General features: G+C 44.4%; 2 protein-coding genes across 7 annotated transcripts; one reads left to right on the top strand and one right to left on the bottom strand.

Moving 5' to 3' along the window:
- Positions 1 to 13465: 13465 nt before the first annotated feature.
- On the bottom strand, positions 13466 to 27279 carry PEX11A (peroxisomal biogenesis factor 11 alpha). 2 transcript variants are annotated; one of them, XM_066592793.1, is made up of 4 exons: positions 27149 to 27279; positions 21239 to 21330; positions 20964 to 21079; positions 13466 to 17209 (listed from the first exon to the last, which is right to left on the bottom strand). In XM_066592793.1, exons 2-4 carry the CDS (start codon positions 21292 to 21294, stop codon positions 16650 to 16652), a joined length of 732 nt encoding a protein of 243 aa, XP_066448890.1. In that variant the 5' UTR covers positions 21295 to 21330; positions 27149 to 27279; the 3' UTR covers positions 13466 to 16649. The 2 variants fall into 2 exon arrangements, with proteins under 2 accessions (XP_066448890.1, XP_066448891.1); XM_066592794.1 differs by having other exon boundaries at positions 27194 to 27273.
- On the top strand, positions 26581 to 70708 carry WDR93 (WD repeat domain 93). Of its 5 annotated transcripts, none has more exons than XM_066592792.1 (16): positions 26581 to 26612; positions 28780 to 29126; positions 32649 to 32844; positions 33968 to 34032; positions 34121 to 34199; positions 38569 to 38684; positions 40515 to 40599; positions 42172 to 42355; positions 44273 to 44340; positions 44837 to 44923; positions 46325 to 46459; positions 46526 to 46721; positions 51654 to 51714; positions 53397 to 53553; positions 69934 to 70096; positions 70580 to 70708. In XM_066592792.1, exons 2-16 carry the CDS (start codon positions 28860 to 28862, stop codon positions 70680 to 70682), a joined length of 1962 nt encoding a protein of 653 aa, XP_066448889.1. In that variant the 5' UTR covers positions 26581 to 26612; positions 28780 to 28859; the 3' UTR covers positions 70683 to 70708. The 5 variants fall into 5 exon arrangements, with proteins under 5 accessions (XP_066448889.1, XP_066448887.1, XP_066448885.1 ...); XM_066592790.1 differs by lacking the exon at positions 26581 to 26612 and adding an exon at positions 27246 to 27332; XM_066592788.1 differs by lacking the exon at positions 26581 to 26612 and adding an exon at positions 27290 to 27562.
- The last annotated feature ends 1381 nt before the right edge of the window (positions 70709 to 72089 follow it).

The raw sequence follows: 72089 nt of genomic DNA, 5'->3' as shown, positions 1-72089 counted from the left end.
TGTTTATTATTGTCACAGAGAGGGTCCTATTGAAAAGGGGTTTTTCAGTAACCAAACAACCCCATTTAACAAGATATTTATTTCAGCTATCTTCATATTTTTCTCCAATAGCAAAAGCAGCAGCCATAAAAGAGGCGGAAAATTAGCAAGGTAAGATATATTCATCATTAATGTTATTTTCCCCTAGGGCTCATGCTTGACTTCTCATTTGCGTTTACCTATGTACAAATTGTATTTAATAGTAATCCAGAGACAACCAATGATCTGGTCAGGGAGGAATTCAAGGAAGACATAGTTTGTCCTCCAAACATCCCTCCTATATGCACCAAATCCAGGGAGACCCTTAAAGCCATCATTAGTTATATTTCCCTACTATATAAAGCCCCATTGGACAGCTGTATAGGGCTGCTCTAGATACTCACTATGTCACGTCAGAGTTGTGTTGTATTTATCACATACAGATATGAATCTAATACTTAGGGAAAATCCTATAATCCTGGCTTCTACACCCTTTGAGCCCTCTGGCCCTTTATCCTCCAGTTTTCACCAATCACCATTGATACAATTAGATGTGTTTCTTCTCATAAGAGGCTCACACTTGTTTTTCTTCCCTCTTTAGATTCTTCAGAGCAGTATTCTGCTGCACTGTGAAGACATCGGACTAAAGAGTAAGTATATGAGACCCTCTCTAGACAGGAACATCCTACAGCTGCAATAGTACAAATGGTTGCCCTTTGTGTAAATGAGAGATGGTGGGTACGGATTGTACAATTTCATCAATCTGATTAACTATTTCCTTTGTTTTACAGACTTTAACATCAATAACGGGAAATAACCACACAAAACATCTAGCTGTGGATAAATTGGCTACAGCAGCCTTTTTATTAAAATTAACATTTTATAAAAAAAGTCAAGATTATAAAAGACATCCCTGAAGCAAGCAATTCTGTTGCCTCAGCAACTAGGGAAATCTTTTGTAATGCCTCCCACTGCAACACCAATGACTCAGGAGACCCGATTTCCCAAACAACGCCACCCGCCGCCAGCTTCGTGAATTGGGAGACCCAAAACTTGCCCAGTTGCCTCCAGTCGCCTACCTCCCGACTCAGAGACCCACTAGCCATTCCAAGGCTAGCCACTCCCAAAATCTTTGCAGGGACTCTGGCCTTACAGATCCAAGAGGCGACAGAACCACCAAATCCTACATCCAGAATCGCTCCCACTGAAATTGAGAAAGAGGTTCCACAATTGAATTATCAACCCCTGGAGCATGCACCGCCACAATCTACGTATTCAAGGACAAGGCCTCCAATACCAGATAAGTCCACCACTGGGAGGGGAGGATACAGAAAACTTATTAATCGCCTGCACTACCCCCAAGTTATCACAATGGAACCGTAATTTCTTGTCCCTGAATTGCTCAACTACCACTGCCACAATAATTAGAAAAAGCTCCAACAAAACCATTTTTTTTACCAAACCTGACAATTGCCATTCTTTTGGCCAACGACCCACACACCACTGACTCTGAAGTACGTTCCGAACCCTGCGCTCCCTGCCGCATCAGTAAACAAATCCCAATCAAATTTTCAATTACTTCCTCCAGCATAACCGACCTCCAATTATATTTATCCAAAAAGGTCGACCACACTTCAAGGTCCTTTTTGTGACCTTTTCCCAAAGGAATAAAATGGTGAGGTAAACACACCCCACCCATAGCAGCCGCTAATCTCCTAGAAAATATTCGCCCCATCGGCATTATCCGGCAAGCAAAATTAAGCTTACCCAATAACGACTGCAGTTCCCTCAGCGTGATCTTATTCACCCTCCTGGTTCTGTCCACCTCCATTTTCAAATCTTCCAATTTTTCCTCCGGCAATCTGCATTCTATTGCCTCAGTATCAATGGTAATGCCTAAAAATTTTAAGCACATCTTGGGACCCTAGGTCTTCTCAGGTGCTAAAGGTACCCCAAAACCTTTTTGCCTCCCACTGAACAGTCCCCAATAATGTCGCACAAATTGGCGACTTGGCTGGACTGATACACAGAAAGTCATCCCAATAGTGAATGACGGAACAGAGCCCTGTGGTATCCCTAACTACCCATTCCAAGAATGAGCTGAAGGCCTCAAAGTATGCACATGAGATCGAACAGCCCATGGGCAAACATCGATCCGCAAAATAATTCCCCCGCCCAGTAACATCCTAACAACCTATTACTGTCCGGTGCCACTAGGAGTAACCAAAAAGCTGATTCAATGTTGGATTTTGCTAACAATGATCCCTTTTCGTATTTTCGTACCCAAGTGGCCGCAGCGTCAAGAGAGTTGTATACCACAGAGCAAATCTCTGGATCTATGCCGTTATCAACTGATGCCCCTTTTGGATAGGATAGGATAGGTGATGAGTCAACCAAAATTTATTCGGTTATTTTTTAGGTACCACTTCCAGTGGTTACACTATCAAGTTTGCCACAGGAGTCTCCTTAAAAGGTTCCGCCTTGCGACCCAAATGAACCTCCTTTACTAGCTTCTCTGTTACCACTGCCGGGCACTGAAGCGCTGACTGTAGGTTCTTAGTTGAAAAGGGGACACTATGAACGGGAGCCGAAAATTTAAAAATAATCCCGAACACTTGCCAATAGCAACCCAGCCTTTTCCTTCTCAGGGTACCTTCTTAGGAATGGCACCATCTGCCGACCAGCACCTCCCCCGATATCCTGGCCTGCCAGCACCTCTGACCTCCTTGGCCCATGTCCATACTGAGGCTACGCCCTGACCGGTTCATCACCAGGTGAACAGTCCTGCTCGCCTTCTCTGCTCCTGGGATGCAGTCCGGTACTAGCCCCCCCTCTCCCCTCAGCACGAGGCCTAGCATCAGACTAGCCTGCTCTTTCCCCTTCTCGGAGGTCCAGGAGAGAGCCTGCTCTGAGATACATAGCGCTGTTCCAGCTAATGAAGAACATTATTATGAAGTCAAGCAGCTCTAGAGGGCCTCCAGCCCTTAGCAAGGACCAATGATCTACCTACTGTACCTAAGAGGATTGAAGCTATATCAGTGGTCAGATGCCAAGGATCCACTAATATCGGGAATTGGAGGAGAAACAAGCAGTGACAAGGTTTTCCCACTCCTCTTCCTTGTTGCTTAGGATTGAGCGGAAGTGGCCACGACTTTTCAGCAACAGAAATTTTATTAACTTGGCAAGCAGGATCTCCAGATGGTGCTAAGCAGTTACTGGAGACTATCTAATGATAACAGGCGTACTTTATTTTGAGCGGCACAGCGGGCACTTACAAGCTTCCCTGGCTCTTTCACTGCCTTGTCAAAACCGATCCTTCCTGGTAACGCCTTTTCATATCTACTGCTCTTTGCCTAGAGACAGCCGACCCTTCCAAGATCGGTGACAGCAGCATCCACCAATCACAGCACCGCCTCCTGGGAGCGCAAAACTTATAAACAACAGAGACATCACGCAACAATAATCCGATACAACGTGTGGTTCTGCGTCATCCGGCCATTATTTCAGCTTTAGCTGTTTTACTGATGTATTCCACAAATTCAAGCACATAGTTCGTATCGCTCCCGGACGGTGCGATGGCTGTAGACTTTCCTCTGTGATCCTGTATGTCTTGGATAGAAATGTAGTTCTATTAATAACCAATAAAACATTTTCAATCAAAACTTCTGCTTGTTTGTTCAGGTTGACAATTTTGAGAAGTGCTATTCTCAGTGTGTGACGGCATCTGTAATAAACCTCCTGAACCCAGCCTTCGTGTGCTTGGACTAGTTGACAGTGGTACAGGTGAAACCACTGGTGGCACCTGATCTAGGAGTGTGCCCCCCACCTCCTGCAGTACATACTGCAGTACACTCACTGCACTACATACAGATACAGTAGTCAGCAGTCTGTACATCCATTGCTAGTTAGCAATGTATATAGGCATGGGCTGGCTGAGATGACATCTAGGTGCATTGGCAGACTGACAGGTATTCTCCCTACCTGGGCCCCCCTTCACAATGATGCTAGTGGACACAGCCATCACCCGTTATCTTACAGTCAGATGCCCGTGTCTCTGGCCTGACGTTGCTTGAGCACGTATTGCAGACTAGTAGAGCTAAAAGGGCAACTAGTCTGAGGCAAAATCCAGGTAGTAGGCTATTATTGAAGAAAAGGTATGTGTGTCCCCTCCTACTGGAGAATTAAAATAAATTCATTCTCAAATTCCTGTCATTTTCCCACTCCTTAGGTAACTATAACCCCCAGCATGTCCCAATAGCTGCAGACCTTCAGGACCTGCTGGGAGTTGCAGTCTTCCTACAGATTGTTTTGTACAGTGGAAACAGGGTAGCACACAAATGCAGCCACCTTTCCATTGAAGTGCATGGAGAATGCAGTGTGTGCACATTATGAATTTTGAGCAGGTGCAATGGAGTTTTCCTTTAACATTGTATGCTTGGGAGCAGGGGCATAACTAAAGGCTCAAGGGCCCGGGTGAAATAGTTCAGTTCGGGTCCTCCCCCCACCTGTACGTGTACCCCTACCCATACTTAAACCATGCTCATACCTAAACATAACTCATTTCCTGGACTATATGAAATAACGTACATACATAATTATATACAGGAGATATCCATGAATTGTATATAGGAGATACCACTGAACTAATTAGAGGTTAATGGAGGGGCGTCAAAAACGATTTCAGGGACCTAGGATCCAAGCTTAGGGCGAGGAACAAGGTGGTTTTCTCGGAAATACTACCTGCACCACAAGCCACACTAGAAAGGCAGCAGGATCTTAGGGAGGCTCTGCAGTGGTGTAGGAAGTAGGGGTTTGGGTTCCTGGAGAACTGGACTGACTTTGCTGTTGGCTACAGGCTCTACCGTAGGGATGGGCTGCATCTCAATGGGGAGGGTGCAGCTGTGCTGGGGGAGAAGAAGGCTAGAAGGCCCGGAGGAGTGTTTAAACTATGGACTCGGGGGTAGGGCAAAAAGAGAAACAGGGGGGTAGACAGTGTAAATAGAAACCTGGGACCAAGTAATGGGAGTGGGGGTTGAACACGGGGGTGGGGTTAGTACACTTAGAACTGGCAATATAGCTAATAGGACCAAAGGCAGAACAATGAAAACAAAGAATAACAACCACCATATAAATTGTATGGCAACGAATGCAAGAAGCCTGATCAGTAAAGTGGTTGAGCTTGAAGCGAGAATGTCTGAAAAAAAATTACTGTGGAACCCCACAGCCCTTGCCCAGACTACCCCCTGTGATCTGGGTCAGCCTATTAGCGCTTCCTCTACACCCCTGTGTCTGTCATACGTGATGCCTGCTCTCCCGTTAACAGCTGTCAAGAAAAGCTGACGCTCCCGCACACTTTCACCTGGAGCTGTGTGGAAGCAGTAGCAGCAACCCCTCTATGCCTTCTCTACATAACTTTAGTGCCCTTGCAGGACCTCAACATTATAAAGCACTGCAGCCAATGACATTGAGGGGGCGTCACCCCCCCCCCTGTCAATCTTGACTCCACCAGGAATTCCTGGTAGTGTCAAGATACACTAATACCCCTCTAACCATCCCCCCTCCCCACATAAAACCTTGTGTCTTATCCTCAATCACCCCCTCCTCCCCCCGCAGGTTTCTTCTCCCCCCCCCTCTCCTTTTTTCGCTATTGTTTCGTCAGTCTTAATTTCTGCATAATTATTTCTAATGATTACATTTTTGATTTGTCTAAAAGGAAGTAGCTTGTTTTTTATATTTTGACAAGATACGCACGACCTTCTATCAGGATTACACATTTCATTGATGTATTCTATATTTGATGTTTATCAAACAATGAGTGCTTTGCTTATATTTGTTTTAATGTATTATTACAAAATTCAATAACATTTTTTAATCAAAAGCAACAGAAGAAACTGAAAACGTATTATTAAAGGGGTTTTGTCAATACAATCTGTAATTTTTTTCCAATAAATCTGCCCTGTCAAGCACAGGCTCTTGTCAACAACACCCACCAAACATTTTTTCCAGAAGTAGTACTTACCTGTGCTCCATTTTTCACCTTCATGCTTTGGTTACATCTTCAGCTCCTCCTGCTAGAAGGTCATCTCCCGACACCCCTTGCTGTGAAACTCTAGTGAAACTGTCATTCTGTTGGAGAAAGAACACATCTTGAACTCATTACTCAAATTATCTTTTTCAATCCATGTTTGTATCCTGGGGAAAAAGAAACAGGCCCTGCGTACAGAAAAAGTACAATACAATACGCCAACACACACGCAAATCAGCCTCATGCGAAAGCCCTCAAGATCTGCCCTTGCATGGTGCAGTAAATAGAACCCATTGACTTCAATGGGTTCCTTCACATGTGGTGTTTTTCCTCGAGCATTTCAAGTATGTGGAAAAGCGAGATATGCTCTATTTTTCTGTGGAATTGCGCTCGGAAGTCCCCCATCTGCCCAAATTCGTGCAGTGAACTGTGCGATTTCGCAGGCTTAAATGAAAACACCAGGACCTACTAGGTCAGCTGACCCGCGGCTACCAACTCACCTGACCTGCATACTAAGTAGGCTGACCCACCTACTAAGTAGGCTGTCCCGCCTACTGAAACATGGCGCTGCTAGGACCACGCCAATGAAAGCAGCCCTGGAAGTGCAATAAAGTACAGCATATACGTTCCACAATAGTGGGCAAACATGTGCTTACAGCCACTAACGTCAAGGAATACCCCCCAAAAAAGGGTCGGGTTTGTAGCAAGCATGGGAGGACGAGGGATACCTGGTTTTATTGCTCCATTTGCCCATTTCAACGAGGCCTCTGTATTTGCTCCTATTTTGAGACATACCACACAGTTTATATTATTACTTTTATCTAAGATTTAGGCCCCCTGTCCGCGGGCGTTGCGGTATTCCGCGGCGAATCTCAGAAGCAGGAGCCGCCTCCTGGGAGCAGGAGTCGGCAGACGATTCTCCGCAGGTCAGCCTATCTGACAGGTAGGCTGACTGTGGAGAATTGGGGCAATTCGCAGAATGCGGAAAATTCGGGCAAATCACAGCATGCTGCGAATTGCTGCCCGCGAGCAGAGAGAATCGCAATGATTCTCTGCTCGTGGACACGGGGCCGGCCTTTTTCATAGCAAAGCTTCAGCCGGCGTGATTCGCCAGCGATTTACCGCCGGCGAAATCCCTGCCGTGGACAGGGGGCCTTAGAGAATGCCAAAAAGGTGGGGGAAGGGATTTTTTTTAGGGAGTCTTTTTTTTCTGGACAAGTGTGCAATGGTTCCCTCCATCACAGGCCAAGCAGATCGGTGCCACAATGGGTATATTTCTGAACACAGGACAAATAGGGGTATCCAGTTTGGGATGAAAGTCTTCATTCATATGTGTGCTGTACAAAAAAAAACAACGGTTTTTAAAATGACACAATTGCCAAAAAAAGAAAGTGGTAATTTTTTCCTTCTGTTTTACTTACATTTATTCAAAAACTGCAGGGTCAAAATATGCAGTACACCACACAGTATGACATACACCACACAGTATTCCTATTGATAATATTTATGTCTTGCCCACAAGAGATCCCATGAATCCCCTATAGATGAAGACCATGACCTATCAGGAGAATGATGATCCTATGACTCGCATTTGCCCATTTATGTTGGCTGCTGTTCCTCCAGAAGTCAATGGAGATTTTGGGATATGTGGCCCTTTCCAATAAATACTATGAGAGTAATGCAAACATCTGAGAAAATCCTGTGGGCATGCCATAATTGTTAAAGATTGGAATCTTTCTTTAAAAGTGTTGTGTGATTATAAGAAAAAAAATGTATTAATGGCTGGGCAGGTAATAAAATAAAAAAGACCGTATACTCACCTGTCCTCGGACGCCGGTCACTCCCAATGCCCCGTCCTTGTCTCTGTCTGTGGACGGCTGCTAGAAGTCAGGGGACTGCTGCAGTCAAGCAGAGGTTGCAATGAACTCCTGGCATCATGGCGCTCAGAATGTGAGTGCTGATGCCAGGAGTTTGGATGGTGTCGCTGCAGCCTCTGATTGGCCACAGCGATCACCTGACTTTTGTCAGCTGTCCACAGGGCAGCAGGAGTACCAGGGGCTGAACATAGGTTGTGCATACTGTCTTTTTTTTATTTTATCACCTGCCCGGAGGCTGACAAAGAATTTTTTATAATCACAAAACCCCTTTAAACACAATATCATTTAATACATGGTAAAAAAATTGCTTGTGTGAAAGAGCCCTAAAAGTGTAAAAATTAAGTTTGAGGTATTTTCATAAAAACATATTTTTATACGTTTACAAATAGCATAAACTAGGTGACTAGTTCCTAGGATACTTCAAGCTGAAAACAGCGCAGAAAATGCTTCAGCTTTTCAAGCAGTGAGTTTTCAGGATTGTGCCATGTGTCATTTTGTTGCCCGTCAAACAAACAGAACATATTTAGAAATGTTACGGATCGCCCCATACTGAACAGTCTGTGCTGGACTACTAAGCTCTAGGTTTTGAAGATCTGACTATTTATTCTTCACATAATTCTAAAATCTGCTAAAACCCTATACTGGGCTCTGTGTAGACGTTCCTTCAGTTAGGTATTTCCTCTGGATATTTTTCTTTCTGCCCATTGTACTTTTTCCGAATCCTAGCATTCCTCCACAAATATTTTTTTATTTCATACTATTAATCACAGTTTAAATTTAGATACAGATAAAAGTGAGATGCCTTCTTGGAACAACTTCACTTTTGTTGTGTTTAGTTACGATCTCTCTGGGAGATTGGAAAGGGGTTAGGTTACAGGCCCCGAGGAGGAGGTAGCGTGAAATGACTCTGATAAAGTAGCGTTCCAAAGACCAGTCTCATTAAGTTATTTTAAACAACAATCTTTTTCAATGTCAACTCAAGTTAAAAAACAGCTTAAAAGGAGGAGAGGGCATGTCTCTACACAGGCTTCAGGAGGCCCATGGGCAGCGGACAAACGTCAAAGTACAGTATGTGAAAGTTTGCCTACTTACAGGCATTAAAACTACTCATACACATTAGATAAATGTCGATTGATCCTCCCAATAATTTAATGTACTCTATATGGGGAGGATGTTGGGGTGGGGGGCAGTTGACTATTCCCAGATGGCAGTCTTTAAAGGAACTAAGTATGTTGGATTTTAGCATGCTGATCCTTTGTTTTGATCAACACCTTTTTAGACCATGGACAGTTGTGGTGCTCTTTCCGCAAAAACAGTAGCCCCTTTCTGCTAATCATGGACACGTCTTCAAGGTTGTATATTGATAGCTTAAGGTTATCAATAGATTGAGATCAGTTGATCCTTTCTAGGCCTGCCCATATACATTAGCTGCTGCGCTGCCAATAGATACAGGTATCTCTCTTGATACCTCTATGCACATGCATGTTTAGCTTGGCCAAGCTTGCGTGTCTTCTGAATGGGGAGAAGGGAGAAAGTTCTATCTCTCTTAGAACAAAATGATCAGATATGTTGAAATTTAACAGTCCAACCTTTCCCTCCTCCGAAATCCGCTGACAGGGGAAGGTTATGAGGCCTGTATACACATTAGATAATTGGCCAGATCTGCTGAAATCCGTGGGTTTGGCCAACATTAATCTCATGTGTATGGACAATGTGTATGAAGTGTTTCCAGATTACTCAGGTATCAGTTGTTAGAGGAAAATGAATCACCCATGTTGGATTTTTTTATGGCTAATACTTTTTTGTTTCCCAAAAGAAATGGCACAACAGGCACGTGACTTGCAGTGGTTCTCACTGAGAAGAGTCATGGCGGTGGATTGAGTGAGTCAATTAATAAGGACTTTGTACCCTCCATCTACTGGTACTTGCATTTCTTCCTGCCCTTCTGGTGGAGTTGAGATAGACTCCTTGTAATAAGCCTATCTGCAGCTATTTCCTATTGTAGCAAGCATCGTTAGGCTAATTGAAGCATTAACTGTAGTCTGTTATTATTTGCTATGTGCTACCGGACTACTCCTACTTTCAGACTTGGCCCCGTCCATCCACTCCTCATAGTATTGTCAGGTCTCCATTACATACATGCCTCGATTTTAAGCTGCGCTTTTGAACGCATGGTACATTGTTTGATTGGTGATAAGGTCAAAAAAATGCAAAAATGCAGAAAAATAGAACAGACAGCGCTTGAAAATTGTGGCATTAGAAATGCCGTGCTCAAAGTTCTGGTCTGTGAGACCCCATTGAAATTAATCGCAATGTTGTACTGTGGTTATCGGTGATCAATCTATTTTATGCCATAAGGACCAAGCGATTGTCACAGTCATATTACAAGAGCCATAACGCATTCACATAGTCGTATGAGGGCCTGTTTTTTGTTTTTTTGATGAGCTGTATTTTTTAATGGCACCACTTTGGGTACATATAATCTATTGTATAATGTTTATTACATTTTTAGGGGGAGAGATGGAAAAATCCCCCCAAAATTCAGCCATTGTTTTTTGTTTTCACTGTGTAGTGCATTCTACAATGCCTATGATATCAGCATATTAGACTCTGCCAGAGGAGTTAAACTGGCAGTTACAGCAGGAGCCTGGCTGTCAGTAGTCAGCCAAGCCACCCCCGTACAATGATGTTTTGCAGGTTCAGAGCCCATTAATGACCGTTGTAAAGAGGTGTATTGGAGGTCACTAAGGTGTTAATGAGCATTACTCTGTTCCTTCTTGTCACTTTTTTTTTTTTTTTTTTTTAGTTCCCAATGCTACAAACTTTTAGTCTAGATATTCTACACATTTGTAAGTGGATATGTCTATACTGGAACCCTATAGTTTCCACTAGCTGGAATTCTGTGTATAAGGAATGAATAATTTTAGCTCAACTACTGGTAATTAGAACTTTGGATGTAATTATATTTGAAGCACTGGCATAGCTATAGGGGATGTGGTTGCACCAGGGCCCAGGAGCCTTAGGAGGCCCATAAGGCCTCTCTTCTCCATATAGGGAGCCCAGTACTATGAATAAAGCATTATAGTTGGTGGCCCTGTTACAGGTTTTGCATTGGGGCCCAGGAGCTTCACGTTACGCCTCTGCATTAAGGGATTAAGAGAAGTTGGGGGACCCCAAGATAAACTTTTGCACCCGGGCCCATGAGCCTTTAGCTACATCCCTGAATTCTAAAGCTATACTGCTTTGTGTGAATTGCTTCGATACACAGCTTGCTCTAAAGACATTAAAAAAATATATATATTCGGCCTCCTCTTTACCCCTTAATAGCCAGCTATCTCACACCTTTTCTCCCAAATACATAATAGCATCGTCATAAATTTGAGGAATTTACTGGTAAATTTACTACAGAGTATATATCTATGTATAGTACCATACAGTTATTATTATAGGCATGTGCTAATAATAAAATAATAAAAAAGAAATCCAGCCTCCTCTTTACCCCTTAGTGGCCGGCCATCACGCACCTATTTATTTCTCTCTTCCCCCACTCGGCACTCGATACTCTTGCTGTCTTCGATGTGAGGAAATCTAGTTACTGGTATTAAAAAAAAACAAAAAAAACAACATCTCACACATGCCTTTAATTGAGATGTAGCGCAGATGTTCTGGCGCTTCCACTTGCCAACAGTGATTATATAAACCAGCCACCTTCTCTGTTGTATAGAAGGCCCATTGTGCTCTTCTTCTCCACATGGAGTTCTTCTTCATCCTTCCAGGTGTCATTGGTGACATTTTAAGACTTCAATGCAGATGTACATCATTGTCTTCAAATGTCGGGATGTCTAGTAGGGACACTGAACCTTTACACCTTTTCTTCAACTACCCTCCATTTATAAACAGATGCTTTAAAAACATGAATTTTGCGGAGTGCTAGCCATTAGCGTAGTGCGCCTACACTATACGCGTAGCCCAATAGTCAACTGTTAATAGCTACACAAATAGCGTAACACACCAAACTACTGTTAGGCATGTTAAATAAAACATATCTAGATCTACTCATTTAATTACAAATGTTACAAAAGACCTCGTATTACATATGAAGGTTACAGATTTAAAGGGGTTGTCCCGCGGCAGCAAGTGGGGGTATACACTTCTGTATGGCCATATTAATGCACTTTGTATGGTACATTGTGCATTAATTATGAGCCATACAGAAGTTATAAGAAGGTTTTCACTTACCTGCTCCGTTGCTAGCGTCCTCGTTTCCATGGAGCCGACTAATTTTCGCCGTCTAATGGCCAAATTAGCCGCGCTTGCGCACTCCGGGTCTTCTTCTGTTCTCAATGGGGCCGCTCATGCAGGATGCCGGCTCCGTGTAGCTCCGCCCCGTCACGTGCCGATTCCAGCCAATCAGGAGGCTGGAATCGGCAATGGACCGCACAGAAGCCCTGCGGTCCACCGAGGGAGAAGATCCCGGCGGCCATCTTCAACCGGTAAGTAAGAAGTCACCGGAGCGCGGGGATTCAGGTAAGCGCTGTGCGGTTTTTTTATTAAGTCCCTGCATCGGGGTCATCTCGCGCCGGGACAACCCCTTTAACATGAACATAATGGCGGGAATTTATCAAGCGAGCTGCGCCAGTTCTCTGGTGTAAAAAAAAGCCACAAATATTGGCACATCCCATATTTGTGCTGAAATTTTAGCCTTTATGGCAGAAGCGCTTGGAAGTTTGCATAATATTTCCATCTAACAGATATCAGGAAGAACCCGAGAGGTTCAAAAGCTTGCTATAACATCATGTATTTTTGTTAGCCATTAAAAGGTATATCTACAAAATTAGTTGGTTTCTCTTACTAAGAACAATCACATTTTACTCTACTGGCTAACACCGTACCAAACTCAGCTCCATTGTGTGAATTGGTCTGAGCTGCAATACCAGACACAACCCGTGGACAGGAGTGGTGCTGATTTTTGAAGAAACCTATAACTGTAATTACTGTGCTGCAAATGCCAAGGCAACTGTCCGACCGCCAGGGAGTATCGTCCATACGTCCTATTCTTATTCATGGGACCTTGCTGGACATGATGCTGTTGACTTGATAACTGTTGTGCAAAACTGTTGTGCAAAACTGACCGAATTTACAAAGATTTTAGTCCTCTGAATTATCTTGGAAAACAAAGTAATCAGGCATTTTTTATGAAAACCAATTATAAAAAGACTTCATTTCCAAAAACACATTGATTAAAAAGGTGTACATCGCCTTTAAATATGGCGCAGCTGCAGAAGCAAAGAGGCAGAGCAGACCCCTATATTAGTAATGAAATAAGACAGGCAGGCAGACCCCTGCAACGACGTCACTGACCCTGGGAGGGGGGGGGAAAGGCAGCTATAAACCTTGTGACCTGATGTTGAAACCAGGCTGATAATTAAGGTGCTGGCACAGCTGGACCTGGACTGGATTTCCACAAATATGCTTCTCTTGATAACCTCTGTAATGGTGTAGTTATAAATACAAAAAAAAAAAAAAATTGCAACCAACACCTTGGAAGTATTTTATTGCTCTATGTATATGCAGTTTTATCATTTCAAGGTATTAGAAAGTGCAGTACATAAAAAACAGCAGCATTACAGTAATTAGTCACAACGTATTTAAGACTGTAACCATTTACTTTTCAAAAACATTTGACAAATGTTAAAAAAAAAAAAACTAAATCAAAAAGTACCAATCAAAACGTAAAATCACACCGATAAGAATCTGTATACAGCAGCACATCCCAGAAAAGAGCACATGCTCTCTACATGACATGGCGGTATCTCTACATAGCAGCCTTATGGGAAAATAGTTCTGAACCAAACTAAGAAATAATAATAAATCAGTGCTCATCAGATCCTGGGTTCTGTTTGTAAAGCCATTACTATTACACTTGGAATGACTACAGTGTAGTGTTTATAAGGGAAGGCGCAGAAAGTATCAGATGTAGTGACCATACAAACATAATGCCTCCATTGGTCCGGACTACTGCACCAAGTTCTGGTCAAGTTCCAACCTATGTGTAAACTTTTTTTACTTTTTAGTTTAGGACAAAAATCTGGAAAAACTGATTTAACTTATGAAAAGTTGTCATGTATTTATCATTCATCCACTGAAATCAGTTCATGTCTTTTCCATTAGTTAGGTCTGTCATCCTCCCATTGACTTCTAGTGGCGTTTTTCCATTCACAATTTTTTTTTTTTTTTTTTAAATTGAGGTCATTGGTAGAATGGAGAAAAGAAACACTATCCCAGTGACTCACAAAAACAATTTCATCTGCCGTTTACAGTTAATGAGTACAGATGGCAAAAAATACCTGACAAATAATATAATCTGTAGCGTTGGTAGTTTCCATTAGTCATCAAGCGAAAACCGATTTCCACTGAAATAAATGGGATCAGTTTTAATAGTGGTTTCCGAACATTATTTTGTCACAAAAGACCATAAAAATAGACATAATGAAGAGAAAGCGTTAGCAAATCGTAAAAATTGTAGGCGCTTTCAGGATTCATGTAAAAGACAGAAAATACCATTGCGCATACCTTCAGAATTTCCATGTTTTTAGAATTAAGTGCATTATTTTTACTGGCTAGTGGTCTTCATAGAAGATGTCTAAACCTTAAGACATTGCCTTTAAAATGTTATTCAGTTGTAAATTATCACTGGCCTATCCTCAGGATAAGATGTTAATTGCAAGTTAGCAGGGGTCTGCCACACAGGACCCCCACTGATCCAATTTCTGATGATAGCTTGGTTCAAATTGTAGTGGGCAGGCTTTGTTTTGTAGGCGAAGTTCAATGGGAAATTTGCCTGCAATACCAAGTTGAGACACTGCAGTGGGAATGGAGCTGTTTGCTTCCTGCAGTAATCAGCTCTTTCCATGAGTGCACCAACCTGGTGAACAGCTGATTGGTGCAGGTCCCATGCCCTGGACCCCTGGCAATCTACTATTGCTTATCTATCCTGAGGTAAGGCCCATAGTTTACAACTGGACAACCCCCTTTAAGTGCTAAAAGATGCTTCTGATCACCATATGATTGTTTAAAAAGAGCAGGTGACATGATAAAACTATATACTAAGTGGCAAAAAGAGAGACGGTAGGGCTCCAGAGACTTCTATAAGCACATATCACGGCTGCATTCAACTACAGCTGAAGCCTTTTCTCCATTTGTTTCGTTGGCAGTTTTTTTTTTATAGCAGTCCATTTTGCAGCTCGCAGCGCCCCCTGATGGTACAGTGCTGGAAAACATGCTGGCACTGTATAATGTAATTCTAGTGTAAGTGCTATTGGTTGTAGTGAACAGGAAATAAACTAGAGGCGTTCAGAGGTCTCTAGCAAAACAAAAGCAAACCGATGGGGTAGAATGCAATTAAAGTTGATGTGTATACTCAGTGGGGTATGGGGTTTAGATTTCTCGAAGCACATACGTAGTGCCCAATGATGCCACTAGGGGAATATTTGTCACTGACAATATGTAAGCTATAGAAGTAAATCACAATGAAAAGAGGTTGTCTGGAACCTTTGGGATTTTTTTTTTCTATTGATGGCCTATCATACAATAAATTGGGGTCCGTAGCTAGAGATCCCCAGGGCCACCACACAGGCCACTGCACTATGGTCAGTGCGATCTGCTTCCCGTTTGTAGTTAGAGTGGCATCGGGAATCAGCCGATTGCCAATGCCTCGCCATTTAAGCTCCCCACCAATTATCTATTGATAACCTGTCCGGAGGGCAGGTCATGGATAGAAAACAAAAACAAACAAAAAAAATCCCAGACATCCCCTTTAATGGCTAAGAACCATCCATTGTGGTTGGGAACAGGTTTATGTTTACTGTACAATAGCACAGCGATTTGTCATGTTGGGAAAACCTATAAATATGGTTTAATGTGCGCTCCTTGCACATAGTCCTATAGGAACTGCCAATGTGTGCTCCTCGCATATGATCGATGAGGTTGTTACTACCTTTGCTGATGCTAAAGTTTAACCAACAAGGCAGTCAGGCAATGTAAGAGTCATAGCATTGCAGTCGTACTGTACTGAGCTGAACAAGACATTGACATAATGCATTTATATGCCATACCCTTCACCTGTGTAGCGCAGAGTGTTAAGGCAGCAGAAATGCAGTCCTAAGCTCTTGCTCCCGACCTGAAGGTTGTGCGTTCAATCCCAGCTTGGTTCAGGTAGCCGGCTCAAGAGTGACTCAGGCTTCCATCCTTCCAAAGTCTGTAAAATGAGTACCCAGCTTGCTGAGGGGGTAAAAGATGACTGGGGAAGGCAATGGCAAACCACCCCGCAAAAACAGTCTGCCAAGAAAACATCACAAGATGACATCACCCTAGGAATCAGTCATAACTCCTTGCAGCAGCGGACTTCACCTACCTCACGTACAGCACTAAATATTCCCTTGCTGGAAACATTTCGTACAATATCTTTTTTCGTCTCAGAGAAATCTAAACCCCATACCCCACTGAGTATACACACCAACTTTTATTGGGTTTTATAGTTTTCTTTTTCCTGCTCTGAACACATCTGGTTTAATTATGATCACCGTGTATTTATGGCCATCTGAAGACAGCTTTGCTACGGATAAAACCAGCATAAGTTCTTGTTCCATTTCTTCTAGGTAGTGCTATCCATCATTTATATCAACTAACAGCTTAAAAAGTACCAGAATGTGACGATCTCTTGCCTCTAATCAGTTTAACTTTAGTTGTGGATTTGCTATAGTTAAAATTCCCAAGATGGAAGATACCAAGCCACAAATTCCAATGAATCCAGGATTGGTTTTGTAAAATCCCAAGTGATTGAGGGGACTAAAAAGATCACACACATTTTTTACTGTGTCTAGTAAGACGGGAGGGTGGTTCTTTAGACTCATTAGGAGTATAAATAAGAAGTTCCCAAAACTTTTCTGCAATGTATTGCTTGAATTGAGTGTAGGACCATTTCTGCAATCATCCCCATTTCGCTTGCTTTTCCTCTCTTCCTTCATACAATTTATTATTACATACAAATCCCTGGCTAGATGAAAGAGCAGAGAGTAGAAATAACACTGGCTGGCTCGATGTCGCCACTTCTCCTTTTTGATGTTGGAAACTAGGTCCACACTTCTCACCCACAGGACCGTGTCACACGTGAAATAAAGGACACGGTTTAAATTGGCTGCAGTCAAGCAGTAGCACAAGATGGGATCCGAGAGCTGGATAGAGGCTTTTGAAGCATTGATGGCATGCACCATGTTTCCCAACTGGAACACTGAAAGAAAAGAAACAGTTTTTTTTGTCAGATCACTGCAACAAAGTAATCACTCCAAGCACATTCTAATGGGGTAGCCATACACATCAGATACAGGTCGGGCAAATTTGTCAATGTTGGCCAGCTGATGTGTATGGGAGCTCTTGACTCTTTCCCGACGGCAGATGTCGAGGGAGTCGTTGGATATCAACTGCCCGATCCTGTTTCGCAGGCAATAAGCCGCTCCTAGAGGTGTCTGGCAGCGGCATTTTCCCCTTCTCCCAATTCTGAACACATACATGCTTAACCAAGCCAAGCATGCACAGGTGTGGAGAGGGCAGACAAGATAGAGGGTGGCCAAGCTAGCTCTATAAAATGTTTGGACAACCTTACAGCTGATCCCCTGATATTATATTCTACTTATTAATGTCCATTTCTTATACAGGACAAAAACACACTGCCAATTAGATCCTTCGGCTTTGATAATTTGAACGTAGTGAAGGTCTCAGAAACAGACCTCTGACCATAGAGGACCCCATTATGGCAAACGGGCATCATAGTTCTCATCTATAAGCTAGAGTAAGAAGCTACTAAATGTTCACTCTTGCCTATTCATGTACTACAACTTTGGCCATTCATTCAGTGGAGACTGCAGGGGGAAGTCTATGGCTTGCTGAAGATTCCCCCAGTGTTCATAGCTGATCACTAGAGGTTTCAGGAGCTGGATCTATGAGGAGGAGTTGATCATGATGGCTGTGTTTAGAGAAAGGACTGTCTTCATGAAACAAGAATTATGTGAAAACTGTGTTTAACAGTATCACAACATACTGTAGTGTGCACATAAAGGGGAGGCCAATTTATCATTCGGGATCAGCACTACTAAGAAGTAGAGGGAAAATAAAGAAAGTGTACCATGTATGATTTTTTTTTAATGGTCCTTAAAAGGGAATTTTGGTTTTGCCCATGGTCTTCTATATGGGCATTCTGAAAATGCCCCAAATACTTATTAAGACTTGTTTCACACGAGCGCATATTGGCCGGCGTTTTCAGGGCTGTTTCAGACGACCGTATATCGGCCGGGTATTCACACCGGCCGATATACGGCGTCTGTCTGCAGAGGTAGGCGGCTGGAAGGGTCGGGAGCAGTTCTCTGAGCTCCCACCCCCCTCTGCACTATTTTCAATGAGGGGAGGCTGGACGGGGGCGGAGCTAATTCACGATGCTTAGCCCCACCCCCATCCCACCTTCTCTCATTGCAAATAGTGCAGAGGGGCAGAGAGGGGTTGGAGAGGAGGCAGAGAGGGGGCGGGATCTCGGAGCACTGCTCCCGGCTTTTCCAGCCCCCTCCCCTGCAGGCAGAGACGCCGTATATCGGCCGGCGTGAATACCCGGCCGATATACGGTCGTCTGAAACAGCCCTCACGGCCTGCCAATATGTGCTCTGATCTGATGCATTGGATTCCAATGCAACAGATCACATAGGGGTATTACTGAGATGTAAAAGCGCCTGGCAAGGCCAATATAGCGCCGGCCAATATGCGCTCGTATGAAAAAAGCCTTAAAGTGGATAAGCTAGACTAGCAAAATGGATTTTTTTTTGTTTTTTTAACTTCCGCATACAAGTATGTGTTGGACTGGAAAGTGTTCTGAACTATAAAAGACCCAACAACATGTGCAATAACGAACAACAGTTCACACTTGGAAACGTCTAAAGATTAGAGCAGGGATGGACAAATCCCAGAAACAGTGTCACCAGTACTCTGGAAAATTTTTTGTTGATTCTTAACTTCTTAGGTTGTTTTCTGCGTCTGAAAAATGTTCTTACTACAAGATAAGTAAAAAAACCAAAAAATACCCGATTCTGGAGTGAGCCAACTAGCGTCTAATATTACCAGTAAATTTGTCCACCCCTGGATTAGTGGATTACAGGAAAGAGACAAACAAGGAGGTAATCTACTGAACGTGATTAAATCTGACGTGTAACAATTTTACAACAATTTGAAAGAAGTGAAAGGGATGTAGAATTTTCATAGTGTTCTTGATATATTTAAACCGGTTATGGCAGTTCTTTACCATGGAGGACATTTTTCCTCTGGTCGCCCAGACAGCTGTTATGTGGACTTCCACTTCCTTGACTATAGGGTTTTATTTGTACGAATTGTGTAGAAAAAGAACCATATAGAAACTGCAGACTACACCCCCTGCTAGACGACGTGGGCACCGAGCTACTGGCATACAACTGGGAGGAGGGGGAAAAGGCGGACTGCTGCTTTAAAATTAAATTATAATAGGTGCAATAACCCTAGTGGCCACTTCCCCCACCAGGTGTGGTCCCATGCAGGTGATTAGGAGCTCTACACTTATTAAAGCTATATTCATATGTCAGACTTTTATAGCATAACTACAAGATGCACCATAATGGTTTGATAGGTGTGGATTTCAGACTTGGTACCTGTATCTATAACCAGAACAAGGCCCCCAACCCCATCCCACCATTGCAGCCACTGATAGCTAGGATTATAGAAATAACCAAACTAGCTGTTCTGCTCTGGTTCTCCAACTCCCAGAGAAGTGAATGGGAGTTACAGAAACAGAATAGGACAATGTGCTATGCTGTTTTAGTAACTCCCATTCACTTCCATGGGAGCTACGGAAACAGCATAGAACAGCCAGTTCAGCTGTTTACATATCCCAACCACCTCTGGCAGTGGAGAACGAGCTGGTAATCCTATCTCTGCCATGGGAATAGCCCTTTAACCCTTTCCAATCCACTGTCTGACCTCTGAAGACATTATGATTTAAGGCTGTACAGCTCTGATATTGGAAAACGTCCGTCGGGGTTCTCTTACTGTATATTGCCAGCCTCTCTGCTGTAGGAGCCTGTCCAACGTGTCACCTCATGCAGTACTGGCTTTAGTCAGCATATAGCACCGTTGTATAACGGCAGAAAAAGAGTAAGCCCCCTAGGAAAACCAGGATACAAATTGGATTGGAAAGGGTTAAGTCAAACCCTTTCCATGTCCCCTGTTAGGGTATATGGATGTCATAAAGTGGGGAGTCTCTTGCTTGTGACCACCTCCCTCAGTGAACCAGAGAGCAGAGCTGTTTATGGCCCTGACCTATTTGTGTATTACATGGATAGCCGTTAGAGATGAGCGAACGTACTCGTTTAGGGCGATTTCGCAAATCGAGCACCGCTTTTTTCGAGTAAATGACTACTCGGGCAAAAAGATTCGGGGGGGGGGGGGGCAGCAGTGGGGAGCTATTTCTCTCCCCCCCCCCCCCACTCCCCTCTGCAACCCCCCGCTCACTCCCGAATCTTTTCGCTCAAGTAGTCAGTTACTCGAAAAAAGCGCTGCTCGATTGCGAAATCGCCCTAAACGAGTACGTTCGCTCATCTCTAAAGGCCATTCATTTGAATGACGGGAATGTAATTCCCATAAATATTTCCACTACAGGGAAAATATATGGGTGCCCACTTCCCCTGGCAATAGCAGCTGATTGCCATTTTCAAAAAAAAAAATTTTTACCCAAACACAAGAACCCCTTAAAATATAAAGAGAAAAATATCAAAGTTCAATGTCTTCTTATGTCTTTCATGCGGTCTTAAACTTTAGGCACAGCGTCACAACACTTGTTTAACAGGTGAATATATGATTGGACAGTACAAAGGATGAACAGGGTGAGCAGAACAGGAAATACCACGGAAAAGATTAGTAAGGAGGGTAAGGAACTGCAACTAAGGATGACCACCACAGCCGGGTCTAGTACTTACATTTACGGCCAGAGCTCATGTTAGATTCCACCCGTTTGAGCTTCATTACCACTTTCTCTCTGCCAGCCTTATTCTCTAAAACATAACTAAGCAACATGCATGCATACTGAGTAGCTCTGAAATGGAAAAGAATGAGTGTGATGGTGGTTTATGGAATAGGGGAGGATTCCTGGTTCTTCTTCTATTACATAATGACAATGGTATAATTCTAGGAACTACATGTATCACGAGTGGAAGACACATCACTGCAGGGGCGGTTAAAGGGAAAACTATACCTGAAGAGTCGGTCCCTTCCCTGGCTCTGGTTCATGAACTTCACAAACGAATCCATCTTTAGTACAACGCGGTGCAGTCTCACTTCTAGTAGCTGAAAGGAACGCAAACATAATGACATTATCTTGAAAAGGTGTTTTTTTTTCCCACAAAATAATACATAAAGAAAAAAAAAAAGTTATTTACAACCCCCTTAACTCCTTAGTGACATGGCCTATGTAGGACGAAGGACGCAACCCTTTTTTTTTTTTTTTTTTTAAAGGATTTTTATTTCCACTTTTCAAAAGCGATAACTTTTTTTCTCTGTCAACATGGAGGGTTTTTTTTTCTGTAGTTTTTATTGGTATCATTTTTTTGGGTACATATAATGTATTGCATCACCAAATCCATTCTGCCATTTGTTTTACAGCTTTAGGGCTTATTCCGACGTGTGTATATCGGCCACTATTTGCAATGAAAGGGGGCGGAACTTAGCTCCGCCCCCATCTCTTCCATTGCAAACAGTGGCAATGGGTGGAAAGGGGACAGGAACTTAGAGTACTGCTCCCGGCCCACCTCCTCCCCCTGCAGAGAGAGACAGCGTATAATTGGCCGGGCGTGAAAACCCAGCCAAAATACGCACGTCGAAATAAGGCCTTAATCATGCAGCATAAATGACGTGATCGATTTTATTTTTTTTCTGTAGGCTGGTATGATGACAATAATACGCAAATTATATATAGTACGGTATTTCCACCTTTGCACATTAACAAGCCCTCTTATTTTTTGGCTAAATATTCCTTTGTTTTCACATTGTTGCATTCATGGTCCCATAGGGTTTTTTTCCCCCCTCCCCTCCCCTCCCGACGGACCTTTATGAGAGCTTAATTTTTGCGCGAGGAGCTGTAGTTGTTATCCGTACCATTTTTTAGGTATATCTGGCTTTTTGGTCACTTTCAGTGCTTTTTTTTGGAAATGAACAGTAAAAGCATTTTGACTCCTTTTTCTTTTTTATAGTGTTTGCCATGTAGGATAAAAAGGGTGTACATCTATCATCTAGGTCAATACGGATGCGATGATACAAAAAAGATTGGTCTTTAATTTTTTTTTTTTTAAACAAAAAAGAAGTGCGCAAAAATTTTTTTACTTTACGATTTTTATGTAACTGTAAGAAAAAGTTGAACCTGCGAAGCCATGATCATACTGACAATACTTCTGTACTGCAATGCATTATTGCTTAGGATAGCGATCACAGGCCACGGCAGACCCTCACACCACTGTCTGGCATCTGGAGCTCTCTTCCTCTGTGAACCCTTTACATGCCACAATCAACCCTGATCGCGGCATATTAGGGGTTAACAGCAGGAATTGGTGTACTCAACCCTTACTATTGCAGTCAGAGCCGGCTCAGCTCCTGAGCTCACACCATCTACATTTGCAGCTAGTGCAGTGTGCTGTATCATCAGCGATCATGTCAAGTCCCACTACAAGACAGAAGAAGAAAAAAAAGGGATTAAATGTATATATTCTAAAACTTTTTTTGAAGTTTAAAAAGACGCCACGACCCTCTTCCCACTCTTACATAAAATAAAAAGACTAAAAATAAGCATTATTGGTATTGTGGCAAAAGCCGAATATAATAAACCAATTTATTTCGCATGGTAAATATTGTAGAGAAAAAAAACAAAACAGCACTAGAAATGCATTTTTTTCCCCAATCTCATTGCCCCTCCCCCAAAAGAAAAAAAAAAGTCTACCCTAAAATGACCCCAATAAAAAAAACAAAAACACTGGTATCAGTGTAAGGGCTTATTCACATGAAAGCGGCGGCCAATATACGCTACCACCTGATACATTGGATTCCAATGCATCGGATCACACAGGCGGTATTCCCGCGGTGTAAAAGCTTTTACGCCGGGCAGAAAAGATAATCCTAGAACTATCTTCCGGGCCGGACTACGGCTGCTGCCATAGACTCCTATGGCAGCTAATGACAGCGGTCGGAGAAGAGAGGTGGAAGGGAGTTTAGCAGCGTGACCCATTGCAAACAGCGGAGAGGGGGCGGGAGCTCAGCACACTAGTTCCCACCTCCTCCCCTTGCAGAGAGTTGGCGAGGGAAGGGGGAGACAGCTTAGTGAGATAAACAGTCTCCCCCCGCCAGACGGCGTCTACGCCGAGCCTGTGCATCACATGGTAGCGTATATTGGCCGGTCGATAGACGCTTGTGTGAATAAGCCCTAATGGTAATGTCTCTCAGAATACAGGGAACATGCCATCTTTACCATCTTTACCACTGAAAAATGTTTTTCTGTACATTATAGGATACCATTAACAGAAAAAAGATTCTAGTTTCTAGAGAACCCCTTGGTGTGCGCCGGCGGACAGGTGTGTGCAGTGCAGCAGGAATAGCAGAGCCGTATTTGTAAGGTGTCAGCCCCCCTTGGTGTGTGTGCAGTGCACCTCGTCAGGGCTACACAAGCTTCCTCCAGGTCAGTTCCTGATTCATTCCAGCCACACCTAGAGACCAAAGGGATAACTGGTGGGTCTGGAGCAGTATATAAGACTGTGGATTTCGACCAATTATTATATAGACCTGACAATTGAGAAAATGTGTTTATGATATGAAGGGCTTGAGGAAAGGAGCGTCCGCGGTCTTGAAGAAAGAGTATCATGTCATCTGCACAGAGACCGGTAACACTTTCCCGCCCCTCCCTGGGAATGCCTGTGACTTCCTGAGCATTTCGCAGTCGTATAGCCTAACGCTATGACAAATAATGCCGGGGACAAAGGGCAGCCCTGCCTGGTGCCTCCTGATAAGGGAAATGTACAGGACGGTATGCTGTTCACTAGCACATTAGCTGTCGGGGTTTTACAAATGATTTGGATCAACTTCAAAAGTTCTGGACCAAATCCAACGCGGTTTAGACAAGTTTCTAAAAAGCTCCACCCAAAGGCCTTCCTAGTGTCGAGTGACGCCAGTGCCCATGGCATAGCATACTTTCTCCCAATTGGCCTGAACTCTGCGGATATTTATAGGGTGGATTTCCCCGGCCGGTCTGGTCCTTGTTAATAATGGAAAGAATGAGTTGGTTTAATCTGGTAGCTAAGATTTTGGTTGGAACGTTGAGTAATGATATTGGACGGTGGGAGTCACATTCCCGGGGCTCCTTACCCGGCTTTAATAGAACGACAATGATGGCATCATAAAAGAAGGATGGGAGACAGTCCTCCTCATGGGCCCGCCTGAGCGGCTCCAGCAAAACTGGAGAAAGCTGTTCTAGGTATTTTTGTACACTTCAATTAGGAGGCCGTCCGATTTATTTAGTGCCATATCTGTGATCGCCTGCTGGACTAGGGAGACAGAACGGGGGTAGGGCTAAGTTCCAGGAATTAGCTCCACCCCCGTCCCACCTCTCCTCATTGAAAATAGTGCAGGGTGGTGGAGAGGAAGCAGAGAGGGGACGGGAGCTCAGATCACTGCTCCCAGCTTTTTCAGCCTCCTCCCCCCTGCAGAGAGAGACACCGTATATCAGCTGGGCGTGAAAACCGAGCCGATATACGTTCGTCTGAATGCGCCCTTGAACTGCTTTGCTTAATCAAATTTGCTAATAAATGGCCGGACTGGTTGCCCATCTCAAAATAATATTGGTTTGGATAAAAAGTAGCTTACATTTGTTTTTTCCCGCCAACTGATACATTACACACAAGTCTAGAAATGTTTGGGAGGTTTGCAGGAGGTATATAGTAGTGACCGGGGTCATCCCATGGAAGAACTTCACAGCCATCCTCAAAGTATCCTGAAATGGCTGACAACAGAGAACAACAAATGGAGACCTCATGTATTGTGCACTTTTAGGCTGGGTTCACACAGGGCGCATTTGCCACAGAATTTCCCTGCGGCCGCCAATCCCAGGGTTAGCCAGCCATGTGGACGAGATTTGTCAAGAATCTTGTCCACACGGGGCAGACAATCCGTTGCAGCAATGCTGGCGCTGTGACACGGTATTCCGGGACGCAGCTTGCCATTTTTTTTTCCATTGCAGCCTCACTCCTCTTTGTGGAAGAGCCGTCCACAACGGAAAAGCATGCAGCGGAGCCGCTCCAAAATCCGCGAATAAGTGCCGTGGGTTTCAAAGCTGCGCTTATCCCAAGGAAATCTTGCAGTTTTCCGCTGCGGCAAAACCGCAAGATTTGCACGGTGAAAGTGTCCCGTGGGAACCCAGCATTGAAGAGCTCCACTGGTTTTTGACAACCGTTCGACCGCACTCAGACGAGCGCTTCTTTTTTTTTTGCTAAGTATTAGACATGCACGAAATACACAACTCCAATTTATGCCCATTGAAATGATTGGGGTGCGTAAACACGCAATTGAAAGCAGGTTATTATGCCTAAGGGAGGGGGAATAAAGCGGTGACATCATCAGCTTGCCGCCTCCGTTGTTACTGCGCAAAAATAAGCAGTAAAAATGCAGGCAAATGCGCACAAAAACGAGCTCTGCACGCAGTAAAGGGCTGCATAAGAAACGCGTTTTACATACGGGTGTGAGAGTGGCCTTAGGACTGAGAGTAAAGAATCTGTGAGCTGGTGGAGATCACAGCTAGAATTTACAACGGATTCTAGAGCAATTATAGGAAATCTGGCAGCCTGCGAGGCCACGCGCCATTTTTGCTAAGCCACATTGATGTTGCCAATCCGTCAATCTGCAGGCGGCCTAAGTCACCTTGAGGTATGCTGCCACGTGCAGAGTGGCCCCAGCAACAATAGTGACCCCCACAAAAGCCCCAGCATGAAACATTGCCAGTTCACGCAATTTCTGCACATGCAAGCAGCGGGTTTTTTTGTGAAAATGACACAGTGCACATGACCAATTTCTAAAAGAGTACACAGTGGTGCCACATAGTGGGTCATCGGGCAAACGCAAGAAGCAGTATGTTTGTTTCCAGTAACACCTTTACCTAAGGGTCCATTCACACGAGCATGTGAACGTTGGTGCGCACAAAACCGCACACCCACGTACGTGCACAAACACGCGTGAATGCAGGTCCGAGCAGCATCGCTTTCAATGGGGCCGTGGCTGCTGCCAGCGGCCTCATTGAAAGCAATAGGATGCTGGCAACCCTGCAGTGATTTTCAGGTAAGGGCTTGATATATAAGGCTTCCACGGAAAATCAGTCATGGTTTGTGTTAAAAATAAATAAATTTAAAAAAAGTGTGCGTGCACCTCTGTTGGATTCAATAAATGGCTGAGCACTGCCTGTGATTGGCTTAGCGCTCAGCCAATCACATACAGCCCTTTCAGCAGGAGGGATTTTTAAATCCCCACCTACTGAAAGAGCCTCAGAGCACTGCAGGAAGACAAGCGGCTAGACGTGCCTGAGCGCCGGCAGCTGAGGAGAGGTGAGTATATATATATTTTTATTTTTAACACATTCTAGGGATGATTATATTTAACGCCCTTCCCCAAAAATCCCTGCAGGGCTTCCCAGCAGCCCATTGAATGGGAGAACATCAGGATCCTCTGCCACAGCTGTGACAGGGCATTCTTTACTCCCCGCGGGGAGTCCCCCTGTCACTGCTGTCAGTGTTCAGTGACAAGGGGGCTCCCCGCTGGGGAATATTGACATGCAGCACGGCCCTATGGTGCACACGTCTTATGTTTTGCACGTATGTGCGTTTGCACACCTGTAGAACACGGACATGTGAACACACCATAGGGAACCAATGGCTCTAATAGACGCTTGGTTACGTGCACACGACTGTACACACATAAACACGCTCCTGTGACCCACCCTTATAGTACGCTGTAACATGTGCGCTGCTGTGTAATGAACTTTAACACCCTTGGGGTTTGTGTGTTTGTAATGTGCTTGGACTAGCAGAGCCGTGTTTGTAATGTGTCATCCCCACCCCCGACTCACACTCCTTTGTCTCACCTTGTCTCAGCCCCCCTTGGTGTGTGCAGTGCAGCCGCCGCCTACCTCACGCAGTAATGGCAGGTGCCGGGGCTACACAAGCCTCTCGCTCATCAGCTCAGTTCCTGATTCATTCTAGCACTGCAGTCTGATCGGTCACGTGACTGTCCGACTCCAACACGCTCCGGAGAGAACTGAGGCCATGGTAGGAACGTTCCGTCTGCTCAGAACCTCTGAGGCGCGAACCCGGGCAGCGAGTCGCTATATAATACCTCATATATCACCTCCATGCTTTATTATGTTAGCATAAAGGAGAACTATAAAGCAAAGGGTCCTTCTGCTTCCGGCTGTGTTTCCCCCGGCTCCTCCTGGTCTTCGTTGCTATGGTAACCAGTAACAAACGAAGCAGAGAGCAGGCACGGGAGCCTGCAGTAGGTAAAGGTGGGCACAGGGGGTGTATATAGGGCACTAGTCACCTATGTGACTGCATACATTACACAGTGCTATAGAAATGTTTGGGAGGTTTGCAGGAGGTATATAGTGGTAACCGTCGTTGTCCCATGTAAGAACTCTACAGCGATCCTCAAACTATCCAGAAATGGCTGACAACAGAGAACAACAAATGGAGACCTCATGTGTAGTGCACTTTTAAAGAGCTCTACTTGCTTTTGACAACCATTAGACCGCACTCCGTTTTAACGGCATAGTGCTGCGATGAACTATTATGGCGCGGGCGGACGTTTATGAGGATGCTTTGACACGGGCAGAATATTCTGCCGCAGAAAAATCCACATTTAAATTAGCATTTTGACGCAGATTTGCGGCAGAATCTTTGCATCTACCAATCCACGGTGATTCTGCTGCAAATGTTGGACTTGTGGATTATGGCGGAGGACTTTCCTTGATGCTGGAATGTTCTGCCATGTATGAAAGCACCCCATCATCATGAGGCAGTCGATAACTTTTTCCCTTTTGTGTAATTCTTTTAGGCCGGTTTCACACTGTCCAGAATCTCACGCGAAATCTTCAAGAATCACAAATCTTGCACAAATATGAATGGAGTCCTGCACATCAGTGAGGTCCTATCTTTTTGTGTTCCTTGGCATGCATCGCCATTGTTTTCAATGGGGCAGTAAAACAAATTGCACACCGTGTGAGATGATGTGAGGGTTCCCTTTGAAAACAATGGGAAACACTTGCTGATCCTCTAACATGACCGAAAGCCGCCTGGAGGATCGCTACTTCCCAGAAGTGATGAGCGGCCGGAGATCGCGTGGAGTTACCAACATCCAGGGCAGGGGCCTAACTATAGGGGATGCAGTTGCACTCGGGCCCAGGAGCCTTCGGGGGCCCATAAGGCCTCTCTTCTCCATATAGGGAGCCCAGTACTATGAATAAAGCATTATATTTGGAGGCCCTGTTACAGGTTTTGCATCGGGGCCCGGGAGCTTCAAGTTACGCCTCTGATCCAGGGAGCCACATCTCAAGGGGGCTTGGGGGCCGCATTTGTATGTGGCTTCTGAGCTACTGATTGACTAACACGGCCATATGGTGTAAATGTACAATACTATACCACTGCTTGAATAAGTGATACGTTACTGTGCTAATAGTTAAATTTATTCAAATATTTCCTTCTCTCATTTATTCTTTAGGTGCTTTGTCAACATCTTTAAGGACAACAGAAAAGGAGTCAGTTACAAGTTTCTTGCTTTCACTTACTGGATCTTGCACCATGCCTGTGTATATCAGGAAAGGACCTTTAGAAATACCTCCAGGATCTGAGAAAGACTGGACCAGCGAAGAACAAGAGGAAGATTATTTTCTGAGGGATCCAGCCCAGTCACGGGACTGTCTACCTCAGCCGTACAGGATGCTTGCCAAAGTAGTGGAGCTTGTAATTGATCAGGTGATGGAGGTGATCAGCATACGGCAGCAAAGCCGAGAAGCAGAGAAACTCAAGGAAAAAATTAATGTCCTGCACCCAACTGCTGACATCCATGTAAGGACTGCTCACACCGGTGGGACACGTACCAAAATGTTGATGGACAACCTGTTTCTGCAGGGTCACGGTTTTCTATCATATGTGTGCTTTGTTTCCCTAGTACAATATTTTCTAATATGGAGAGAGTTGTGATTGGCCTGAGCAAGCACATTGTATGTTCTGTACCTTATGGGATAAGATACATTGGATACAGTATACAGTTAAATACTATCTTCTGACAGTAAGGGCTCCTGTCCACGGGCGTATGCGTAAAACGCTACGGGTCTGCCCACTGCATTTTACCCATTTTAAAACCATACGCGGTCTCTGCTGGCAGAGATCGCGTATGGCACTGCATATGGCCACATATCACACACACGGACATGCGCAGTGTGACTCTTGTTTTTTTTTTTTTTTTAATTTCCCACTCTGTTTCAGAGTGGGGAAGTGTATGAAACCGCTGCCCATATGCAATGTATTGTATATGGACAGCGTACCATACACAGCCCATACAAATGTATAGGGCTCCCGCTGCGTGCGTACACAGAGAAATAGAACATGCTGCGATTTATTTCTCTTGTGTATCGATATGCAGTGTCTACATATCGGTGTGCATACATCAATGCAACGCACGCACGACACACGGTGAACACATGGTTGTGGACATGAGCCCTAAAATGCAGCCTGTTGCGGTTTTCTTCCTTGTCAAAAACTGTACCCAGATGTATAACTTCTTTCTATTATAGTTGTCTATTTCTTTTTTGCAGTTTAAGTCAATTGTAGCTAAATGAATCCAACATGTTTGCATTAATATCTTGCAGCAAGCAATTAAAGTATATGCCTTAAACGAAACCTGTCACCACTTATGAGCGTCATAAACTAAGTTATGGTGCTCATAGGGCAGGTCGCAAGGAATTCGGGAATATGCTTTTTATACTCTGCCAGCTTCCATTTTCCGCACTGACATCTCTGGAAGTTATCACGCAGACGGTCCAGCTGACTTATCTCTACAACCTGTGCACGCTCATTCCCATTGTTCTGTATGGGAGTGCACATGGTCAGCCTGCAGAGATGAGTCTTCTACACTGTCCCCCCCCGCCAACTTCCACTGGTGAGAAGCTGGGTAAATATGAGAAGTGCATCCCCAAACTCCTTGGAATCTGCCCTATTAGCACCATAACTTAGGCCCAATGTCCACGTGTGGCTGTTAATTATAAAATCCGTGCAGGAGATCCGCACCTCTTGCCACCCATAGAAATGCATTAGCATCCACATGCCAAGTAAAAGCATGTGGATGTGATTATTTTAATTTTTTTTCCCCCTCGGCATGCGGGTCGCACGCACAGGAAGGAATGGCAGCATGCTCCATTTTCCTGTGGGTCCCGCAGCGACAGCTTCTATTGAAGTCAATGAAAGCCATCCCCGCCGCGGCACACCCGCAGCTGTCACTGTGGAGGTGCCGCCGATCCGTAGGAAAGCAGGGTATTCAAAAACGTGAGCACTGCGCATGCGCGTCGCCCGACACTCCCGGGCACATGCGCCGTGCTGAAAAAAAGAAGATTCGGCCAGCTCTGCGCTGGACCTGGAGAGGTAAGAAACATTCTTTTCCTCTCCATGGCCACAGGCATGCACGGATACCGCTGCAGGATTCGGCAGTGGTATCCGTGTGTGCAAGTGGACATAAAGCCTTAGTTTGTGGTGCTTATAGGTGATGACAGGTAGGCCCCCTGCACACGTGCAGAAATTCCACGGCAGGATTTCCCGCAGAATTTGCCCCCGTGCACGCTGCCATAGGATTGCATTAGATAATGCAATCCTATGCGGACAGCCGCGATTTGAGTGTGTGAAACTCGTGCGGTAAACAAATCGCTGCATGTCCTATTTCTGTGTAAGCCTCGCAGAGGCCTGCACAGAAACGTCATGGCTGACGCATCAGCTCTGCTCTGCGCATGTGCTGGCAGCCGGCACATAGCAGAGCAGAGGAGCCGGCAGAGCGGGTGAGCCGCAGTGGTCCCTGCAGGCGCACGGCTCACATCCCGCTGCAAGAATTCACGCAGCAGGATCCGACCTGGCCGCCTGCAGGAGGCTGTACTCTAATTGGCAAAATCATGGCTTGAACTCAGTCTTGCACTGGCGTACTATTCAATAATAATGATAATACAAATCCTTCTTTATATAGCGTCATCATATTCCGCAGTGTTTACAAGACAGGGTAACAGAAACAAAACCACGGTTACATAGTAATCAATGCAACTGGAAATTCAAGCTAAAATTGTCAGCTGACCTGATACAAATACTGTTTGGAGAGACCACCAATTACAAAATAGTGGATGTGTAGGTTAAAGGATTACATATTGGGAGTAAATTGGGGTTCAATGGGCTTTCTACTTTGGACAGTCATTAGTTGTTATAGGGGTCCCTTGACAATAAGCAGATGACAAATTTTCCCCCTGCTGGGATCCCGGGAGTGAGCTGTAATCGGTGGGGAATCCTGGTAGTGTTATATTTCCCTGCAGCGTCACAACATTGCACAGTGACCACTTAAAGGGAACCTGCCATGTTGTATGAGCCCCATAAACTGAGTTTATGGGCTCAGAGTGACTGAGATCATGGGGTGTTTTTATACTTACGGACCTCCTCGTTACCTCACTGTCAGCCCTGGAAATGGGGGCTTGGTCTGTGCATTGGACTAATCTTTGCCATCAGTGTGTGTGCACCCTCATAGAGAACACTGACTGAGCTCTGGTTTCCAGGGCTGACAGCGGGCAAATGGAGAGGCCGGTAAGTATAAAAAAAAAAAAAACCCTCTCGACCCCAGCGCCCTGTCCTATTAGCCCATGAACTTAGTGTATGGTGCTTATACAGCGTGACAACTAAGTCAAAGGGCTTTTATGTACTGCAGGACAAGATGCGTGCTCCAGAGAAAGAGGCGCTCTCTGTAACTACTCTCCCCTTAGGCTAAGCAATAAGGATCCTGACCTGAGGACCCCCTTCTACTAATTCAGAGATCCCTAATGTGGTATATGAAAGTTATCTTAACTGGAAACCCCCTTTAACTGCAGCCACTGCTGGTTTTTCAGGTTTTGATTGGAGTCAGGCTTTAGCTTTAGGCTGAAACAAGATTATATTGTTCTTTCTCATGCAACCAGCATATAAATAATTTGTCATAAGACTATTGTATAGTAATTAGAGATGAGCAAGCATACTCGCTAAGGCAAACTACTCGAGCGAGTAGTGCCTTATTCGAGTACCTGCCCGCTCGTCTCTGAAGATTCGGCTGCCGGCGCGGGTGACAGGTGAGTTGCGGGAGTGAGCGGAGGGGAGAGAGGGAGAGAGAGATCTCCCCGCTCTCCCGTGGCGCTCCTCGCCCCCCGCCGGCAGCCGAATCTTTAGAGATGAGCGGGCAGGTACTCGCATAAGGCACTACTCGCTTGAGTAGTTTGCCTTAGTGAGTATGCTCGCTCATCTCTAATAGTAATCATTCAGATGTCTTTTTCTTCATTAACTAATTAATCTTGTATTCTGTTTCTGCATTACCAGGTTTCCAAAAGAGTTAATTGTATGACCATTGGGGAATCCTACTTATTTGTTGGTCTTTCCGAGGGAATGGCAGTATACGGTCTAACTGATCGGGATTGGATTTGTGGCTGGGAAGCCCAAAAAGTAGAAGTTTGCAGCCTCAGTGTGTGTCGGGTGCAAAATCACGTCTACTTCCTTAGCACAGTGGATGACATGGGTAAAGTATTTCAATTGACAGTGTCCTCATTATTCACTGAAAGTCAATAATGCAACAAGTGATAGACTGTGTGGCAGGCTCAATCGCCATAAACCCTAGTAGAATGCAGAGAGCCAGGTTATGATATGGAGGAGCTACTTGTTCTGTGCAATTCAATTTGCATATTACCCAGAGGACCATGAATGGCTTTTTAAGTCTCCTCACTCAAGTCTAGGTGCTCTCCTTAAGGAGAAAAGATAGCGTTTCTGACCCGCATCCAAGGCCTCTCACTAGCAAAACCAGACTCCTACTGTACACTGATGAAAGGCAAATACCCTGAAACCGCTGTCTGTGCATGGAGTCTGGCTTTGCTTTTAATTCCCAGTCATTGTTACAAGGCTTGTATAAAGAGTCTAACTTTGGCTCAAAGGAATGCTGCCTTCCAATAGGTGGCACTGTGAAGGTATTATTCCATCTCCCTTATTTGCATCTAATGTGCAGTCACTTTACTTAACCCAGTCCAGATTGGGGAGGAGTGAGTGCTAACAAATATAGTGTGCATATATGAACTGATACCGAGGAAGCCAGCCACAAATAGGTGCACCACACCATACAAAATTGCAACCCCTACTAGCAAAGCAGAGGATTGCCCTGTATCTCCACAGTGGGTCACACTGGCTGACATCTTGGGCCCCCCCCAAAATCTATAGCACAATGCATGCCAAAAAATACTGATAAATGCGGGTGTTAGTTTTGCATTTTGGCCGAAACACATAAGCTGAAGGGCCACGGCAAGGCCACCACGGGGGCCGTCAGAACCTACGCTATCTCACTGTTGACTACATTAGGTGATATTTGTTAGCAGTCACTGCTTCCCAATCAGGGCTGAATTGAGTGAAGTTACTGCACATTAGTCTGCACAGAACAAGTAGCTCCTCCATATCATAACTGGTCTCTCTGTATTCTAGGCTTCATGCCGATAGACTGCAGGGAGGCTTAATCAGGTGTTGCATTATTGGCTTCTTTTTCAGTGAATGTCTTTGTTTTTTCCCTCCCCTCAGTGACATCATGTACATAATCCCATTCATGTAGATGAAGGACGTGTGCTGATATTACTTCATATACTGTTCTGCTCTATCTCTAGGTATTGCACGTCTCTTCTACTTTTCGGATGAAAACCTCAGTTACCTGAAAGCCTTCAATGAGCCGGTAGGAGCTGCTTCCCCTTTAAGCAATGCCGGTGCATGTAGTGGGGAAATCATGTGCCACAATTGTAAGTGTAATGCTTTCTTCATAGGAAGATGTTAGTAAAAGGACCAACTGCCTAATATTTCAGCTGTCCCAAAGAGGTGATTATGCTGGCATCCTTTTGGAAGGTGGGTACAATGTACAGTCTTTCTTGATATTTTGTGCCCCTGCCCTGTATCCTACAATTTTTGCATATTTGTCACAAGAATAGCTTCTGATGTGTAAACTCTATGCAATATTAGTCGAAGGGAACCTATAACATGTATAAGGCCAGATTCACATGACCATATTTCTGGACACAATACGCAGTGAATAGAACCCCTTGATTTCAATGGGTTCATTCATAAGTGCGTATTTTGCATGCACAATTCCATCGCACAAAAAAAATCTAACATGTTCTATTTTCTTGTGCATTTGCACAGGGAAATATAACAAATGGAACTAATTACCCTAATTGGTTATTTCAATGGCTGGGACTGTGGATGCGTGTCTTTTTGCTCACGCAAATGTGCACGATTTGCGTGCGTAAAACGTACAGTAAAGAATGCAGAGGCGCGCATAAAAAACGCAATGCCTGATGCACAAATACGCCATTGGCCATTTCAATGGCTGGGACCGTGATTGCATGTTTTATTCACTCGCACAAATGAGCTCGAAAGAATACAGGAAAACCGCAGAGGGGAGTGAAAAAACGCAATGCCCAAAGTGTAAATGCACATATGCCCGTGTGAAGCCTAAAAGTATTTGAATTATTGCTGCATTCATATAAAGGACCACTAGGTGCCTGACTATAGTCCATAACGTGGGGGGCATCACATCCACTTTGGCTTCCTCCAGGCACAGTGTCCCCTTCATCGGTGCACTCTGATATTCCAGCTTAGTTTCAACACAACCGCATTCATTTGTCCGGGTAGAGCTGTGATACCAGATATCAGACACTAAGGAGGGTCTGTATCTGGTAACTGCAGAAAGGGCCTTGCTGTCACATCGGTCCTCAACCAATTTCATAATTCTAAGATAACTTATTGATTTGCTATCAATAAGATATTCGACCACCTTTACCAGCTTGGCCCTAAAGCTGGCTGTAGGTATGAGATGGTATGTGACCGGTGTTCTTCTGTAGTTCACTAATGAAGGATCACCCACTTATTTAGTGTCTTTACTGAAATCATTCAGCCATAAGGTTTCTCAGGTGTTTGGCCAGCATAGAGAGAACGTATCATCAGAAAATGACCTGCTGATGAAATAAAAAATGTTTAACAAAAAAACTAAATTTTTTTTCAATTTTCCATGTCACTACCTATATTTAAAAAAAAAATAAATAAAAAAACTGAAATCATGTCGTTTTCACTCAGATCGCTAAGCCTCATTACAGGCTGATACTTTCTGTTCTGTAGAAAGCTTTTCAGTAGTCATCTCATTAGCATCACAGGCAGGATTACTATGAAGGGTGAATAGTAAAGGTGGAGCTAAAACCCGATTGGTGATATACCAAAAGATCTGGAATTGTGGAGATAAGTGTTTAAACTGGTAGAGGTGCTGCCTGTCAGATGACTCTCCACTTAAATGGGCGTAATGTACAGGGAGAAAGAGCTAAAAGAACTGGTGGATAGGTGCAACACTCTAGATCTAGTAGAAATAGGAGGTCATGGATAGAGTAGTGAAGAACTTCTCTTTTTATTGAACAACGTGCAAAGCCAGCATATGAAAACGCATTTCGGGGTCACTCCCCTTTGTCAGTTTGCTGGTTAAAACATGCAAACAATTGCAGACCTTGGGGTAACGAAATTCCAAGAGCTTGAGGGAATCCAAAAAATTCTGTACAGAGCAGGGAAGCTTCTTCGGTCTCGGCCCCCCGCTCTCTACAGGATTTCTGGGATTCCCATAAACTCTTGGAACTTTGTTACCCCAAGGTCTGTATGTTTTGTCTAATTTTTTTGTATGTTTTAACCAGCCAAAGTGACGAAGGGGCGTGACCTCGAAACACGTTTTTATATGCTGGCTTTGCACTATGAAAGGTGACACACATATATATAAATAAAACACGGGATCCCCTTTTCACAATAGGCGATGGTCACAGCTCACCTCTTCCCATTCCTTGCACAAAGACCTCTGCACAGTTCACAAAGTATGCCTGCAACACTCTCCCAGAAAAGTCAATGAGTCATTTCCAGGCTACAGGTTCCTATTGTTCTTGTAGCCTGGAAATGACTTTAATTGCTGTTCAACACCATGCTGGCAAAATGACCGCCCCCATCACCATGTGCAGAAAATACAATTAAAAAATGTGCAAGCACAAAGTAAAAACAGATTAAAGAATGAATATTTATCAGTATCTGATTTTAATCATTAATAAGGATGAGCGAGTATACTCGCTAAGGCACTACTCGTCCGAGTAATGTGCCTTAGACGAGTATCTCCCTGCTCGTCCATAAAGATTTGGGGACCGCCGCGGCTGACAGGTGAGTCGCGGGAGAGAGCTCTCCCCTCCGTTCCCCCCTGCTCTCCCCCGCAGCTCCCCGCTCCGCAGCGGCCCCTGAATCTTTAAGGAGGAGCAGGGAGATACTCGTCTAAGGCACATTACTCGGACGAGTAGTGCCTTAGCGAGTATACTCGCTCATCCTTAATCATTAACCCTTTAAGGACGCAGCCATTTTTTTCCATTTTTGTTTTTTTTCCTCCCCCTTTGTTAAATAAGAGTTGATTTTTTTTTTCAATCAACATAGATACCTGAGGGCTTTTTTTTGTGGGATGAGTTGCATTTTTCAATAGTGCTATATAATATACTGAAAAACTTTTAAAAAATTCTAAGTGGAGTGAAATGGAAAAAAAACAATCTTTGGGTGTGTCTTGTTGTTACAGCGTACATACTGTAACAAAAATGACCTTATAACTATATTCTATGGGTCAGTAGGATTACTATGATACCAAATTTATATTGTTTTGTTTTGCTGTACTACTTGTATTTTTTTCCAAAGTTATTTAATTCTTTTCTGCTGCCAGCTTCTGACAGCCATTACTTTTTTATTTTTCCATAGACATAGTTATGCGAGGCCTCATTTTTTGGGGGATGTTCCGTAGTTTCTAATGGTACCATTTTACAGTACATAGGACTTTCTGATCACTTTTTAAAAATTTATTTTCTTGAAGACAGGGTGACCAAATAAGCGCAATTCTGTCGTTTTCTTTTTTTCTGATGACGTTCACCATGCGGGATAAATAATGCGTTACTTTGATAGATCAGATTCTTTTATTATAAGTATGGCAAAAGGGAGAGGGGTTCAACTTTTATTACTTTTTCTTAATTATTAAATAAAACCCAAAAAAAACGTAGGGGACAAGAACTTATGATAGTTTGGTCGCTCCTGCAATATGATGTAATACCATAGCATTACATTATACTGCCATGGCAGACATTGGGCCTTTCAGAAGGCCCCTGGTTATCATGGCAACCACACAGCAATCCGCAATCTTATCATTGTTGGGGGGCATTTAAATACAGTCGTTAGAATTGACGGCAGCATTCAAAGGGTTAACGGCTCCAATGATTAACGCTGCTTATTGGAGCTGTTGTGGCCCCGTAAGAAACAGCCGGCACCCACATTGTATGGAGCGTGATCAACCCGTGATCCCCCTCCATACATACGCCGAACCTGCAGGACATAACTGTACATTCTGTAGTGTGAGGGCTCCTGCACACTTGCGTCTTTCTTCCACCCTTTTCTTTATGTGATATCACTGCGTTTGACTGTTGGATTGCCACAGCCTCGGTGCTCCAGTAGACTATGCAGCGCCTCTCTTGTTTGTGTAGCTTTGCCTGGTACTGCAGCTCAACCCTAGTACCAATATAATTGCTCAGGTCCTTTAAAAGTGACTTTTGCTTTTTACTTTCCGCAAACTGGTTGATTAATGGCCATAGAACTCTAGCACATGTTGTTAGATCCAATTATACCTTATAACATTAAAATACTCTATATATGAATACTGCACAACTCCAGTCCTCAGGGACCACCAACAGGTCATGTTTTCAGGATATCCTATAGGAAGAACACCTGAGGCACCGACAATAATTACATCACCTGTGTAACACTGAGGAAGACCTGGAAACATGACCTGTTGGACTTCCTTGAGGACTGGGAGTTCTGCACCCCTGCTGTAGAGTAATTTCAGTTTCTTAAATGACTTTTCTGGGACTTAACCACGGATGAGCTATCCTCAGCATAGATCATCAATAATTGATTCTCGGGAGTCTGCTGCTTAGGATGCCTGCCGATCAGCTGTTTGACGGGCCAGCTGTCAGTGTGAACAGACCCGGAAGCGGAAAACTCTATTCACAGTATAAAGGCCCGGTTGGGCGGTTTATTGTGACAGATCTATTTTCCATCCATATCTGTACATTTGAATGCTTTTACTTTAAATATTAGTACAAAAATAATTAGAATATAGAATTTTTAACGATTTAGATTGCACTGTATGATAGAATGATGCTTACCTTAGGTGCTGGAGATCGTTGTCTGGAGGTATATAAGCTGCCTAAGGAAATATGGTTAAAGGAGTTGGAATCTTCCCAAGCTACTTTACCCCAACCAAACACCTCATCATCAGATGTCCAGGTGAGTGCATTTATAGAAGTAGGATAAACTTTTTAGAACCACACATATTGTTAGATATGTTACTAAACCCTAAAATTTTCAGTCTTAAATGGAACCTGTCACATTGGAAATGCGATACAATCTGCAGGAGCTGAGCAGATCGACATGAAGTTTATGCAGTATAACTTCTGTTTTATTCATGTATATCTCTGCCCATTCTGAGCTTATAGGTCCAGTGGGAGGGGCTATAAGTGACAACTGTATATATTACATACAGAAATAGCTGTCAGTCACTGACAGGACCGCCCACTGGACCTCTGGGCTCATAATGAGCAAAGATAAATGAATAATATACTAGTTATACTGAATCTTTTCCCACAAAAGTGTATATCCATCTGTTCAGCTCCTCCTGCTCTGTAACGTGATGCCTGCAGTATGGAATGCATTTTCAATGCGAGACAAACTGAGGGCTCACTTACATGGGTGCATGTGTGCTGCTTATTACGAGCGGCCCAATAGAAACCAATGGGTTTTTAGCACTGCATGTCATGCATAGGAAAAATACTATGTAGCTTGCTGGGCCAGTCAGTTTACAGACTGCTTCATCTGTACCCTGTACTGAATGCACCATGTCTGAACATGACCTTAAAGGGGTTGTCCCGCGAAAGCAAGTGGGGTTATACACTTCTGTATGGCCATATTAATGCACTTTGTAATGTACATCGTGCATTAATTATGAGCCATACAGAAGTTATTCACTTACCTGTTCCGTTGCTAGCGTCCTCATTCAAACAATGGCATATGAGCAATAATCGTTGTGTGTGTAAACGCTGCTATCGTTTACTTTTCAGCTGTGTGATTAATTTTAAGGTGAGCCTAAAATCCATCCTTCAGCCGCAGAGCAGATAACAGGGACCACAGGCTGTGTTCTGCACAGGAGCGCTAATTACATCATACTCAGCTGACAGCCTATAGGAGAACAATGGAGCTGATTGCAGAGCTCAGACCACTTGCTGTGTTCTGCAAGCAGCCCCTGGAGGCTCATTTACATGCAAATGAAGCTGATAAAATGCTAATGGACATTAGTGTCTATTAGCACATTATGCAAAATGATCACTAAAACTGTCAATTTTTCAATAGTCTGAAAGATTGTCTTTACGTGTAAAGATAGAGCCATAACGCTTTTAATTTTACTGGGGAAATAGCTGTCTGAAATTTTTTTTTTGCAGGATGAGCAAAATTAAAACCCCTTAAAAATTGCGCATTTACAGTTTTTTTTCATTACACTCCACTTAAATATTTTTTTTCCAATTCACTATGTGCTACATTAAATAGTACCATTGGAAATAAAACTTGTCCTGCAAAAAAGCATTCACAGGGTTATGTCCACTAAATAAAAAAAATAGTTATAGCACAGTGCCTTTTCTTGAGTAATCTTGCATCACTGCCGCCCGCTATAAAATCGTGCTATGTTTTTTTTAATCGTGAAAGTCAATAGGAGTTTCTAATGTTAAATCGCATTGTATGAAAATTGCAAGTTCGTGCAATACAATAAACAAGGGGGCTCCATAGGGAAACATGGGAGATAGAAAATAGCACATCGCAGAAACAGAGCATGCCACTATTTTTTTTCTTCCTCTCGCAACATTGCATCAGTAAAAAACCCCGCTAATGTGAAGGAAACCATTGATTAGCATGGGCTTCACAAACATGCGCTTCGTAGCGCAGTCGCATCGCCTGAGAGTCGCACAATTTTGGAGCCCGTGTGAGAGTGGCCTTACTAGTTTGTCATTGGCCTTTCAGTGTAGCTTCTATTCACTATGACAAGCAGCATTTTCTTCTCTATTACAGTCGGCTACTATGCCTGTTGTGACTGACCCAAAGATAACACAGCCGGCACTTTTAATGAAGATTAGGCCACCTAAACCACTTACAGGTAACATATGATCTATAATGTGTATATAATCTCTTATTAGTTACATCTACCCTGAGGATGCTTCCTTCAAACATTAGCGCTCTGTTTCATCATGTTTGGTGCCTTGTGTGGCACAGAGGCTTAGGCCAGCAGTATGCAGTCCTAAGCTCTCGCTCACGACCTGAAGGTTGCAGGTTCAATCTCCGCTTGGTTCAGGTAGCCGGCTCAAGGTTTACTCAGCCTTCCATCCTTCCGAGGTCAGTAAAAATGAGTACCCAGCTTGCTGGGGGGTAATAAATAAATTACCCGAAAGCGCTGCAGAATAAGTTGGCGCTATACAAATAACAAGCCCCTCTTCCTTTTCCCCTTTTGCCTGGGATACCTCCACTGTCACTTCACGTGGACATATATATTCCAGTCTTCATACTGTCAGCATTCTCAGATTAGTTATTTGGTTTGTAGTTTGTTACTAAAGAACAGCTGGTGATACTTCAAACTGAACACTGCAAGTGTCAGCTGAAGGGAAGTTCACTTTTAAAACAAACCTAAGTATAAAGCAAGATGATCGATCCTGACCATGATCTCAAAGTCCACAATCACTTTTGCAAGACATGATAAAATCTGTTTCAAGTTACTTATTTGTCAAGTGAATGGCCGTAAGAACAATATAAGACGAGGCAGGCGGGCATCTGACTGCAGATGACTCTAGAAAGCATAATATGCAAGGAGTTGCAACAAAACATTAGTGAACCCTTTGGAATTACCTGGATCTCTGCATTGAGTTCTACTAAAATTAGGTCTGATTGTTATTTAACAATTATAGACCAGCACAATCTAAGGCCACCTGCAGACGTCCGGGTCGGATCCGGCAGCGAGAATTCTCGCCACGGGACCTGACCTGAGCGCCTGCAGAGAGCAGCATGTACTCATCCGCGGCCCCGGCTCTTTCATGTGCCGGCTGCTGGGCCGCCAGCGCATGCATAGACCGGAGCCGGCGGCGGGTGAGTGACGTTTCGCACAGAAATAGAGCATGCCGCGGTTTGTTTGCCGCGCGTTTGTTAACGCAATCCTATGCAGGCTTCCAGCGGCGGAAATCCCGCCTGTCTGCAGGCGGCCTAACTAATAACAGGCAAACAGTTGTACCCTTCAAGTCTTTTATTGAGCACATTGTGTAAGCATGCACAGTGTAGAGAGAAAAAGTAGGTTAACCCTTGAATTTAATAACTCGTAGTTCCTTCTTTAGCAATAATCACCTTCACCAAACATTTTCTGTAGCTGCAAATAAGATTATATAACACTGAAGAGAAATTTTGGTAGATTCCTCTCTGCAAATTTGTTTCAGTTCACTTGTATTCAAAGGATTGTTTCAGTTCATCAATATTTCTGGGATGCCTTGCATGCACAATAATAGTGATTGTACATGGCAATATCTTAAGAGCAAGGGTCTTCAGAGGCACTGGAAGGGATACAGTGACATAGAGTATAATCTTCAGCCACCGTACGTAGCTGTGACAAGTGTCAGTATCCATTCTTTTATTAAACCTTTAAATTGTGGGGTTCGGGACACATTATAATCCCCTTTTTGTCATATAGGAAGCATCTTCAAAAGTGTGCAGGAGGCTGTGCAGAAGAGTGAAGATGGCAGTGTGTTCGGCACTGGCCAGAATCACTTAATCAGTTCTCATCAGTGGGAGCAACAAGATTCCATATTTATGGGAATGTTTGAAAAGCATCTGAGGTTAGACGTGCCAGGCAAACAAGATGAAAGGATGTCAAGGTAAATTTGTGGAGCAACATATAGGGGAATACCTTAATACATGCTCTACATCAGTGTTCGAGGACTGTGGTTCTCAGTCCCCTGCTTGTTACTCCCCTGCCCTCTGTTGATACTCTTGTGTTGAAGTGCCACTATGGATGTCACAGTCTTGATATCATGGTCAAAAACGTAAGGCGATTAATATCAGGTTGAGAAATGTGCTACTGATCTTCTTGCTGTTGGGAATCCGGTATCAATAATGGGCACTAGACTGTATGTCCAGGTATTTATTAGTAACAACACTGACTGTTACTTTGAGTGTGACTGTTCAACTAATACCTACAGTGGATAAAAAAAAGTCTACAAACCCCTGTAGTAGATAGAAAAAGTCTACACACCCCTGTAGTGGATAGAAAGTCTACACCCCCCTGTAGTGGATAGAAAGTCTACACCCCCCTGTAGTGGCCCCGCCATAATAGTCATACATGTCATGTCTTCTATGTGGATGCAATGTGCAAAGTGTCTTATGTCTGTTATGTGTATTGCACAGCTGCAGCATGCAAAAGGTTAATATCTGAAAATGGCTGGGATATGTATGGAAAAAATAACAACTTATGTCCTGTCACGTGGTTTATGTACCCTATAAGTATGAGTGATGGAGAGCAAGGTGTGTTCTTTCAACATCTTCTACGGTTGAGAGTGGAGTGGAGTGCCGGCCACATGGGGGTACCTTCAACCCTCACATGGTGAAGTGATGGAAGAAGAAGAAAGGTATCCTGAGGCCTTCCATGCCAGGAGCCAACTCTGAGGAGAGAAAGGAGTGAGGAGTCCGCCGTGTAGAGTGAGTGTCAGTGGAGTGTTCACTTCACCCCCCCCCCTCCTCCGGAGTGTTCCCTGTCCAGGAGTGAAGCACTGTAGATAATTGAGACTGCAGGCCCGATATCCTGAGTTATCCTCCCTGACCTAGCACTACCAACTTGTCTTTCCTGCACGTGTGAGTAAGCTGTATTGCAACAAGTGTCTTCAGTAAAGTTCCCTGGCCATTGCCCGTTCCCAATGACCTGAGGTTTTCAAGTTTATCATAGTGAGACTCTCTTTATTCATCTGCCGGATAATCTACGGTGAGAAAGGAACGGTGGCGTCACGAGTGACAACTTCACGTCCACGACACTTATAGGTTACCGCTGTCCCAGCGTTGCCTGGAAGAGGCCTAGCGGTGCCTTGGCCGAGGTTCCAGGGAGGGGTCTGAGCTACTGTGAAGGCGGAAATAAATCTGCACTGATTCATCTCTGTCAGAGATGTATTGTGGAAAGGTCTAAAAAAATATAAGAATCTTGGTATCTTTGTAACCGTACCGACCCGCAGAAAAAAATGTGTGTCATTTATGCTGCATGATTAACGCTGTAAAAAAACCAAAACAAAAATCTATGGCAGAATTGATGCGTTTTCTCTCCCTACGATCATAAAAAAAACTAATAAAAGTTTTACAATGTAGTCTATGTAACCAAAAATGGTACCAATAAAAACTACAGTTTGCCACACAAAAAACAAGCCCTCATACGGCCGCGTCGACAGAGAAATAAAAAAGTTATGGCTTTTGAAAAATGGAGATGAAAAAATACCAAAAATCGTTTGGTCCTCAGCGCCAAAACATGTTGCAGCCTTTAAAAAAATGTAGATGTTAGTCAGTATGTTTTATCATAATTCCCATTTTTTTCAGTGACCTAGTCTTTAATCTATTGTACAACAGATTTGGCGCACAGACAAGACCTCTCTATAGAGCATTATGACAAATTCAGCTCTGCTACTTCTGTGTCTATATCTTTCTGTGTTTTGTTCCTGGGTTTGTTTTTGCAGCTATTATGAGCTGTAGGGATTGTAGACTTCTGCATGTGTTATAAGCTCCTAGAGGAGAAACTGTGACTTCTTTTTCTTTAGGAACACCATGTTCCATTTCCTTCAGCATAATAAAGTGATGCACAGTGATTCAGAACAAATGAATGCAGGTAAGCAAGTAATCTGTATTCTAATAGAGCCGATCTGGCAGGTCTATTCTACCGTATCTGAGCGCCGCACAGGGTAGGAAAGGAGATGCTTGAGGATATGTACTTCTCTATTGGTTTCAGTATTTTCATGTTAAAGCTTTGAAATGCCACAACCACAAAGGTTAATTTTGAAAAGCAGAACCAGAAGACCAGAAAAGTATGCTAGTGCCATATTTCTTATTGGTTTATCATGGTCTGTCTCTCCTAAGTGCTGCCCTTACAAGTTAATTTGATACACTTTCCTGTGACTGTCCAGTAATCTAGAATATGGGATAATTTCCCACTCATCAGTTTTCAGTTTTTCCTTACACTATACTACTACCGGTATAATGTTTTAATGTGTAAATATCACTTATGTCCACTAGATGGCAGCACCACCTAATATTTAAGTATATCAAACTACAAGGTAATGAAATGAAGAGACTAATCAGTTCCTAATTGGTGTTTCTTTTTGTAGCTGTACTTGGTGCCATAATTGTGCACTGGGACAAATGCCAGAATCATCTCATGTACCTGCTGGGCAAACAGACAAAAGACAAAACAGGTAAATACTGTAAATGTGCTAAATAAGTGTTTTCAGGATATGATATTACCAGAATCTGGCAAAATAATTAGTTATTATAGGCCCTTTTACATGGACTGATTCTCTAGCAATTTGACAAAATTCGATCACCAATTTAGCATGTCAATTGACTCTCATTACTGCCTTTTACATGAAGCAGACTATCAATAGTAAGGGGACTATTGATCGTTAGTAGTTGTTCAGCCCAGACCGATAGCATATTTCAGAAGCAGAGGCCACTGTTTTATATGGGAAGATGTGCTGCCGATGAGCGCATATTTTATTTTAATGCCTGCATAAAATATCCCATTGTGTTTATCTATTCAACGGCCAATCGGAAGCATATTCACTTGGGCCAGTAATTGGGAAAATAAAGATTCCTTGAATGTTCATTTCCTAGCATCAACCCATGTAAAACAGACTTGCATATCGCTGGATGCTTCTGGACTATTGTGATACTAGGAAACAGAAATCACTGTGCCTTTTAGAATAGAACATCTTATAGGGAGTTAGGAAGCTGCTGGACCTCTGACATAGGGTCTCCGCTTATGTGAATCCACTGGCAATTCTGTATTCTGGATATGTAGATAACATTTATTTGGAAAAAGGGGGATAAACAATGTACAGTATTCGGCTTTATTCACATGAGCGTATGTACGCAGCTACGTAGCCGCGTTTTCATGGCTGCCGATATACACAACCATCTGAGGCATTGGTTTCCAATGCATTCATTCACACCGGCGAATTTACGGCGTGTAAAAACGTTGTACCATAAAAAATAGAACATATGCAACAAGTTGCTGGCTGCGGACAAAGGGTGGGGAGGAGAGAGGAGATGAGGCGGCAAACAGCTGGAGGGAAGGAGAGAGGAAGTGAGGCAACGACATTGCGGCCTCAACGTATATGCGCCTGGGCCCGTGCCATCTGACTGGGCGGAAACGTTAGATCTGTGCACCCATTCACGCATTTTTACAGCGCCGGTGGGCGCACGTAAAAACTCCTACGGCCGTGTGAAAGGCTTGGGGCACGTATTTCCAACACACTTGGTGCAACTAATCAAAGGCTTTATTAGTTGCATCAGGTGTGCCTGAGATTAACCTAAATCAACAAAAGCTCTAGCCAGTCCTGGTATCTGATGTGTTTTGAGTGTCTGTATCAGAGCTGTCTTCTAACAATATGAGCATCTGTATCCATCATGTGACCAGGACAGATTTTAATCCACTGGAAGTAAACAATGGTAGCGAGCAGAGATCTTCAACTGTGAGAAGTTGATATACAAAGTATATTAGAAAACTCTATAACTCCTCATTATACGAAGAATAACACTTATTTGCTGAAACTGGAATGCATGGGTAATAATTGTGAAGTATTCTTGTTTTTCAGATGGTGACCTAAAGCCTGATGTGGTGTGGCCATGTGCCGCTCCAATAAAGTTCTCAGCAGTCAGTTCTTGTTCCACATACTTCGCTTTTGGCCTTGAAGATGAAACCCTTACAGTGTGGGACATGAAGCGTTCTGGTGGGTTGTTATGTTTGTCTGCGGCATGATTCTGTCTGTTTTGTTGACAATCTTCTTCTTTCTCAGGATTTCCTATAGGTGTTGTTGTCCTGCCAGAAGGAAAATCTATAGCTAGCCTTTATTTTGTGGAGCACATAACATCTAGTGGAGAACCCCCAGCTGCACCAAGAGCTCAGGTCGTGGTGTGGTGTACGGATAAGTCTCTATACCTTGTGACTGCAGCTGGGGGGAAAGAGTCCAGCCTTGTCCTTCTCCATGACAGGTAAGACTTCTCCACCTGGATTACTATTTTGCCCTTTCACACAGGACGGAATAGGCCATATGACGCATCGCAAGCCGCAGTAAATTCTGCACCAAAATTCCCAGGCTACCTGCAGATTTTAATGCGGAATTTAAAATGGCTTAAAGATTTTCGTGTGGAATTGCACAGCTGCGGATTTGGTGACGTCCTGCAGTGTAATTCAATCCCGTGTGAAAGGTCCCTAAATGCAGTACATTTTTCTTATGATTGATTATGATGATCCGTTCAGTCGCATCCGACCCTCGGTCACTCCATGGATCAATATTCTCCACGCATTTCTGTCTTTCACCGCTTCCCTCAGTTCAGCGACTGTTCTTTGTCCTTTTGATCTTCTCTTTCCACTGACCTTGCCAAGCATCAGTCCGGTTTCCAGTGAGTTAGCAGGCTTCACGGGCCAAAAAAAGAGAGCCAATGTTTGATGATTTTGCCTCTAGTGATATTTTCGGTTTGATGTGATCTAACACTACCTTATTCGTTGTCATGGTGGTCCAAGGTATCCGTAGCATTCTCCTCCAGCACCATAGTTCAGATGCATCAATTTTTCCTTCTGTCTGTTTTTCTGAGCATCCAACTTTCACAACCATACGTCGTTATGGGGAAGACGATTGCATTGACCAGTCTGGTTTTTGCTGCAATGCTAATATCCTTGCTTTTCCAGATCATTTCCATTCCTTGCATTGCAATCCTACCAAGTGTAATCCGTCTCTTGATCTTAGGTCCAGATTGCCCGTTGCAATCGATTTCGGATCCAAGGAAGATGAAATCTTGGACCGACTCAACTTGTTTGTTAATCTTTATGTTGACTGTACCGTTGCCTACCGCGGTCATGACTTTAGTTTTCTTGCTGTTGAGGTACAGTCCCATACATTCACTTTCCTTTTTCACTCGTTGGATAAGGTATTCCAGGTCCCTTTCACTTTCCGCAAGCAGGGTGGTGTCATCTGCGTATCGGAGGTTGTTGACATTTCTGCCACCGATCTTTGACTCCGATTTCTGATTCATTAAAATTGCATCGTCTCATGATTAGAGATGAGCGAGCATACTCGTCCGAGCTTGATGCTCGTTCGAGTATTAGCGTGCTCGAGATGCTCGTTACTCGAGACGAGCACCACGCGGTACTCATCTCGCTTAAACGAGCACTGACCATTGAATTCAATGGAGCCGGCAATACAGCCAGCTCCATTGAAAGCAATGGCCTGCCGGCGAGCGCGGGATGAATTGTCGGGAAGGGCTTAAATATATAAGCCCTTCCCTGCAATTCATCCAGAAATGTGTAAAAAAATAAAATAAAATATATATACTCACCTTGTCCCGGCAGAACGATGTTAGCCCATTGATTTCACTGGAGCCGGCAATACAGCCGGCTCCATTAAAAGCAATGGGCTGCCGGCGATCGCGGGATGAATTGTCGGGAAGGGGTTAAATATATAAGCCCTTCCCTGCAAGTGTAAAAATAAAAAATATATATATACTCACCTGGTCCCGGCAGACGGAGTTCAGCGCGGCCAGCGGCAGTCCTCCTGAACTGCTCTGAACAGCTGTGAGTAGTATTCAGCAGCCGGGGATTTAAAATCCCCGCCTGCTGAATGAGCTGCCTCTAATTGGTCACAGCCTGACCAATCAGAGGCAGATTCCACTCACACACCCATTCATGAATTTATGAATGGGTGTGTGACTGCTGCCTCTCATCTGATTGGTCCCGCTGAGCCAATCAGAGGCAGCAGTCACACACCCATTCATAAATTCATGAATGGGTGTGTGAGTGGAATCTGCCTTTGATTGGTCAGGCTGTGACCAATTAGAGGCAGCTCATTCAGCAGGCGGGGATTTTAAATCCCCGGCTGCTGAATACTTCTCACAGCTGTTCAGAGCAGTTCAGGAGGACTGCCGCTGGCTGCGCTGAACTCCATCTGCCGGGACCAGGTGAGTATATATATATTTTTTATTTTTACACATTTCTGGATGAATTGCAGGGAAGGGCTTATATATTTAACCCCTTCCCGACAATTCATCCCGCGATCGCCGGCAGCCCATTGCTTTCAATGGAGCCAGCTGTATTGCCGGCTCCATTGAATTCAATGGGCTAACATCGTTCTTCTCTGCCACAGCTGTTACAGCTGTGGCAGAGGAGAACGATCTTTATGCTGACAGTGGGGGGGGGGGGGGGTCTCACTCTTGCCACTATTGTGGCTTAATAGTCGGACCTGGGAACTTGAGATGCAGCCCAACATGTAGCCCCTCGCCTGCCCTATCCGTTTCTGTGTCATTCCCATCACTTTCTTGAATTTCCCAGGTTTTCACAAATGAAAACCTTAGCGAGCATCGGCGATATACAAAAATGCTCGGGTCGCCCATTGACTTCAATGGGGTTCGTTACTCGAAGCGAACTCTCGAGCATCACTGAAAGTTCGACTCGTGTAACGAGCACCTGAGCATTTTGGTGCTCGCTCATCTCTACTCATGATTGTTTCTGCATACAGATTGCAAAGGACTAGTGATAGAATGTAGCCTTGCCGTACGCCTTTCTCGATTCCGCAGCAATGCATGTCTCTATAAGCTGTCCTGACTGTTACTTCTTGGTTGTTGTAAAGCGACCTTATAAGCTGTTCAGTATGTTCTGGGACGCCCATTTGCTTCACACACTTCCAAAGCTTGTCATGGTCAACAGAATGAAATGCCTTGCTGTAGTTGATGAAACACATGTATACACGTCCTTTTGATACTCCCGGGTCTTCTCCATGATCCAGCGCAGGTTCGAAATTTGGTCTCTGGTGCCACGTCCATTGCGGAAGCCAGCTTAAACATCTGGCAGTTCCCGTTCAACAATTGTCACAATGTGTTTTTGTATGATCTTTAGAAGAATTTTGCTCGCGTGAGATATGAGGGTGATGGTACGGTAATTGGAACATTCTTGAGCATCACCTTTTTTTGGAAGTGTGACGAAGACAGATCTTCTCCAGTCTTTGGGCCACGATTTGAAGCTCCAGATCTTTTGACATAGGCCGGTTAGGATCTTGACCGATGCTGGTTTGAGCAGTTTGGCTGTTATTTGATCAATGCCTGGAGCTTTCCTGTTTAATAGTTGTTGATTTCTTCCTCCAGAATGCCCGATTCTTGTTCTGCTTGATGTATGTGATACAACAGGTTGTCTGCTGATTGCCTGCATAGAGCTCTGCTGTATATTCTCGACACATATACTTGATTTGTCAAGTCATCTGTAACTACACAAGTATGCTGCAAATTACAGAATTTGTCCCACATTTTACCCTTTTGTCCATTTTTATGTCTACTGGTTGTTAATAACTGCATTATTCTGTATGCCATAATTACTGATTGTTTGGTTGCTTTAAGTTAATTAGTTTTTATAATTGCCTGCTAAAAGAAGAATTCACGACAATATACATTACATTACAAGGCATTATTAATGAATAGTAGAGATGAGCGAGCACCAAAATGCTCGGGTGCTCGTTACTCGAGTCGAACTTTCAGTGATGCTCGAGAGTTCGTTTCGAGTAACGAACCCCATTGAAGTCAATGGGCGACTCGAACATTTTTGTATATCGCCGATGCTCGCTAAGGTTTTCATTTGTGAAAACCTGGGAAATTCAAGAAAGTGATGGGAACGACACAGAAACGGATAGGGCAGGCGAGGGGCTACATGTTGGGCTGCATCTCAAGTTCCCAGGTCCCACTATTAAGCCACAATAGTGGCAAGAGTGAGACCCCCCCCCCCCCCCCCCGCACTGTCAGCATAAAGATCGTTCTCCTCTGCCACAGCTGTAACAGCTGTGGCAGAGAAGAACGATGTTAGCCCATTGAATTCAATGGAGCCGGCAATACAGCCGGCTCCATAGAAAGCAATGGGCTGCCGGCGATCGCAGGATGAATTATCGGGAAGGGCTTAAATATATAAGCCCTTCCCTGCAATTCATCCAGAAATGTGTAAAAATTAAAAAAATATATACTCACCTTGTCCTGGCAGAATGATGTTAGCCCATTGAATTCAATGGAGCCGGCAATACAGCTGGCTCCATTGAAAGCAATGTGCTGCCGCCGATCGCGGGATGAATTGTCAGGAAGGGGTTAAATATATAAGCCCTTCCCTGCAATTCATCCAGAAATGTGTAAAAAAAAAAAAAATATATATATACTCACCTGGTCCCGGCAGACGGAGTTCAGCACGGCCAGTGGCAGTCCTCCTGAACTGCTCTGAACAGCTGTGAGTAGTATTCAGCAGCCGGGGATTTAAAATCCCCGCCTGCTGAATGAGCTGCCTCTGATTGGTCAGGCTGTGACTAATTAGAGGCAGCTCATTCAGCAGGCGGGGATTTTAAATCCCCGGCTGCTGAATACTACTCACAGCTGTTCAGAGCAGTTCAGGAGGACTGCCGCTAGCCGCGCTGAACTCCGTCTGCCGGGACCAGGTGAGTGTATGTGTATATATATATATATATATATATATATATATATATTTTTTTTTTTACACATTTCTGGATGAATTGCAAGGAAGGGCTTATATATTTAACCCCTTCCCGACAATTCATCCCGCGCTCGCCGGCAGGCCATTGCTTTCAATGGAGCCGGCTGTATTGCCGGCTCCATTGAATTCAATGGTCAGTGCTCGTTTAATCGAGACGAGTACCGCGTGGTGTTTGTCTCGAGTAACGAGCATCTCGAGCACCCTAATACTCGAACGAGCATCAAGCTCGGACGAGTATGCTCGCTCATCTCTAATGAATAGCAATCACCTATTACTGTAGTAAATAATAAAGCGGGCATAACTAATTGCCAACTGTAGATTAGAGGTTAATCAAGACTGCATATCTATATGGGGGTGTATAATATGTGTTCAGGTAATACAACAGATTACAGTGTCTTTGTCCATTTTTCTAGCGCTGGCTCCTCTGATGAACTGATAAGTGCAGCCGTCCCAGTCTCCTCACTTCCTAATAGTGTGAGTTCTTGTGCAATACATTTCCATGTGTTCTCACCTCCTTCTGCATATGGGTTCATGTTATTTCCCATTTATCTTTTGTTCTTATATGTTGCTTTTTATTGCGCCCCCTCACCCCCACCCATCAGTGTTGTCTTGGTATTCTGTTATCTTGTATCTCACATGGGCTTTGGTGGGATCTGTCATTCTTCTTATGTTTACCTATGAATCTTATACCCGTATTTCAAAAAACATTCTGTTTTGCAAACTTGTATACTATTTTCTTGTGTTTCTCCATTTTTATCTGATTCACGTGTGTTCTTCAATCAGCATCTGAATATCATGTGCTTCTTCCATGTTTAAAAGGGTATTATGGGACATAAAATGGAGAAAGGGCTTAAAATTAAACAACATATAATATTCACATACCCTTGCGGCTCCCCATCTAGCTCTGCAGCCCAGGTGCCTGCCACATGAAATCGGGAAGAAACAGCCTGCAGTCATCTGCCATGCATTGTGCGTGCAACCACTTAGCCACTCCCAGGCTTTAGCGGCCATGAAAGAATCACTGCTGAAGCCTGTGAGTGGCTGCAGTCACTTGCACAATGAACGGCACAGGACTTCCTGGCGCTTCTTCTGGGTCGGGCACAACGGGTATAAGAGCTGCAGCGCTGAGCAGAGAGCTGCCGGGAAAGGTGAGTAATTTAATATAATTCTTAGCCAGTTTAACTTTTATCTTTTGTCATGGAAAACCCCTTTAACTGTATTCTATGGCATATATGTCTTCCCATATTTATCAGCTTTACTTTGCCAATATCTGAAATACTCTGTATGTCAATTTATTAAACTATGGATGTATTGGTTCCAACGCATAAACTCTAGTATAGATAAAAGTGGGGTACTACCCACTGGAAAATCCATTTTTATGTTTAAAGGAAACATGTCACCGGGCAGCATAAAGCTGGGATAGGTATGTCCATTGCCCCGTGTATGTGTTATTCTCAAACGCTGCGGTGTTTCTAATAGCAATTGAGTTTTTGCAGAACTGGGGGTCTAGATTTGAATCTGACCAAGGACAACAACTACATCTGAATTTGTATATTTTCCTCATGTATGTGTTAACAAGTTACATATAATGTGTTAGAAGTGTTTTATGTGTTGTGCCGTTCAGTGTACAGTATGTTTGTCAGGTATATTTGCTCCCCGTGTGTTCATCATGTATATTTATAAGCCCCATTAGCTGATGAAGGTCAAAAAGAGTTTCCCTTTGGCCTTCGTGCTGTATGGAATACCACAACAAACTATGCTATTCCATACAGAGGCGTCCAGTAAAAAAGGTATATGGACAGTGTGATTTTGTGATCAGGGGCGGAGCACGTAACTTACTCGGGATGAAGAGCCTGTGATGATATCACCGCTAGTGATCAGGAGCAAAGCATGACTGTGACTTCATCACAGGTCCTTCATCCCAAGTGCTGTGCTGCTTGTGATCCCTGTTGTATCGGATGAAGAATGTATGTAGCAGAGCTGTATGTGATGTACATGTAGCAGAGCTGTGTGTGTGTGTGATGTGCATGTAACAGAGCTGTGTGCATTGCAACACCAGAAACACTGGTACTATAATTTTATAATAATTGCTAGTATATTACAATAGATCAGTTGACAAGCTGCCCTTATTTATTGTGTTTTTTTTAAAATTCCAGGTGCTTCTGTTTTACCCTAGTGGTATTATAAAGCTTCTAGATGTTGCGGAGCGAAAACCAGTTTGCCAGTTTGAGCTCCATTTGCCTTATAAAGTAGCATTTCCCTGGCAACCGGTATATGTTCTTGATGCAATGAACCACTGCCTTTTTCTTAAAGGTGGGTAACGATAAGTAACGTAGCATAGTTCATACATTTAATACTAAAGTTTAATTCCTTTGGGACTTTCTTGTCTTTTTCCCATTATTCTTAATTCACTGAGATATGATTGTGACTTTATAGATCTGGTACAAGGCATAGGAGATGGTATTATAATGTTATTACATCATTTGAAGACTATTTGAGCCATCTTATTACTATAGGGAATGTTATTAAGAATATTTATTAACTTCAAAAACCTAGAATCGCATTCACAGTGACTTCTTATTCTACTCTCTATAATGCATATCAACTATTAGGGAAAATGCTTTTCGTTTTTCCAAAATGAGACCTTGTGAGCTTCTTAGAAGATCAAAAGTCACTGAAAGAAATCTTAAAGAATGGCACAAGGCATATTAGAATGTTATTACACAATTTGAAAGCTCTTATTTGAGCCATCTTATTACTGTTGGAGTAATCTCTTAATTGATGTGATACTCAAGGGGTATCGAAGCCTCATCAATCAGATATACCTATTTATCTGTACAGTCACGGGGATAGAACACAACATGGAGCAATTAGGTCTTGTTCCAAAGCCCTTCTGAAGGAAGTAACCCACTCACAAGGGGTTTTATTGCAAAAAGTAGAACAAAGAAGTCTATTATAGACCAATCATTATGGACAACAACTTGCTTTACTCCTTTTTGCAGACTTAAAGGGGTTGTCTCGCGAAAGCAAGTGGGGTTAAGCAGTTCTGTATGGCCATATTAATGCACTTTGTAATATACATCGTGCATTAAATATGAGCCATACAGAAGTTATTCACTTACTTTCCCTGCACTAGCGTCCCCGTCTCCATGGCTCCGTCTATCTTCAGCATCTAATCACCCGATTAGACGCGCTTGCGCAGAAGGGTCTTCTGCCTTCGGGTCTGTCCGGCAGCATCGGCGTTCTGGCTCCGCCCCCTTCTATGCGAAAATTTATTAACCTAAAAAATCTAGAGTCACATTCAAACTGACTTCAATTAACTATATGGGTAACTTCGCACCGGTGAGCGCGATATGGGGCCGTTAATCACGGCCCCATATTGCACTCCTCACCATATGAAAACGCCTCACATCCATGGGGTTTTTACGTCAAAACAGCCTTGCATCACTTTGGGGAAGAATGGATCTTCCGCTGTTGTTGTCACCCGCGGCAGAGGATTGCAGAGTTTCTCCCATTGTTTTCAATGGGAGACCTTGCATCACATTGTGTGCACCTAGCACTTGGTGTGATGATGTTGCCAGCCCCATTGAAAACAATGGGCATTGCGATGTGAGAGCACACAGCAAGATTGAACATTCCACAACTTGTTTCCTGCATAGCATCTCTCATGTGCATGACCCCATTCAAAAGAATGGGGTTCATATTTGTGCCTCTTGCAATGTGATTTTCTCGCCTGTGTGAGGGCAGCCTAAGCAAAAATGCTTTTTGTTTTTCCAAAATGAAATTTTACGAGCTTCTGAGAATATCACAAGTCACTGAAAGAAATCTTCCCTTAAAATATGTTTTATTAATAATTAATTAAAACCATATGCCAACTAGTTTGCCCTATATTTCTCTGTTGCTGGATTACCTGATTGTGGATCACCTGCCTTGATAGGGGCGATCCCATTCTCTGACCTTGCCCTTAGTGCCTCTGGTAATGCATATTTATCAACAGCGGACCTTGTGTTTTCTGGCCATGGGAGACAAACTACTAACCAACAACAAATGACTGAAATAAAGTTCTCATTTGTATTAGGCTACATACACCAGTATAGTCCTATAGGTTTAAAGATATGTAGGTTGTATCAATTCATACCAGTTGCAATGCATTCTTCTATCTATCAAATAAGTTCATCATGATAGAAAAAGTAATATTTATTACCTACTGTCACATCAGTGTCATATATGCCAATGACATTGCGTCTATATGTATATATCAATATCTCATGAATGTCATATTTGAATGTCGTAAATCAGTAGTGCATCTACATCACATCAGTCACAGTGCTGAAAATAATCATTATTGAAATATCAGATACTATTATCAATCACTGCCTTTATATCAGCAGAAAGCCTTAGGGCTCATACCCACAGACGGAGCGGAATACGCCTGCAGATTAATGCCACGGGAGTACCGCGATGGTAAACAATACATGCCCGCTGGTGATCGCGGAAAAACACTGGTTATACCAGCATGTTTCATATCACTATATACAGGAGAGCTACATCCCCCTGCATATAGTGATATGGGAGAGCCGCATGCCGGGGAAGTCTGCAGCCTGTAATTGGCTGCCGTCTCCCTGGGTAACAGTCCCTCCCCTCCCTGGGTGCCACCCACAACCAGGCCGCAGTGGTAAAACGGCGTATGGCGGAGGCCTGCAGGCCTCCTGTTTATTAGGGGACCGGGTCGCAAATTATGACCTCTAGCGGTACGCTAGTTTTAAGGAGACACTGGAGGGGCAATAGGGGGAGGAGGAAAAAGAAGAGGATGGAGGAGAAGGTTGAGAAAAGGGGGGGCAGAGGGACAAAGAGAGGGAAGAATGGAAGAGAATACTGAACCCTTCAATCAGCAAAACAGACCTAATTGGGTTTGTATACACAGGAGCGTAACTACAGATGTTTTTTTCTTTAGCTCGGATCTTATAGCGACGTGAGACAGTTTTTTAACGGTGTGCCATGCTATCAGTGTAGTTTATTTACACTTTGAAATACTTTACAACTGTTCTGTTGTGTTAGGTCTTCTTTCACACGTTGCGACAATGCTACAAATCACATGTATGTGAAGCCCATGCTTTCCTATGGGTTCCTTCACATTAGTGATGTTTTGTAGCATGTGACATTGCAAGTCAAAAACCTTGTGGTTTTCACTATATGCTTGCGACTTGCGAGGTTTTGTAGCTCGTATTTCCTTCCTCTCTGTTGCATTGCATGAAAACGTGATTTATTTATTTTTTTGTGCTGTGCGATGCAACTTTAACTGTGAAAGCCTTAGAGTAAGCACTAGCTGCAACCCCCCCCAAAAAAACATCACCTAAGAGGCGCTGTCATCTCCGGCGCAGGTCTCCTCTTCAGCTCCGCACTTGATTGAAGTCTTCTGCAAACCCTTCCTGGATTGGATGTGACTGGTTCAATGAGCACTGGTTCTGATTGGCTGAGCCACGGAGCTCGTGAAGCACGGAGCAATACAGCCGGCTCCATTGAAAGCAATGGGCTGCCGGCGATCGCACAATGAATTTTCGGGAAGGGCTTAAAAATATAAGCCCTTCCCGGAAATTCATCCAGAAATGTGTAAAAACAAAAAAAATATATATACTCACCTGGTCCCGGCAGACGGAGTTCAGTTCTCCTGAACTGCTCTGAGTAGTATTCAGCAGCCGGGGATTTAAAATTCCCATCTGCTGAATGAGCTGCCTCTGATTGGTCACAGCCTCACCAATCAGAGGCAGCTCTCACTTACCCATTCATGAATTCATTCCTGAATGACAGCTGAGAGCTGCCCCTGATTGGTCCCTGCGCTGAGCCAATCAGAGGCAGCCCATTCAGCCGGCTGCTGAATACTACTCAGAGCAGTTCAGGAGAACTGCCGGCCGGCCGCGCGGAACTCCGTCTGCCTGGACCAGGTGAGTATATATTTTTTTTGTGTTTTTACACATTTCTGGATGAATTTCCGGGAAATTCAGGAGCAGTTTTTTCGGCCGATTTTTCGGCCCCGGTCACGCGATTTGCGGATGCGCATCCGTCATGCAATCCGCAAATCGCAAGAAAAAACGCCTGCGTGACTGAGGCCTAAGGGGATAAAATAAAATAATTTTCTGTGCTTTGCTATCTCAAAATCAAGGCAAAATTTGTTGCATTTGTACAATAGTTACAGAGGATGATAATCGCCCCTGGAGCCTTGGGGGCCATAAGGTTCCTTTTTTCCATATAAAGAGACCAGAACTATGAATGAAGCATTATAATTGGGGGTTCCTCTTACAGATTTTTGCAGCTTCACATTCCGCCTCTTGATTAATTATACCACTAGAGGGAAATATTGCCTGGATGATCACTTGATATAAAGAATGTAATTCATATCCCCCATAAGGCAGTATGAGGTCATCTTGATTTGCAATACCCAGATAATAAATAACACCTCAAACTTTATTATACTATTGGGTTCTATATTCTGTTTTTTTCATACATTATCAATATATACTGTTTTGCAAAAGGCACTTAGTTTTTACATGTTTATCTAATTTCCTAAAGATCAAAAAAGGCGATTGGATTATATGAAACTCACAAAAGCTAAACAATCATTTCACCCCAATGGCTGCACTGATTTTAAACTGTACATTAGTTTTTCATTATTGATGATCCAACACTACGACGTTTCCCCCTTATCGGTGGGTTTGAGTATTAATTCCCTAATTCTAATAACCCAAAAGAGAACAAGTAGAAAGCGATAGCTCTGATCTAAGTGTAGTATTCATGAATCACAAGTATGAGATGTAGACTCCTCACTTGCTGGGGTTGTGCTCATCAGGACACAACTCCAATAATGGCCAAAGTAGAATTGTTATTTTCCAGTTTATCAGCCTCTAGCCATGGCGACACTAGGGAAGAGTAGTCCCACACAATTTAACCAGGTCCATAAATGGATCCAGATAAAAGAAAGACTACATGATAGACGCTGTTGGATAACTGGAATCCCACAATGCTGCTAAATATGACCAACGCGTTTATTGAATCTTAAAAGCTGCTCTGTATAGCGCATTTCAACCCTTCTAGGGTCTTTGGTTCTAGTGCTGCCAACAATTTATTTTCATCGTCTCGTATTACTGTGTTTCCCGAAAAGTAAGACGTACCCCTAAAATAAACCCTACCCTGATTTTCGTGCGAGATTTCTCTGATTGGCTGATCCGCGGCACTCGAAAACCAATCACTACAGCGCTCAATGAACCAATCACAGCCATTCATTGAATGGCTGTGATTGATTCATCGAACGCTGGCTCTGATTAGTTCTCAAGTGCCGCGGCTCAGCCAATCAGAGAAATTGCTTGCTGGAGGCGGGGTTTACAAACCCCATTACCAGGAAGCAATGTTCTATCAGCACTGAGAACTGCAAGCAAGCTTGGCAGAACGCTGGAGAGCGGCAGTAGGGACCCGGACGTCACCTGCTAGGTAAGTATAAGACATCCGACGAAAATAAGACCCTGTGCCTCTTTTGGGACACAGTCTTATTTTCGGGGAAACATGGTAGGTTATTTCTCTTATTTCGTGTATCCATTTACAATTTCTCTAGATCTTGAATCACCACTTTAAGAAAAGTGGCAATCAAATCATCACTCAAAGGAGGCATTTTTGTACTCTAGTTATGACGGCATGAAAAGAGTCTGAGTGCGCTCTCTTTCATTGCCATCTAATAATGACAATGGGTAACGGTATCTAACATGCCATAGTTCATTCCTTTAGTACTAAAATTCAATTCCACTGGAAGCTTCTTGTCTTTTTCCTATGATCCCTTATTCACTGAGCTATGATTGTGACTTTATGGATCTGGCACAATGCATATTATAATGTTATTACATCATTTGAGCCATCATATTCCTATAGAGAATGCCATCGTGAATATTAACCTAAAAAATCTTGTGTCACGTTCAAAGTGACTTCTTATTCTACTCTCTGTAATGCGTATGAACTATTAAGAAAAATTCTTTCATTTGTCCTTCTGATATGAAACCTGTTGAACTTTTGAGAATATTCCTAAGAGATTCATCCTTCATTCTCATAGTCCACAGGATCACAGAGCTATAGTTTATGTACAAAGCCATTTACACTGGCCAGATTCAGTAGGGAGAAGAGTGCAAAGGTATAACTTCATAGAAATTGTCATGTCACTAAAAAGTATGTTTATGTAGCTGTGTGTAGCACAATGGCTGCTAATATACAGGTTTGCTTTATAAGTACTACGCAGAGAAATGGGGATAATGAATGTCATCCCTTCAGTATTCATAAGGAATGAAGAGATCTTAATTACAAGCAATACCCCAGATTAACATGAAAAATATATCTTTACTAGAGATGAGCGAGCGTACTCGGAAAAGCACTACTCGCTCGAGTAATTTGCTTTATCCGAGTATCGCTGTGCTCGTCTCTGAAGATTCGGGTGCCGGCACGGAGCAGGGAGCTGCAGGGGAGAGCGGGGAGGAACGGAGGTAAGATCTTTCTCTCCCTCTCTCCCGCCCGCTCTCCCCTGCTCCCCGCTGCGACTCACCTGTCAGCCGCAGCGGCACCCGAATCTTCAGGGACGAGCACAGCGATACTCGGATAAAGCAAATTACTCGAGCGAGTAGTGCTTTTCCGAGTACGCTCGCTCATCTCTAATCTTTACTCTTACATTTTCTCTATCTTGAATAACCCATTAACGACCAAGCACTGCAAATTTCTGGCGCTTGGTCCTAGGCTTTTATCCCAGCCAATAGTAAAAACATGGCGGAGGATTAAAGCCCCTGCTTCTGCAATCAATCAGAAGCAGGTCAGCTTGTCAGCTGTTAGTCACAGCTTAGAACCTAAAGGAGAAGGCAGGAGTGGTTTTTAACCCCTTCTGCCTTCTCCTTTCCTGAGCACACAGTGCTCAATGAGCGCTATGTATTAAAAAGTGAAAGTGGAAGTCTTCCTTCCACTGCGCGAGCTGGCGGTCACGTGACCGCCGGGATTCCCTGGCACAATAGAGCTGCAGGGTCCCTGGAGACCCTGATCCGCTCTGCCAGTGACTACTGTCACTACAAGGGATGTTTTCCCTTGTAACTGGGGCTCGTATGGATGCCCAGGCTACAGTGGAAGTCTCAAATAAGAAAAAAAAAAACATATGTGAAGGTCTTATATGACGTCATGGGGGACATAGATAGTAAAAAACATAATTACATACATAAGTAAAACAAAATTACATAATAAAATATATATACATAAAGAAAATAACCCAAAGCCAACGCCAACCAAAACTGTCGCCGTATGCGCCCTATAATACAAAACCATAAATATTATATATCGAAATTTCCCCTAAAAATGAGGAACGCATTCCCATACTTTATTATAGCGTAAATATACTAATTTAAAAAACTATAGCTGTTAAAACTTTTGTTTTTAGCTTTTTTACCTCCCAATAAAACTAAGAAACGGAAAAAAGAAGTCAGTGAAAAAAAAATTAGGGCAGTAAAACCACCACATGGGTAAAATCCCTAAAAAGTGTCTGGTTCTTAAGGTTCAAAACAGCCTGGTCCTTAAGGGGTTAAATCCAGAGAAGCGAGCGTACTCGCTAAGGCAAACTACTCGACCGAGTAGTGCCTTATGCGAGTACCTGCCCGCTCGTCTCAAAAGATTCGGGTGCCGGCGGGGCAGAGCTGTGAGTTGTGGGAGTGAGCAGGGAGGGGAGGAGTGGGGGGGGGGGGGGGGGGAGAGTGAGAGAGAAATCCCCCGTCGCTCCCTGCCCCCCACCGGCACCCGAATCTTTTGAGACGAGTGGGCAGGTACTCGCATAAGGCACTACTCGCTCAAATAGTTTGCCTTATGGAGTACGCTCACTCATCTCTAGTTAAATCCCAAAATATGTGGGGTATGTTAATCACATGCATAAAACATATTTACTATGGTTTGCAGATGTGTGTGCATGTACCTTTATGACCAGATTTGTTTTAGGCCTTGCTGCTTAGAGAGAATTTTTTTTTCTTTTTGTGGAGTACATAAAAAAACCTTATATAATACTACTAATCTATATTTATTAAGCACCAACATATTTTGCAGCATTTCACAAACCAGAGGGAATATATACAAAGTAAGACATTACATATAGTATTAAACCAGTACAACTTGAACAATAAGAGGAAGGGCCCTGCTCACAAGAGCTTACAATCTGTGAGGAAATTGGGGTGACTAAAGAGATACAAGTGCTTGTTTTGTACAATAGTCCAGTCACTTTTATATAAATAGGGTAGTATACATAAAGTTATATGAGCCAATCACCAGCCTATATCTGTGCAAATATGAAGTGCATTGCAGTATATGGCGTGTGGGGGATACTGTGTGATGAAGGGGCAAATACAAGTGTGGTAATTGGGGAAGAATTAGATTAGGCCTCCCTAATAAGATGCATTTTTAGGCCTCGCTTAAAACTGTGTGCCGTGACACTATGCAACACTTTGCTGACACCATAGTCACATGGGATGGCGTTTACTATTAAATGAGGTCACATATGCTGATTATCACCTCCAGAGGAAGAAAAGCACGAAGAGAAGCATTGGGGGAACAGTGCAATACTATTTATGGGGATGTGGCCTTGATGTACAACTATGTATTTCCATGCATGTTCCCTGATAAAAGTGATCTAATGGTATGGTAACAGTTAATTACAGTTAATTTTTTGTCAGTCTCTCAGACCATTACTAAACCTTTTTTGCAGTGTAGCAGGATGCATTATCCTGCTGAAAGAGCCCGCTGTAATAAGTGCATACTATTGCCATAAAGGGATGTACTTTGTTGCAAGAATGTCTATGTAGGTGGTACATGTCAAAGTAACTTCTACCTAAATGCCAGGACCCAAGATTTCCCAGCTGAATGTTGCCCAGAGCATTCCACTGCCTGTGCTCGCCTGCCTTCTCCCGTAGTGCATCCTGGTGCCATCTCTCCCCTAGGAAAGTAATGCACATGCATCCAACTGTCCACATAATGTAAAAGAACACATTCATCAGACCAGGCAACTTTCTTCCATTGCTACATGGCCCTTGTTTGGATACTCATATGCCCATTGTAGCCACTTTTGGTTTTGGACAGGTGTAGGCATCGACACTGACTGGTTTGTGGCTGTGCGGCCCCATACTCAAAATGTGATGCACTGTGTGCTCTGACACCTTTCTATCATAGCAAGCAGTAACATTTTCAGCAATTTGTGCTACAGCCTCATCTGTAGGATTGGCCAGATTGATTAGCCTACTTTCCCCCCCATGCATGAGTGAGCCTTGGGCGCTCATGACCCTGCCACCAATTCACTGGTTGTCCTTCTTTGGAACCTCTTTGGGATGTATGTACTTACCATTGCATATCGGGAATACTCCACAAGACCTGCTCTGAAAAAGTCATCTACCATAGTTATTACAATTTGGCCCTTGTAAAAGTTGCTCATATCCTTATTAGAGATGAGCGAGCACCAAAATGCTCGGGTGCTCGTTACTCGGGACGAAATTATCGCGATGCTCGAGGGTTCGTTTCGAGTAACGAACCCCATTGAAGTCAATGGGCGACCCGAGCATTTTTGTATTTCGCAGATGCTCGCTAAGGTTTTCATGTGTGAAAATCTGGGCAATTCAAGAAAGTGATGGGAACGACACAGCAACGGATAGGGCAGGCGAGGGGCTACATGTTGGGCTGCATCTCAAGTTCACAGGTCCCACTATTAAGCCACAATACCGGCAAGAGTGGCCCCCCCCCCCTCCCAACAACTTTTACTTCTGAAAAGCCCTCATTAGCAATGCATACCTTAGCTAAGCACCACACTACCTCCAACAAAGCACAATCACTGCCTGCATGACACTCCGCTGCCACTTCTCCTGGGTTACATGCTGACCAACCCCCCCCCCCCCTCCACAGCGCACACCAAAGTGTCCCTGCGCAGCCTTCAGCTGCCCTCATGCCACACCACCCTCATGTCTATTTATAAGTGCGTCTGCCATGACGAGGAACCGCAGGCACACACTGCAGAGGGTTGGCACGGCTAGGCAGCGACCCTCTTTAAAAGGGGCGGGGCGATAGCCCACAATGCTGTACAGAAGCAATGAGAAATATAATCCTGTGCCACCGCCATCAGGAGCTGCACACGTGGGCATAGCAATGGGGAACCTATGTGCCACACACTATTCATTCTGTCAAGGTGTCTGCATGCCCCAGTCAGACCGGGCTTTTTAATTCATAGACACAGGCAGGTACAACCCCCTATTGTGAAGTCCCTGTGGACCGACAGCATGGGTGGCTCCCTGGAACCCACCGGCGATACATAAAAATATCCCATTGCATTGCCCAACACAGCTGAGGTAGTAATGTCGTGCTTAATGCAGGTGGGCTTCGGCCCACACTGCATGCCCCAGTCTGACTGGGGTTCTTTAGATGTGCTTTCAGATGCATTTATAATTCTCTGTGGACCCACAGCATGGGTGGGTGCCAGGAAGCCACCGGCGGTACATAAATATATCCCATTGCATTGCCCAACACAGCTGAGGTAGTAATGTCGTGCTTAATGCAGGTGGGCTTCGGCCCACACTGCATGCCCCAGTCAGACTGGGGTTCTTTAGAAGTGGAAACAGATGCATTTACAAGTCCCTGTGGACCCACAGCATGGGTGGCTCCCTGGAACCCACCGGCGGTACATAAAAATATCCCATTGCATTGCCCAACACAGCTGAGGTAGTAATGTTGTGCTTAATGCAGGTGGGCTTCGGCCCACACTGCATGCCCCAGTCAGACTGGTAATATGTACCTTAACAGTAACCGCGTTGGTGGTAATGTGGTGGTGACTGCGGACCTAGTAGCGCGGTTTTATTTTGTTGGTTTTCGGAATGTGGCCAGGATTAAGTGGGCTGTGGCGGGGGATGTTTTTGAGGCACTACGTGTCCTCTCCACGTGTCCGTGGTTATATGCACCTTAACAGTAACAGCGTTGGTGGGAAATGGCCTCGCCGCCATCATGTCTTTGGGAAGCCTCTGTTTCCACACCCCAGAGACATACCATTAGCAGCGGTATAGGCAGAGCCCATAATTAGTAACATTTCAGCCGTAGCATTAGGACAGGCCCCACTAACATATCACTAGCAGCATTATAGGGGGAGCACAGTATTCGTTCCATTTCAGTAATAGTAGCACTCAAGACAGGCCCCAGTAACAATTCCGAAGCAGCAGTATAGTGGGAGCGCAGTCTTCGTTCCATTTCAGTAGCTGCAGTATAGACAAGGCACAAGTTACATTTATGTAGCTAAAGTGTAGGCCAACCCCACACACCTTTCTGTACCATGAGTACAGGCGAAGAACATACAAATTGCTATGATTACACTGTAGGCGAGGGGCCACAAAAATTGCTGTATCAACAGTACTAATGTACATCCAAAAAATTGGCCATGGCCAACCAAGAGGGCAGGTGAAACCTATTAATCGCTTTGGTTAATGTGGCTTAAGTGGTAACTAGGCCTGGAGGCAGCCCAGTTTACCGAAAAATTGGTTCAAGTTAAAGTTTCAACTCTTTTAAGAGCATTGAAACGTATAAAAATTGTTTAGAAAAATTATATGAGTGAGCCTTGTGGCCCTAAGAAAAATTGCCCGTTCGGCGTGATTACGTCAGGTTTCAGGAGGAGGAGCAGGAGGAGGAGGAGGAATATTATACACAGATTGATGAAGCAGAAATGTCCCCGTTTTGGATGGTGAGAGAGAACGATGCTTCCATCCGCGGGTGCAGAATACGTATTGCTTAGGTATCGCTGCTGTCTGCTGGTGCAGAAGAGAAGTCTGGGGAAATCCAGGCTTTGTTCATCTTGATGAGTGTAAGCCTGTCGGCACTGTCGGTTGACAGGTGGGTACGCTTATCCGTGATGATTCCCCCAGCCACACTAAACACACTCTCTGACAAGACGCTAGCCGCAGGACAAGCAAGCACCTCCAGGGCATACAGCGCGAGTTCAGGCCACGTGTCCAGCTTTCGACACCCAGTAGTTGTAGGTGGCAGAGGCGTCACGGAGGACGGCTGTGCGATCGGCTACGTACTCCCTCACCATCCTTTTACAGTGCTCCCGCAGACTCAGCCTTGACTGGGGAGCGGTGACACAGTCTTGCTGGGAGGCATAAAGCTGGCAAAGGCCTTGGAGAATGTTCCTCTGCCTGCGCTGTACATGCTGCCTGATCTCTGCGCCTCCCCTGCTACCTGGCCCTCGGAACTGCGCCTTCTGCCACTAGCGCTGTCGGATGGGAAGTTTACCATCAGTTTGTCCACCAGCGCCCTGTGGTATAGCATCATTCTCGAACCCCTTTCCTCTTCGGGAATGAGAGTACAAAGGCTCTCCTTATACCGTGGGTCGAGCAGTGTGTACACCCAGTAATCCGTAGTGGCCAGAATGCGTGTAACGCGAGGGTCACGAGAAAGGCATCCTAACATGAAGTCAGCCATGTGTGCCAGGGTACCTGTACGCAACACATGGCTGTCTTCACTAGGAAGATCACTTTCAGGATCCTCCTCCTCCTCCTCAGGCCATACACGCTGAAAGGATGACAGGCAAGCAGCATGGGTACCGTCAGCAGTGGGCCAAGCTGTCTCTTCCCCCTCCTCCTCATCCTCCTCATGCTCCTCCTCCTCCTCCTGAACGCGCTGAGATATAGACAGGAGGGTGCTCTGACTATCCAGCGACATACTGTCTTCCCCCGGCTCAGTTTCCGAGCGCAAAGCGTCTGCCTTTATGCTTTGCAGGGAACTTCTCAAGATGCATAGCAGAAGAATGGTGACGCTAATGATTGCAGCATCGCCGCTCACCACCTGGGTAGACTCCTCAAATTTTCCAAGGACCTGGCAGATGGCTGCCAACCAGGCCCACTCTTCTGTAAATAATTGAGGAGGCTGACTCCCACTGCGCCGTGCAAGTTGGAGTTGGTATTCCACTATAGCTCTACGCTGCTCATAGAGTCTCGCCAACATGTGGAGCGTAGAGTTCCACTGTGTGGGCACGTCGCACAGCAGTCGGTGCACTGGCAGATTAAACCGATGTTGCAGTGTCCGCAGGGTGGCAGCGTGCGTGTGGGATTTGCGGAAATGTGCGCAGAGCTGGCGCACCTTTCCGAGCAGGTATGACAAGTGGGGGTAGCTTTTCAGAAAGCGCTGAACCACCAAATTAAAGACATGGGCCAGGCATGGCACGTGCGTGAGGCTGCCGAGCTGCAGAGCCGCCACCAGCTTACGGCCGTTGTCACACACGACCATGCCCGCTTGGAGGCTCAGCTGCGCAAGCCAGTGGTCGGTCTGCTCTGTCAGACCCTGCAGCAGTTCGTGGGCCGTGTCCCTCTTCTCTCCTAAGCTGAGTAGTTTCAGCACGGCCTGCTGACGCTTGCCCACCGCTGTGCTGCCACGCCGCGTGACACCGACTGCTGGCGACGTGCTGCTGACACATCTTGATTGCGAGACAGAGGTTGCGTTGGAGGAGGAGGAGGAGGAGGAAGGTGCTTTAGTGGAGGAAGCATACACCGCCGCAGATACCACCACCGAGCTGTGGCCCGCAATTCTGGGGGTGGGTAGGACGTGAGCGGTCCCAGGCTCTGACTCTGTCCCAGCCTCCACTAAATTCACCCAATGTGCCGTCAGGGAGATATAGTGGCCCTGCCCGCCTGTGCTTGTCCACGTGTCTGTTGTTAAGTGGACCTTGGCAGTAACCGCGTTGGTGAGGGCGCGTACAATGTTGCGGGAGACGTGGTCGTGCAGGCCTGGGACGGCACATCGGGAAAAGTAGTGGCGACTGGGAACCGAGTAGCGCGGGGCAGCCGCCGCCATCATGCTTTTGAAAGCCTCCGTTTCCACAAGCCTATACGGCAGCATCTCTAGGCTGATCAATTTTGCAATGTGCACATTTAACGCTTGAGCGTGCGGGTGCGTGGCGTCGTACTTGCGCTCAAACTGTGGCGCTAGCGACGTCTGGACGCTACGCTGAGAGACATTGCTGGATGGGGCCGAGGACAGCGGAGGTGAGGGTGTGGGTGCAGGCCAGGAGACGGTAGTGCCTGTGTCCTCAGAGGGGGGTTGGATCTCAGTGGCAGGTTGGGGCACAGGGGGAGAGGCAGTGGTGCAAACCGGAGGTGGTGAACGGGCATCGTCCCACCTTGTGGGGTGCTTGGCCATCATATGCCTGCGCATGCTGTTGGTGGTGCCTCCCCAGCTGATCTTGGCGCGACAAAGGTTGCACACCACTGTTCGTCGGTCGTCAGGCGTCTCTGTGAAAAACTGCCACACCGTAGAGCACCTTGACCTGTGCAGGGTGGCATGGCGCGAGGGGGCGCTTTGGGAAACAGTTGGTGGATTATTCGGTCTGGCCCTGCCTCTACCCCTGGCCACCGCACTGGCTCGGCCTGTGCCCACACCCTGACTTGGGCCTCCGCGTCCTCGCCCGCGTCCACGTCCTATAGGCCTACCCCTCAGCATCGTGTATTACCAGTGATTTGATTTCCCAGGCAGGAAAGAAAGTGGCGCAAGCCTGCTGTAAAACGTAGCTGGTTGCGTCTGATTTTTTTAACGTTCTCCACGCAGCACACACGTACCCAGAGCCCCGAGGACTGTCAGAGGCAGGCCAAATATACTTTTTTCCCTTTTTGTAAAAGGAAAGGCCCACTGCGTCTATTCACTGAATAATAAGTTTAATAACTGTGTTGTGCCCCTGCAAATGTGTCACAGAACTTTAGTGTTGCAGAGTTATTAACTACAGCTGAGCAAGGAATTTCACAGGCAGGAAAGAAAGTGGCGCAAGCCTGCTGTAAAACGTAGCTGGCTGCGTATGAATTTTTTACTATCTCCAGCCACCACACACGTACACAGAACGCTGAGGACTGACAGAGGAAGGGCACATAGAATTTTTCCCTTTTTTAAAAAAGAAAAGGCCCACTGACTATATTCAATCAGATAAGATATGTGTTGCACAGAAATGCAGTTATATGAAGTGCAACAGAGCGGTTACTTTTCACAGGCAGCAAATAAATTGGCACAAGACTGCAGGACAAATAGAATGTTTCCCTTTTTGGGAAACGGAGGGCCCACTGACTATATTCAATCAGATAAGATCTGTGTTGCACAGAAATGCAGTTATATGAAGTGCAGCAGAGCGGAGACTTTTCACAGGCAGCAAATAAATTGGCGCAAGCCTGCAGGACAAATAGAATGTTTCCCTTTTTGGGAAACTGAGGGCCCACTGACTATATTCAATCAATAATGTATGTCTTCTGGCCCTGCCTACACAATTCTCTCCCTGTAGTATTACTGCAAGGCGCAATGCTCTGCAGACAGCCGATTTTGAAAAGAAAAAAATATACAACACTGCTAACAGCAGCCTGCACAGTACTGCACACGGATAGATGTGGCCCTAAGAAGGACCGTTGGGGTTCTTGAAGCCTACACTCACTCCTAACACTCTCCCTACCTAACCACCACTTCTGTCCCTGGACTATTACTGCAAGGCGCAATGCTCTGCAGACTGCCGATTTTGAAAAAAAAAAAATTTGTGCAACACTGCTAACAGCACCCTCCACAGTACTGCACACGGATAGATGTGGCCCTGAGAAGGACCGTTGGGGCATCTGAGGCGAGCCGCGGGAGGGGCCGACTTTTATACTCGGGTGACATCTGATCGCCCCAGCCACTCACAGCAGGGGGGTGGTATAGGGCTTGAACGTCACAGGGGGAAGTTGTAATGCCTTCCCTGTCTTTCAATTGGCCAGAAAAGCGCGCTAACGTCTCAGAGAGGAAACTGAAAGTAACCGAAACATCGCGTGGTACTCGTTACGAGTAACGAGCATCCCGAACACGCTAATATTCGCCCGAGCATCAAGCTCGGACGAGTACGTTCGCTCATCTCTAATCCTTATACTTCCCATTTTTCCTCTTTCCAACACCTCAACTTCAAGAACTGAACGTTTAATAATCAGTGTTATTCGCTGTCGGTTGTTCTAATGTTATGGCTGGTCAGTGTATGTTAGAGTTTCATATATTCACATGTACTAAATTATGCAAAAAGTATGCCAATACTTTAAAAAAGTTTTATGTAAAATTAAAAGAGTTGTAATATGGGTATATAACAGAATCCTTACAAGAACCTTCAAGTTCAGTAGTGCCATAGAGCTCCTTACATTTTCGAGCGATTTCATACAGTTAGCTGGTCGTACAGTCACATCAGGCATATTGTCATATAAAGAATTATTCTGCAAGTAACTAACCTGAATGGTCTGATTCCAAAATAATGAACAATATTTTAGTACATTAACATTTTTTAGGCTTACATTTATGTTTTTCTGTCCAGTTTGGAACAGAACAACGAAAATAAAATGGCTTACTGGATCTATCAAAATGATGGAAATCGGTGTCATCTGCCAAAACCTTTTGACTATAGTGAGTTCCATCATGGTTTCAATCATTTTACAGGAAAAAAATACTGCAGCATGCTGTGCTATTTTTTTTTTTTTTTTTTTGTTCTGGCATTTCTGATGGAACCCACAACGGAAAGCACAAGACGGAAATGTAAACGGAGCCTAACAGCCCAGTGAAGTGTGAATGAAGAATGTTAATTGCTGCTTTTCCACAGATACAATGTATTTACCATTCTCTGTCTTTATCTTGCAGCAAATGAGGAGACTGTTTCCGGAGAGATTTTGCCCAATGAAAATTCCACTTGCTCTCTCTTTGCATTCAGTTTGGAATCTGTTGTAAAGACTCAACAACCGGCTGCGCTCACTTCACAAAGCTTACACTGGGAAGAAAGATGCAAGTCGTTGTTTGAAATGAGGTGGGTTCATCCGCTCTTAGGCTGGGTTCACACAGGGCGGATTCCCGTCGGAAATCTCGCGGTTTGGCTGCAGCAAAAAACGCAATATTTCCGCCGGGAGAACCGCGGCGGCTTTGGAGCGGCCCGGCCGCTTGCTTTTCCGTTGCGGCCGGCGCTCCCATAGAGGAGAGCGCGGCCGCGACGAAAATAAACAAAAAAGGAAAGGTAAATAGACATGCTGCATCTTCTGAAACCGCGACTGCGGCGGGCGCAGCCGCGGTTTCAGCCGGACTTACCGCAGCGGATTGGCCGTCCCGTGTGGACGAGGTTTCTGAGAAATCTCGTCCACATGGCTGGCTAATCCCGAGATTAGCGGCCGCGGGCGGATTTGCCGCGGCCAAATGCCGCGCGGCAAAGCCGCCCTGTGTGAACCCAGCCTCAGGCATACAGTTAGTGAAATTGTTGAGAGGAAAAAGTTAAACAAAAACATTCTGTTTTCCTTAGATTACAGACTTTTTCAGAAAGGAGAAAGCAGATAGCAGAATCCTGGTCGCTTCTCAGAAGGCAGGCCTCCGATTTTACCCGCAGCAACACCCTGAGCATGTGATGGAAGAATAAAATCTAGCAAAGGTTCCACTGTGTATTAAAGCATCATTTATTTTTTAAATGTTCCAGCAAAGTACGGGAATGATATTGGACTGTAAAAAGTAAGATCTAGCAGAAAGTAGACCCCGTTACACAACTCCATCTTAAAACCCCCAAATAAAATTGGTGTTTTGGACTTTTTTTGAACATAAGGTGTGGAATTAGCAGGAATTCTATATTGCACTGGAAGAGTCTTGCTGTTTGGAGTTCTTGCATGTACTGTATATCAGTGATTTCATTGTTAATATAGTTAGGCTGGGGTCACACAGGACTGCAATCCGGCCGAATGACCGCACGGAAATACCGCGAGATTTCCGCAGAAGAAATGCAGCTTCAAAATCCGCTGCCTTTCACAGCGGATTTTGAAGTGGCTTCACCAGCTGCATTCCGCTACGGCCATCTCTCCCCATAGAGAGGAGAGCGGCCGCCGTGAAAATGGGGAAAAAATTGACACGCCGTGGCTATGAATTCAGTGCAGTTTGGCCGCAGCATGTGGACGAGGTTTTTACAAATCTCGTACACTTTGCTGCTTTATCTCATCATTTCAGTGGGGCTGTTCACTCAAGCGTCAAAACGCTGCGCTTTGACAGTAATGCATGTTCTATCTCTGCCCATTTTCAGCCCTGAATCACCCACTGAAATGAATCAGCGGCCAGGACTCTGACGGCACCTGCTAGTTGAGTATAGCTTTTTTTCCCAGCTTCCTTGGCTGCGTTTTCAGCCAAAAAGGTAACATAACGCATGCCAGCGCTACTGAAACTGCATTAAATGCAGCGTTGAAAAACGCTGCATTTCTGCAAACGCCTGTATGGGGGGGCCTTACATTAATCATTTATGCAAATCAATCAGGTTTACCAGAAATTACTTAAGGTCCATTTAGACACAACGATTATCGCTCAAAAGCCGTCTTCGCGCAGTTTTCGTTAAGCCGTTGCTCATTTTTATCTTTCAGCATGAAACTATGAGCCTTATCAGGGATTCACAGCAGGATACAGCTGATACTATTGTTTCAGCTGTATCCCGCTCCCTGATAACGGGCTGGATATGAAGAACAGAGCGGTCCAGCTGTGTTCTCCATACCCGGCACAGAGCGCTCTGCTGTATAACAGCCGGGCGCTCCATGCAGAAAACATCTGGATGCAGAAGACAAGTGGGGACACCCTGCTTGTCTTCTGCATCCTCTGCTAGCAGTGCAAGGTGATCGCTCATCTTGAGCGATCATCTTGCACTGTAAATGACACAATGATTATCGCTCAAGTCGCTTGAGCAACATCTTTTGAGCAATAATCGTTGTGTCTACATGGGCCTTTATTGTTAGATGTCCCTCTCTATCCTAAGAATGGAGTTGTTCTGTTTACCTGTTTCTGAA

Source organism: Eleutherodactylus coqui, chromosome 2 (genome assembly GCF_035609145.1).
Source record: "Eleutherodactylus coqui strain aEleCoq1 chromosome 2, aEleCoq1.hap1, whole genome shotgun sequence".
NCBI classification, from domain to species: Eukaryota; Metazoa; Chordata; class Amphibia; order Anura; family Eleutherodactylidae; genus Eleutherodactylus; species Eleutherodactylus coqui.
This window is presented reverse-complemented; position numbering and strand designations above follow the sequence as displayed.

Bases quoted from the DNA above. Each gene is read 5' to 3' on its own strand.
- WDR93 (XM_066592788.1), top strand. From the start codon at position 27,511: ATGGTAACCAGTAACAAACGAAGCAGAGAGCAGGCACGGGAGCCTGCA. The intron at 46,460-46,525 runs GTGGGTTGTTAT...CTTCTTTCTCAG, and splicing joins GTGGGACATGAAGCGTTCTG to GATTTCCTATAGGTGTTGTT. The intron at 46,722-51,653 runs GTAAGACTTCTC...CCATTTTTCTAG, and splicing joins CTTGTCCTTCTCCATGACAG to CGCTGGCTCCTCTGATGAAC.
- PEX11A (XM_066592793.1), bottom strand. From the start codon at position 21,294: ATGGATTCGTTTGTGAAGTTCATGAACCAGAGCCAGGGAAGGGACCGA. The intron at 21,080-21,238 runs GTATAGTTTTCC...TTTCCATTTCAG, and splicing joins GGAAGGGACCGACTCTTCAG to AGCTACTCAGTATGCATGCA. The intron at 17,210-20,963 runs GTAAGTACTAGA...CTTTTCTTTCAG, and splicing joins CATGAGCTCTGGCCGTAAAT to TGTTCCAGTTGGGAAACATG.